This window comes from Mustela nivalis (genome assembly GCF_964662115.1).
Source record: "Mustela nivalis genome assembly, chromosome: 5".
NCBI classification, from domain to species: Eukaryota; Metazoa; Chordata; class Mammalia; order Carnivora; family Mustelidae; genus Mustela; species Mustela nivalis.
The window spans coordinates 87,282,082-87,352,768 of NC_139024.1; the positions used below are offsets into that span (position 1 = coordinate 87,282,082).

General features: G+C 52.2%; 2 long non-coding RNA genes across 2 annotated transcripts; one reads left to right on the forward strand and one right to left on the reverse strand.

Annotated features, from left to right (window-relative positions):
• Nucleotides 1-6,695: 6,695 nt before the first annotated feature.
• On the forward strand, nucleotides 6,696-8,392 carry LOC309864250. Its single transcript, XR_014311415.1, has 2 exons — nucleotides 6,696-6,961; nucleotides 7,850-8,392. It is a non-coding gene; the product is annotated as an uncharacterized lncRNA (long non-coding RNA).
• A 19,290-nt stretch (nucleotides 8,393-27,682) lies between these two features.
• On the reverse strand, nucleotides 27,683-30,657 carry LOC309864251. Its single transcript, XR_014311416.1, has 4 exons — nucleotides 30,554-30,657; nucleotides 30,171-30,263; nucleotides 29,390-29,484; nucleotides 27,683-28,508 (listed from the first exon to the last, which is right to left on the reverse strand). It is a non-coding gene; the product is annotated as an uncharacterized lncRNA (long non-coding RNA).
• Nucleotides 30,658-70,687: the final 40,030 nt, after the last annotated feature.

Below are 70,687 nucleotides of genomic sequence, written 5' to 3' on the forward strand. Positions count from 1 at the left end.
GGCTTGCCAGCACTATATGGGGCAGGTGACATGCCCATTTGAGAGAGAGGGTCAGTGCCAGGAGCTGTAGCTAAGGGCCCTGCCAGTCTGTGTTCCTGGAGAGGTCTCCATGGGCCAGGAAATGTCAGACAGGTTTGGAGAGATAAAGGGGAAGGTATTCAGGGAGTGGAGAACCTAGAGACAGGGATACAAAAGGTCTGTCTCATATGAGCAGGAGGTGGGACCCCAGGGGGAGGAGCTAAGGCTGGAGGGGTCCTAGGGAGCCAAAGACCTTGAAAAGAGATGGAGAAGTTTAAAGCGCGCAGCTACAGCCACTCCCTCTGGGCTGAGTCAGGGAAAGGGGGCAAAAAGATAAGCCAGGAAGACTGACAGGTGCCTGGACTGAGGCCACACCCATGCCCATAGCCCCTGCCAGTTGCCCCAGCCTGCCTGGGTCCCCAGGGTCAGACCATTACAGGGTGAGATTCATCATGGGCAGGTGTGCTCCAAGACGGTATATTATCCAGGATTATGAACTGTAACAGGATAATCTCTCTAATGTAATTCAAGCTCTCGACATGGCTTATGGCTCCTTAATGTACCTCAGACTGAAGAATTACAAGAACATTCTCCCCCAAGCTCCTCTTGTCCCCTCCCTCCCTCCTCTGTCAACCCCTAAATGATTTAGGCAATTGCCTGAAGCCAGATCTTGGCATTTAGTCATAATTCAGTGCAGTTCAGTAAACATGATGGGCAAGGAGCTCTCGCTGCCTGTCCTTTCTCCCACGAAAGTCTGTTTTTTCTCCTCTGTCCAAATCCAACCCCCCCCAATTCAGGGACAAGACTGGATACAGGACAATCCAGGAACCTCAGTTCCCTGGGATTCACCCCAAGATACCCTCCTGGGTACTCAGACTTACACTTCCAGGTTTGGGCTTGGGGACCCCAATTATCCAGGGTGCTGCTCCCCAGAACTTCACACCCTTCAGACTGAGAAGGCTCCAGAGCCACAGAATAAAGTCAGAGCCAGGTATTTTAGGGGAATGTTCTGGTCTTATGAATCAACGCTGTAAACTCATACCTCTCAAGGGACCATTGAGATCCCCTGCAAACCATCCCACAGAATAGTTTCCAAATTTTATTTTCTATGGTTTTGCCCCTCCGGGGAAAAACAAAAACAAAAACAAAAACATTCCTCAGAGCACTATGACCCCGACAGTTGGACATCCTCATTTAATCCAGCTCCTTTCACTAGGGTGAAAGGTGATCTTACAACACAGATGGGTCTTTCTGAATCACAGATTATGTTTCTTGAGCACCTACTATGTGCCAGGCATTTTCCTAAGTACTTTACATTCATTTAATGCTTCCGACAGTCTTTCAGTACATGCTATTAATCTTCATTTACTGGTAAGATAACTGTGGCTCAGAGAGGGAAAGTGGAGGCCACAGATCTGTTAACTTAGAAGCTGGAATGTGAACCAAGGCAGAGTGGCTCCAGAACCAATGTTTCCAACCACGGCCCCACACTGCACAGGGTCATATAAGTTCTTGAACCCTGAATCCAATGTGTTTTATCCATTGAGCGCTCTGCTGATGTAGCAATGGAACAGGGCAACAGAATCTTCTCTTGGCTCCAGGACAACATCAGTATATTTTCACAGTGGCCCTCCAGCCCCTTTTGCCTTCCAGTCCCTAGGGAGATCAGAAATTCAGGCTTTCCCTCCACCAACCAGTGGGAAGGCTCCTTCCAAGCCCCTCAGCCCAGTACAGGCAAGCAGCCCCCTTCCTCTGCTGCATTCTTAGTGCCCATCCCCCTCTTCACCCTCTACTTTAAACATAGAGCTAGAAGGCCCCTCCAGGCTGCCAGGATCCAAGGGAGGCAGGATAAATCTCCCCTAGGGAGCAGGGGACCACAGATTGGGAAGCTTTCCTCCTCAACTCAGCTCAATAAAAACAAGGCAATCTCGCAGGCAAATAATGGCACCTATTGGTGCTTTCTATATACTCCCCATTGTTCTTCCCTAATGTTCTTCTTGACCTTGTCAAACCACTTGGTCCTTCAGTGACTCATTGTTCTCAACTCCGGAGTGGGCTAATAATAGCAGCAGAGACTAAATTAGAAGATGCAAGTTAAAAGAAAAAACTTTGGATAAAGCATTCCATACTTACAACTGCAACACACACACACACACACACATGACCCTCTGGTTGACTTGGTCATTTAGCTGTGGATTCAGTTGTGTCCCCATGCTCATTCCTGTACCCATATTCCAGTAAAAAGAGAAAGATTCAGGTAATTTATCCATCTCTGATTTCTGGATCCGGAGTAGCTGAGCTCTGGGGTTGTACCTGCCACTCTGGCTGCAGAGTTTTGGCATTTAAGAATATCTGTCCTGGGGGAGACTGCTGCGTAGTCAGAGGGGCACCCTGCCAGATGAAGAGGGAGTTGGCAATCTGTACTGTTTGCTCACTGGGGTGTATAAATGCCTATGACACTTGGTGTCTTGAAATGAGCACCAGCAGAGGAGTTATGGTCCCCCGAGGTATAGTCCTACCTCTAAATTCTCTTTCCCTAAACCTCAGTTTTCTCATCTGTAAAATGGGATGTGGGAGGAGGTCTCAGGTCCCTTTCAGTCTAACCTTCTGTTTAGGGTTTCATTCCTAGGCAGAATTCTCTTGCTCCTTTCTCAGGTCTTCAGATTTTTTCTCTTCTCACCTCTTCCTGCTCCCTTTCTGTGGTGCACACCACCACACCTCTTCTAGTTCAGAGACCTGTTATTCCAGGAAGTGCCACGAGGGGGAGCCGACATTTGGCAGTCTGAGGTCAGAAGGGAAGCCAACTAGTGGGGAGGTAGCCAGCCAGTCCCAAGGGGGCCCCAGGACTAGGATTTAAATAGAAGGTTGAGGGGCCTAGAGATGGGGCTGTAAGCTACAAAGGCCATTCTCTAAGCTCATGAAGGACTGAGATCTTGCTTTATGGTATTTTTGTGTTCTCCGTCATACACTTTTAAGTGTCTATGGTAGAATTCTTTCATTTGACCATTGGTCTAGTCTGGGAATCTTGCAAGGCAGAAGGTATTATCTATTGTGTCTGCATTTGGGAGAACTGAAGCTCGGGGAGATTTCAGGCTTACCCAGGGTTGATGGTCCAAGACTCCTGACCACTGGCCCAGGTCTCACTATGCATGTCCCTGCCTCCTCTAGGGCCATGGTCCAGGCCAGGCACACATGGGATTTTCAGGGATGCTTCTTGAATGAATGGTAGGCCCTCTGAACTGGAGTGCAGCTTCCCCGGGGTAAGCCTTCACTGCCTTACATTGGTCAGCATTGACCCAGAGCCGACACTTTGGTTCTGCTATCTACCCTTTGCTCTGATCATCCCAAACCATAGTTTTCACTCCCTCCCATGTTACTTCCATGACTGGGAAGAGCTGGCCCTGCAGTCATGCCCTCACCAAGACCCCTGGCCTCCTTTCTTTGTCTTTCTAGCCTGGCTCAGGTATGCTCCTCTAGGAGGCCTTTTCATCCCTTCCTACTGTGGGAAGCGCTGGCATCGACAATCAATTATTATTTTAAAATGGTTAGATAGGAATCTGCGCTTCTCCATGGTGGGAACTGAGTCTTGTACAACTTGGACTCCCAGTGCCTATCAGAAACTGATGTCAGCCATTAAACCCTCTACAGCATTAGGACCCTTGTCCCCTCTACAGCTTCTACCCTGGGGACCCTTTAAGAAAAGGCATTTTAAGCATATGTGGTCTGAACAAATGAATAACTGATTAGCTTTCCCCTCCGCCCTCACTTCTCCTGATCTTTCCAGTATTGGGAAAGGTAATAGTTCCATATTTCTGGAGATCCTCAGACTACCTTCACTCCCTCTAAACCACCAGCTCTCCACACCTTGTGAGAATATTTTCTACAGCCAGCTTCCCCCAAGTGCGGCTTCTCAGCTGACAAAAGGCCTTCTAGTCAGAGATGGTCTTCGGGAGTGAGAGGAAGGAGCCAGCCCCTTCAGTGAGAGAGGGGGGTCCTCTTCCACCCCCTCCTATTGGCCAGCTTCCTGCAAGCAAGCCTAGTCTCTGGTCTCCCCTCCCTCAAAACCTGGCCTGTACTCCTGTCCCCACCCCACCAGTTGACAATGTAGAAGGCCTAGGACAGGACATTTAAGCAGGTAAGGTTTAGAAGGAACCATGGGACTCCCAAAGCACAGGGAGACTTTCACTGGATCCAACTCACCTGTGCAGGTAGACAAGTTGGACCGGGGGAGGAAAGGTGACTAGTTCATTCCATTTGTTCATTCATTGAGCAAATACTTACTGAGTGCCTGCTATGTGTGTAGTAGCCCTGTTCTAGGACCAAGACTGCTTTTAAAAGCCTCTGCCTTCATAGCATCTACAGTGTAGTGGGAGGAGCTAGGCAAATCAGCAGGTAAATATGTAGTTTGTTACATGGTGATAAATGCTACTGAGAAAAACACGGGAAGGGAGATGAGGAGTTTATGTGTATTGGAGGAGGGAGGGTCAGAGAAAACCTTAGCAAATGACAGGGGAAGCATTGTAGGAAAATCTAGCGAAAGATAGGTCCAGGTAGAGGAAAATGCAAGTGCAAAGGCCCTGGGACAGAAGTTCGGTGTCCTGCCTGTGGAACAGTGAGGAGGCCAGTGCCACTGGACTGGAGTGACAGAGGGATGGGAAGGAAGGGCAGAGAGGTGATCAGATTCTGGAGGGTCTTGTAAGGACCTTTTTCTCTGAGTGAGATGTGCAGCTGTTAGAAGATTTTGAACAGAAGAGGCACATGGTCTGACTTTGGCTTTAAAAAGATAACCCTGGCTGCTCTGTTGGGAAAAGACTGAGGGGGACAAAGGACACAGGAGGACAAGTTAGGAGGTGTTGCAAGATTCCAGGCAAGAGAAGATGGTGGCTTGGAACCGTGGGGGAAGTGGGGGAAGTGGTGAAGAGAAGCAGATTCTGGACAGATTTCGAAGGCAATGTAAACAAGATTTGCTAAGGCATCCAGATGAATGATGACAGAAAAAGAGAGGAGTTGAGAATAACTCCAAGATTTTCTTCTCCAGAAAACTGGAAAGATGAGGTTGTCCCTTTCTGAGATGGCAAAGACAGAAAGTAACAGGTCTGGCAGAAAAGATCCGAACTTCCCAGCTGGACAAATTGAATTTGAGACGCCTGCTGGACACGGTCAGGTGGAATTGGAAACAGGATTTACAGGTCCACAGGTCAAGAGAGAAATTACGGTAGAGCTAAAAGAACAAAAAATCCGAAATCTCTGGATTCCCAGCAGAGCCCTTTCCACAGTGTGGCGAGGACTCGCTGGCGGGCTGGAGGGGTTAAATACCTGCGCTCCAAACCGAGGGCGCACGGAGAGGAAATACGGTAACCCTGCGCGCACGCCCCCAGCCCCAGCTGCCCCCACGCGGGAGCTGGAGGAGGTGCGGGGACCCGGGCCGCGCCCGGACGGGGCTGGCTATCCCGGGAGCTTGGGTGAGGCCCGAGGGGGCCCAGGGCTCCGCAAGCACGCATCGGAGGCGGAGCAGGGGCTGCTCGGACTCGGGGGCGGATCTGCACTAGAGGTCTGGGTTTCTTCTCTCAGCAATGGTCTTGACTCGTTTCCTTGAGCCACCGTGAGATATTTATTTAACCTCGCAGTTCAGCCTCCCGGGGACCAGCAGGGAGGGATGGAGGCAGGGAGGGGAAGGCCGGTGGAGCTGGGGAGCGAGAGGGAAACATTTCCTTCCCTCTGCACAGGCCACGGCTGCCTCGCTTCCTCGTGGGGTCTCACCCCGGACTTCCAGACTTTCGAGGGTCAACCAGCCCCTTGGGTTCCCAGAGAATTCGGGAATCACGCTAGTCCACCTCGGTGGATTTAAGAGCTAGGAAAGCAGGGTGGGGTAACTTGTTCAAGGACCTACAGCGAGCCTAAGACAGTGCCAGGTCGCCTGTCTCTGGGGTCCCCCATCCCTTGTCCATAAAAGGAGCACCCGCGGTGCCAGGAGACTCGACAGACGTGGGTCCTGTGCGGAGCCCTAACGTTCGCCAACCTTGTGATTTGGGCCTGGACACCTCATTTCTCGGCACCTCTCTTTCTTGGTCTGTGAAAAGGGAGTCGTCGCTCTTACCCTGCCTTCCGTGTCTTGTTGAGGGACCAATTTTTTTTTTTTTTTTTTTTTTTTTTAAGTTATCAGCTGCCAATTGCCGAGCCGAGTCTGGCCCTCCCTGTCCTGGGCTCCTCGCACAGGTCTTACTGTCCCCCCAGTTTGTACACCCTGGCGTCCGCTTGGTTGGCAAGGATGAGAGCTAGAGGGAGGAGCGAAAGGAGGCCAGAACCCAGGTTCCAAGCCAGAAAGGAGCCCCCCACCTCCAAGCCACGGTCCCCGCCGCTGGCCCAGGGGTCAGTGCTGTGGGTACGGGGGGAGGGGAAGCTGGGGGCCTGGAGGAGCGGAAGTCCCCGAAAGGAGGCCCCATTTCCCCTCCCCCCGCGGCCGGCCCCGGGGCAGGTGAAGAGGGGACCGGGCTCCGCTCCAGGTGGCGGGGCAGCGACGGGGGTGGGGAAAGGCAACAATAGCACTTTTATTTGGGACTGTTTGGCTCTGAGCGGGTGGGCGGAGGAGGAGGCGGCCGACGGGGCTGCGGGGGAGGGGATGGTCAGCGGCATCTGGCTACACACCTGCTCCTGCTTAACCCTGTGCGTGCTGGGGCTGGGCGCGCGGTGGGGGAGGGCTGCCCGACTACGCGGAACCAGCCCCAGGCCGCGGAGTGCGCGCAGGCCAAGACAGTCAGCCTCCGGGGTCTCTGGCCAGGCCTGACGATCTCCGGGTGCGCGGGAATGGGGATCCCCGGCGAGACCGTGGGGATGTCCCGTACCCTTCGCTGTGCCCCTCGACCCGCACTGGCCTCTCCCGCACAGCCCATGGATCCGGAGTCTGCCTCCCGCGCGCCCGCGTGGCTCCGGCGGGAGAGGGAAGGTGAGGGGTGGCTCCAGGGCCTCGGCGCGGATTCCCCGCCGCCCTCGGGCCATTCCGGGAAGCCGGCCTTCCGGAGGCGGCGCGGCGGCCACGGCCATGCCAAGGGCGCGGGGCGCGAGCCAGGCCCAGCGGGCGGCCGCCGGGCGGGGAAACTAGCGCTGGGCGCGCCCTCTCGCGCTAAACGCTTCCAGGCGCGGCGCTGCAGGTGAGCCGGGACGCTCGGCTCAGCACAACCCCGCTCCCGGCCTCGCCGACGCTCCCTGCCGGCCGGGCGCCGGGGCGGTCGAGCCCCGCGCTGCACCTGCCCGCACCGGGACCCCTGCCCGCCCGCGGTGCCACCTCCTCCCACCCCGGCGCTGGCGAGTTTGCCCGCTGCACAATCGGAGCTTGTTTGTGGGCGGAGGAGCCGCGCCGGGTGCGGCGGCCCCGCGCCAGCCCACTGATCCCATAAAATATTATTTGTGTTTAAAAATTCCAGTAATTGGCTATGCAGCCGCTTTTTCCGAGCCCCTTGCCAAGCGCAGTAAAATCTCAGTCCGGCTGGGGTTATTTTCATCATGCAAATTCCCATTTCTGTAAACAGGGTTAAAGCCCCTGGAAGAGGCCGGGCTGGAACCGGAGAAGAAAAGCCGAAGGATGTGCTCTCTGAGACTGGGAGGTGGTCAAACTGGGTCTCCATTCCTGTGATGACCTGGGCAATTGGGGAGAGTTATTCAGATAATCCATCCCCACCCCACCGCCCCAATCGCTTTGCCTCGAAGACGAGTGCCTGGGATGTACTGGATAAAAATCCCTGGTTTCCTTAACTTTCCCTACCCTTTTCTCATCTGAATAACTTACATCATCAAATCATAGAGGCATAATACTCTCTCTCTCTCTCAACCACAGGAGCAAACTGAGGCTCAGAGGGAAGGGACTTGCCCAGGTTCACACAGCAAGTTTGTGCTAGAGCCTGGGCTGGCACATACCTTTCCCGCCTGCCTATCAAAAACCCCTGGAGGGCTTGGAAGAGGAGGCAGCTGGTGCTGGCGCCCAGGCTAGCCAGCACAGAGAGCCCCAGGGCCTGGCTCTGGGACGCTGCTGACTGTGGGCACGATCACTGGGGGAAGACTCCCTCCCTTTCCAAACATACACACTTCCTGTCCCTCAGGAGCTGGGAGCCGCCTGGAAAGGAGGAGGAAGAGGAGGAGGAGGAGGAAGGAGTCCTTGCCAAGGCCTTGGAAACCCTGAGTAATGGACAGGGGAGCCTCTGCCCTGCTCCACCCAGTCATGGCTGCCGTCTGCGCAGGGAGCAGGAACCACACACGTGGGAGGAACGGATTTCTTAAACAGATGCTGAAAGAGAGCCCAGATTTTGAAGTTGGCAGGAGAATCGGGGCTCCGAAAAGAGTAAATAATAGTGTATTATTTGTAATATAATATTGTCTTATATGTAATGTATTATTGCTGTGTTGAATTGAGCACGTAGTATGTGCCAGGCCCTCCTTCAGTTTGCCTCTTTTAACCCCTACCACAAGCCCAGCAGGCAGGTATTCATATTCTAACCACGTTCTTGTAGCTTTGTAAGTGATCAAGAAAGTATATTTGCAAATAAAAATAGTTCCAGAGCTAGACAGTTTCTGTGGGTCACCAGAGCCCAAGATATTGTACCCACTTTCCAGGTGAAGGTACTGAGGTTCCAGGAGCTTAAGTCCCTTGCCCAAGGTTGTCAGTAAAGAAAGCCCTTGCTGGGGCTTTTCTGTGAATGGAAGACATCTGGGTTTCCTTCTTTCCTTCAAGTTTTCATGCCAGCCCAGCCTCCTCCTGCCTTCCACCATCGCCCCTTCAAGTTTTTGTGCACATTATCTCCTCAGCCTCGATGTCCCTCCTCCCTTCTATTCTCAGTCTTCCCCATCACCTCCTTTTCTTTGAACCTGAGGCCCCTCTGCCCCAGAGGCTGAGGTGTGTCTGGGAGATAAACTCGATGTGCCTTGCCCTAAGACCACTGACCCAGGCAGGTGAAAGGAAAGCAGGTTCTAGAGCTCTTTGCATAACAACAAAACTTCTCCCAAGAAAAGTGGTTATGGGCTTAGTAGGGCTCCCTCCGTGCTCATCCAAACACATACACACACACCCTCACCCCAAAAACAAGAGTCCCAGTTGTGGTTGAAAAGAAGGAAGACATTTCTTGTGGGTCGGGGTTATCTTACTCTCAGCTGAGCCAAGGGGGAAGAGGGCTTCTTGGGGTGGGGAGGGCTGCACTGTGGTGGCAATGTCAATGATCAGTGGGGGTGGTCCCTGTTGACAAAGGAAAGAGAAAATGGAAAACAGTGTCTGGTGTGTTCAGAGGGCACCCATATCGGAAGACTCTAGCTTGGCAAGGCATATGAAAAAGCCAGTTCCTACAGTCCCAGGGGGTCCCTAGAGGTCTCACCTCCCCCTTGGAGCTCATCCCAGTCCTCCCTATTTCCTGCCTCCAGGCTGGCTTCCTGCTCAAATGAGGCCTTGAGTGTGTTGTGCTCAGGTGAAGGCCCCTCCCACCTTAGATTTGGGGCCCCAAGGGTACATGAAGGATGCTTCTTCCTAACCCCAGGACCTAAAGCCCTTCTTCCCAGAACCCATCACAAGCATTAAAAAGTGGGGCTCCCGCCTCAGGGGAAGAAAGAGCTGCCCAAATGAGCTAAGGGCTCCATCTGTAAAGCCATTCGTGACATAGGATGTGGGGGAGATTGGGGTGCAGTGGATGTCCAAGGAGCCTCCTCAAGCCAGACCTGGTGAAGCCACACTGGCTTCTTAGGGTTTCCAACCCTAAAGTAATGGTGTCACCTGGGACTGAGAGGCATGGCTGGCACCTTTGGGGTCATTTGTTTTGGGACCTTGAAGGGCTCACACAGGATACCTGTTCCCTCACAGTCCCCTCTCTTCTCCACCCACCCACCCCCACTGAGGGGGGGTGACGATGGAGTGGGGTGGGTGCTGTGACTCGTCCTCCATTTGGCAAGTGAATCTGGAGATCTTTCTCAGGGACAGGCAAGCTCAAAGGTGACTGCAAGTCCTAATCTGTGAGGGAATGCCAGTTAGGACTCAGGGACCTAAGTGAGGAAGGCTTCAAGGTGAGGGTAGCCAAGCCTTTGAGCTGGCTTTCAGTAGAACTTTTATCAAGCAGGGTCGAGTCTCACAAAGTATTCTGGGTGATGGGAACAGCATTCAGACAACCTGGAATAGACAAGCCTAAAGCAGGAACCTGGGATGAGGGGGTTAGCTGGCAGATATGAGGGGAGATGGAATGGGACTCCTTTTATTTCATTTATTTATTTGACACACAGAGAGGGAGTGGGCACACAAATAGGCAGAGTGGCAGGCAGAGGGAGGGAGAAGGAGGCTCCCCCACTGAGCAGATAGCCTGCCATGGGGCTCAATCCCAGGACCCCAGGACCATGACCTGAGCTGAAAGCAGAGGCTTAACCCACTGAGTCACCCAGGCGCCCCATCCCTGGAATGGAATTGTAATGCTTCCTTTCACTCTGTGACCTTTTCTTAATCCCAAGGGTGACTCCCTCCTCTCTCACCTTTTCTTTTTTTTTTTTTTTTAACTCCATCTCCAAACCATGTCTGAGACCCCACCAGCAGAGGACCCTGGTGGCAAAGAGAAAGAGGGGGAAATGGGGTATGTGTGGTGAGACATCATACTTGCCTTTTGCCCATTTACTCTGCCTCTGTCTCTGACTCCTTTTCAGGGATCCTGGTTTCTTCTCTATCTGGTCTCTCTGCCTCTGTCCCTCTCAGCAGTCCATGGTCACTGCATCCTGGTGTATCCATCTCTGTCCCTGCTGCCTCTTTTTGTCCCCCTTCCCATCCTCATCTGACTCTGCTTCTCCTTTCATTCGGGAACAAGACCCCTCCTCCAAGGACCCAGGCAGCAGCTGGGATGGGGCTGATGTCTGAGGCAGGTCCTCCAGAGAGCCGGGCCCCACGGTGGGATAATGGGCACCTCTCTGGGTCCCTCTCTGGGCCCCGTTTCTGTGAATACCAGCTTGAGAAGAAAGGTGGGGCTCCATCCCTGACCCATCCCCACCTCCCTCTCTACCCCTCCAATCTTCCCCCCTCTCTAAGGAGAACCCACCTCTTTTGAGGAAGAGCCCCACATGGAGACTCAGTCAGCTTCCCATCTGATGACTCTCAAGATGTGGCTACAGTTTCCTCCCAAGTCCAGACCCCAACCCTCCCCTGAGGGATCTCACCCTTCCTGGGCCCTGTGACAGCTGGCCCGGTACCCATTTGGTCTCTGATTTCTATGCAATGCCCTGCCAAGAAACTCATCTCTCAGCAAGTACCTTCTGCCACTGAGTCCTCCTTCTTGGGTGCAGGGGACAACTTCTTACCTTGTCCCCATTTCAAAATAAATATTTTTGCCAGAGGAGTCAGAGTCTGCCTCTTTTCTCTGTCCCAAAAGAGAGAGGGAAAGGCACAACTCTGAGTGCTTTCAGATGCATTATTTTATTCCATCACAGTGATCCCCAAAAGTTGGAAATATGTCCAGTTTTGTAGATGAGGAGACTGAGGCTCAGGGAGATGGCTCGTTCACAAGGCAGCAGAGGTAAGATTGGGTCATGGGTCTGAGCCTGAAGCCCATGTCTCTTTCTCATAGCCTCACGGTGATTTCCTGGAGACAGATCAATGACAGTACCATGGACCATGGATGGGAGAGAGGGACCTGGAAATACCTTGAACCCTAGCCTTTGAGGCTCACTTTAATCTGCCAGGTTTTCTTGGAAGACTTGGGGCCAGCTGCCCGTATGTCCTCACGCTGAAACCTCATTCCCCACCATGTTGCTCAGGCCAAGACAAGCAAACTAGCCCCTGAATTCTCCTGCCCAAGACACAGATGACCCAATTAGGTCTCTTCTCCTTTAGCAATATCAGGACTTCTTTTAAAGCCCAGTTCAGGGGCACCAGGGTGGTACAGTTGGTTAAGTGTCTGACTCTGGGTTTCGGCTCAGGTCATGATCTCAGGATCAGGACTTCAGGGTCTTGAGATCAAGCCCTGCGTCAGGCTCTGAGCTCAGTGAGGAATCTGCTAAAGTTTCTCTCCTTCTCCCGCCCCCGCTCCCAAGCTTGTGCGCACATGCACTCTCTCTCTTTCTCTCCCAAATAAAGAAATAAATCTTCAAAAAACAAAGCCCAGTTCATAACCAATTGCAATACGTGGACCTAGTAGGAATCCTGATTCAAAGAAGCTGAAAGGAAGATCTATCTGACACAAGTGTAACTTGGAACACTAGATATTTGTTGATATTAGAGACTTTCTTTTTTAATAATATAATTTTTAGAACAGTTGTAGATTCACAGCATTACAACATTTAGATTACAGCAAAACTGAGAAAAGAGTAGAGCTGCCACATCTAGTTTGTCCTATTGTAAACATCTTACATTGAGAGGGTGCATTTGTTACAATTCATAAACTGATTCTGATACATTGTTATTAACTATGGGCCATAGTTTATTCCAATTTCCTTAGTTTTTACTTAATATCCTTTTTCCAGGTGGGGATCCCATCCCCAATACCACTTTGCATTGAGTCGTCATACATCCCTAGGCTCCTCCTGGTGTGACAGTTTCTTAGACTTCCCATGTGTTCCATGACCTTGACAGTTTCCAGAAGTACTGGTCAGGGGTTTTGTATCCAGAATGGCTGTTCTTCTTCTCTTCGATCTGCCGATGGATTTGCAGGTGTTTGCAATCTTTAGATAAGCTATCTAGCTGATCTCCTGCTAGCTGAAGTAGTCTCAGCCTGCTACTTCTCCACCATCTTGACTCCTCCTCCTGGTCAGGGGTTTTGTAAAATGTCCTTCTATTGGCATTTGATGTTTTCCTCACTAAAACACTGATGCATGGGTTTTGGAGAAGAAAATCACGTGGGTAAAATGTCACTTTTGTCACACTGTAGAAAGGATGTATACTGTCACCTTGCTAGTGTGCTTATGACTGTTGGCATTGACCTAGATCACTGCACTGACGTGCTGTTTGTCAAGCTTCCCACCGTAAAGTTACTCTCCCTCCCCCTTCCATAGGTGCTCTTTGGAAGGAAGGCAGTGTGGACAGCCCACAGTTGAGGGGTGGGCCCTGTATCCTACCCCTCCCTTGAGGGTGGAATAGCTATAAATTATTTGGAATTCCACATGGGAGATTTCTCCCTTTTCCCTTATTTATTTATTCAGTTATTTATATCAGCATGGACTTGGAGATATTTATTTTATACTTTGGGTTATCCAATACCACTAGGTTTTGTTGCTTAAATTGTTCCAACCTTGGCCATTTCAGTCACCCTCTGGGTCTTTCTGTCACCTCTCCATCAATGTGGGATTTTTGCTTTTGGTTTTGTTGTGTTTCACTTAAGCACATCCACGCTTTCTGGCTCTATCACGCTCTTCGAGTTCAGCTTGTGAATGTCTTGCCCCCGCCCTTGAGTCCACCATTTCTCTAGGGAGCTCTGGTTGCTTTCACTGAAGAGTAATCTGGGGGCTAGGTGTACTTGTTGATACCAAGGTCAAAGTCTTAATTTTACCGTGTTACATGATAATGGTATTGAGGTTATTTTTTAGAAAGCCCCCTTTTAAGATACTATATATATATATATATATAGTATATATATATAGCCAGAAATATATATATATTTCTGGCTGAAATATATGTGCAATTGGCTTCAGAATAATGTGGGGGAGAAATGGGACAAGATTGGCCATGAATGGCTCACTGTCGAGGCTGGGCGATGGGATCCATGGGGGCTCTTTCTACTGTTCTGTCTACTTTAGTATATGTTGACATGTCTGGAGTAAAATTTCAAAATAATAAAACAAAACTCAGTCCCAGGCTGCTCTTCTAGAAGCCGTTCTCAATTACGTTCACATGGCCTGGTGGCAACCCCTTGCTCCTACTGGGCAGGAGTGGGATGGGGTGCTCCTTGGAGTGAGGCATCTCCGCCACATTTCCCACCCCGGGGGTGTTCAGCACTGGGTGGGAGAAGCTGCTCCGGCCAGCTGTGCCAAAGTGGTACCTGCTGCGTGGCTGGCATGGGTGTTCTCAGAGACAGTTCCAAGTTACTCTTCATACAGCCCCAGGAAGTGGGCATTATCCATATCCTGAGTTTACAGATGAGGAAACAGACATTAAGGGAGTCATAGGACATCCCCCAACCATGTATTTTCTAACAGACAGACCTGGCCCTTTCTGAACCCTCCACAGGGAGAGGAGAGATGTGTGCTGAGTTTTCCACTGGCCCTTCTGCGTCCACCCTCCAAATCCTCATGCCTCCCTCTGCTCCTAGAATCTGACCCTCTGGACACCATTCCTCAGCTCTCCGTCCCCTGACTGCCCTTTGGGTTTGGCCAAGGGAAGCACCAGCAGAAGGTAGAGGATAGAAGAGAGACGTGGAGTGTTTGTTCCCCCCAGCGATCTCGCTGCTGTGCAGGCTTGGCAGTGGCTGTGTTCCCCCACTGAAGGCTTGTCCTGGGGGACAGCCCCTCCCACAGCATCGGCACTCACTGACTTAAGGAGCTACCCTTCCCCTTCCCTTACATGCCCCTCTGGCTAACAGCTTCCCAAGGGGCATTTGGCATTTTCACCTGTTGTTGGTTCCCTGCATTAAATGTTCCTCAGCCCCTCAGAGTGTGGCTGCTGTTTACCCGCATCCACGGAAGAAGGCCCCACTCTCAGTTGCTGGTGGCAGAAGCCCTAACTAGATGTCCCTGCCTCTACGTGGAGGGGACACACGAAGGGTCCAGAACCAAGGGCTGGAGGCAGGAGGAGTTTTCCTTTGAGGCTGAGATGTTTTAATTTAATAACGTCCTGGGAATTGTATTCTCCTTTCTCTGCACTGTCCCCAGTGTCCCTCCCGCCCCTCTTGGTTTTCTTCTCCTTTCTTCCTCTCTCCACCCCATTTCCAGTGTCTGTCTGCATGAGACTCTGTCTCATCCTTTGCTGACTTTCCCTCTCAGTGTGGCTTGGTGTCTTTCTATACTTCCCTGCCTCCGTCTAGTCTCACCTGTCTGTCTGTCCCTCCCTCCACACCTGGCTCTTGTTTCTGTGTGCTCCATCTCTATTAACCCCTGTGTTTACCTTTAAAATTCTCTGTTTCTGGCTTTCTGCCCTTTTTTGGTTGTCTGTTTCTGCCTGTCTGGCTGTCCCTCTCTTGTCTCCAGGCATTTCTTTGTGTCCCAAGCAGAAGGTGCTGTATCTGGCAGGGTCCCAACAGGAAAGCAGATTCACCTCCAGTTGATTCAAATGAAAAGGTGTGAAGAAAGGAATCTTTCCAGAGTTAAGAGGAGGAAGTGGGAGTGTTAAGGCACCAGAGACCAGCAACATGGGATGTCATTACCACCCAAGGTCTGAGGGGTCAAGTGTGCAAAAGTGCTGCGTGAATCCTGCCAAGACGAGAACCTGGGGGAAGCGGCTGCCCTGCAGGAGCTGTAGACTTAGGGAGATGGAGCCACACAAGAAGTGTGAGACTTCCACCCCCAATTCCCTGCTATCTGGGCCCCCACTGTCTGGACCCAGTAGGAAGCCAGAGGGCTCAGACTCTCCTCCCTGGCACAGAGCAGAGCAGAGAAGGCTAGAGAGAAGACAGGCTGGGTGCCAGGGACAGATAGGATAACCAGCATACTGGGTGCCCTCCTCAGAGTCGCAGCTGAGCAAACCCTTTGGTCGTTAACCTCCAGGGCAGCCTCCTAAGCCCTCCAAGGAACCAGTGTCTGAGGACTGAAGTCCTCAAGTTCTCAACCTCGCTCTTTACTCTCAAGGCCATACATTTCTCAAAGCTCAAGTGAGAGGATGCTATAATCATCTGTCCTCTTACTCCCAGGCAATTCCTTGCTTTGCTAGTGTATCAGTTAGAATTAGGTTTTTGCAAATGTCAGAAAATCCAAAATAACTGTTGCTTGGAACATATGGTAGTTTATTTCTCCCACACATACAGAAATCCCATATATAGGAAGTTCAGAGTCAGGTGGGTAGGTTCACAAAGTCATTGAAGATCTAGGCTCCTGCTATTTTATTGCTCTATCTTCTTCAGTACATTTCTTCTACCATATGACCCAAAAGGGCTGCTCAAGCTCCAGCGATCCCACCTTCATCCCAGTGAGCAGCAAAAAGGAAACTCAAAGAAGGATTCTTTTTTTATTTGAGAAGACTTTCTGGGAGCCCCACACACTTTCATGGACATATTTTGGACCAGAACCCTGTGTCATAGCCATGCCAAGATGCAGAAGTGGCTGGGAAATATAATCCTTATTCTGAGGGGGAGCATAAGGAACAAAAGAATTGATGATTCCCTTACTAAGGAAGAGGGGGAGAATGGATACTAGCAGTTTCCACCACAACTGGAATGGCTGGTGCTGCAGGATTTGGAGACATGGAGAAAGAAGAGGGAGAAGGTGCATGGAGCAAAGGATGAGGGAAAGGAAGACCCACAACCTCTCACCCCGTCCTTCTGTCCCTCAGGGACCTCCCAAACAGCTGCAGCTGGAGAGAGCTTTCCTTCCCTTGTCTCACCTGCAGCCACCGTTCCCAGTTCTCACTGACACACTGGGCCAAAATCACCCCAAATGGCCAAGATGGGCAGCCACTTTTCTGTCCTTCTTCCTTCACTTCTCTGTGCATGTGACATGACAGAGGCGCCCTCATGATGGGGAACTGCTCGTCTCCTGGATTTCCCAGCGCCCCACCTCGCCCTTGCTACTCACAACCTGGGTCCCCATTGATGGCTGTTTTGTTGTCAGCCTCTTTTTAATCCTCCCCGGTGAACTCCCTCCATGCCCAGGCTGGCTGCCCTCTGTGGACACCTTTTTCCCTGTGGTCTCATCCAAGACCACGGCTTTAGAGACTCTTTTGCTTAAGACACTAAAATGGGGTCTCCAGCCCTAACTTTTCCCTCCTGACTCACGTCAACAACCATTCACCTCCCATCCTTTCTCCTCACTTCCACAGTTACCACCCCAGGTCAGTCTCCTCTCCAGCCTCACCCCTGTTCAGCCCCCATCAGGCCCTGCTCCCTGCTCACCCCTTCCTTTCAGAGCAGCAGGGGACACTCTGGGAATGCTAATCACGTGGGGTCACTCTTGTCTTCCCAATGACCCCCAAACTCACTTATAAAATAAGATCAACTCTCCATGGCCAACAACAACCCCCCTAGTCATACTGGGGCCTCTCCCCTTCTCCCGCTGCATCTCTATCCCTCACCCCTTTCGTCACTATTCTTTCCTTTTCTTTTCTTTTTTCTTTTTCAGTTCTGCAAACAAGCTAAGATCTTTCCCACCCTATTACCTCTATACCCTCCTCCTCTTCTGCCTACTCTCCCCTTTCTTGCCCTTCTTATCGTACAAGTTCCATGCCCATGCCACGCTATTGGGCAATCACCCCTTAGGCCCCTTGTTAATTTCCTTGCAAGTCTTTTGCAATTGCTCTGTGTGTTCACTGTCACTTCCCTACAGTGCAAACACCTAGCACCACGAGGGCAGGAAATACGCCCGTCATCTCGTCGCCATGAGCCCCACAGAGGCTGTGGCACATGCAAGATGTTCCAAAATTCTGCATTACATCCCTAAATGAGTCCCTCTCTATCCTTCATCGTGCCTAACCCAAGGCCAAGGCGACTCCTGGCACTCTGCTAAGATGCTGTTGATCATTTAGTTACCATCCTCACCCAGCCCCAAATATGCCCAGAATTTTCCAAGGCCCTGCAGGGGTCTTTGAGCTTGCTCTAGGCTGGCTCCCGTGGAGCCGATTCTGCCTTCCCCATCCCTTCTGCTATCCCCAGGGACACCCTCCCCCACCCCACCCCCAGGCACCCAGTCACCAACAAGCCTGGAATAAAGCATCACCTGCAGAGCCCCTACTGCATGCCAGCCACAGCGACCTCACACCTAACTCCAGAGGATAGATGAGAAAAAGACTGGATTCTTTTCCAAATGATGGGCCCAAAAGATGAAATAATCTGCCCAAGACCATATGGGTAAAGAGTCAGGTTGGGTTCAAATCCGGGGCAGTCTGACCTCACCTGCATCAGGTTGGCACATGCGGTGTTGAGAAGGTGTTAAGCGTCCCCCCACCATAACATGTTCACCTCACTCTGACCTTCTATCTTGCCCTTCAGCGCTGGGGTCCCTGGGGTAAGGAGGCAGAACCCCAAAAGTTAGAAACTGTGGGAGGGGAAGGCCAAAGGGATGCAGGAGAGTCGGGGGTTTGGTCTTGGGTAAGGATAGAGCTCTGGCTTCAGGGGCGTGGGGGAAAGGAAGCAGCAGTAAGGGAAATGATGAACAGACAGGCTGATAGGGAGGTTGGAGCACCTCAAATTCTGAATGCCTCTGTCTTCTTGCCTTGTCTATCACACAGCTCCGCTCCCGAGGTCTGTCATTTCCCTTGGGCCGGGGAGGGAGGTGACCATTATCCATTCCTTGCCCACCAGCCTGCAGTTCCCCCCACAGCCCACCTGCTAGGGAAAGGGTCCCCTGGAGCTGAAACATGCGAGCTGCAGAGAGAACAGGGGAGCAGGTCGAACAGAGGTGATTCTGTTCATCGTTGGAAGAGAAGGTGGGGAGAGAGGGCCCTGCAGCCAGGACCCAGGGAAACAGGAAGGAGCAGCAATGTTAGGGTGAGAACATGGGGTGGGCGAGCCATGGCTCCTCTGCCTGACAGATGAGGCAGGCTCTGGTCCATGAGTGCAGGGCCCAAGAAGGACAACTGTCAGGAGAAGTGCCCCCCACCCCAGTTTGGCCCAGCCTGGGAAAGGAAGTAGGGAGGGGTCCAGCACCAGGAGACCCTTTGTACTTTAGCAATAGAAAAAGTCCCACTATAATCCACAGCCTCCAGCTCCTAGGCCTGTCAGGAACTGGCCCCCCTCCTTGGGCCTCAGGCCTGGAGGGTAGGGGCGGTGGGAGGTGGGGTGCTCTCCAGGCCCCCTCCAGGCACAGCTGAGGGGGGGCCACAGACTCTTCTTCCAACTTCAGACCCTGGTCCCAGCCCGCCTGAGATAGGACTGCCCAGAACTGATGGGACACAGAGGTCAGGCTGCTCCCTGGCCCCCCTAAATGTTCTGCTGCAGGACGCCTCCCCTGCCCTGCCTGGGTGGGGGGCGGTCTATCACCCCACCCCCAAAGTGGCTCTGTGGTCCCCTCCCTGTCTTTCAGACACCCTCCTCCCATATGCATGAAGGGAAAGGTCATGGACACCAGACTCAGAAAACCTCAGTTCGAATCCTGACCTTGCTTCTCAGTAGCTTTGTGGTCTTGGGCAATCCTCTTAGCCACTCAGAGCCTCGGTTTCCCTGTCTCTAAAAATCACAGACAGAAGAGCTAGATTCCCCCTCATGATGTGTTAGCGAACATGAAGTGACAGGATGTCAGGATATGGGTGAAGTCAAAAAGCGCCTCACTTTCTCTACAGGGCCCTTTTCCAGGGCGGGGAAGCCCTAGCGAGCTTCCCGAAGGAGGTGGCTGCGAAGGGCGCAGGTGCCAGTAGGGGTCGCTGTGAACGAGCAGGCCCATCAGGACCTGTCTGGGGCTGGGGGGAGCGGGGGCGGCCCGGCTGGAGCACAGTGTGGTGTCTACGAGCCAACACCCACCCTATCTCTGGTCGCTCTCGGCCCAGGTCGAGATTTGGGGAGCACCTCCCTGATCTCTCCACCCCGAAGCCCCCCCACCCCCCGCCGCGTGACCTACCCCAGGGCCGGCTCGTCTCCCCTTGGGGGGCCAGGGCCAAGAATGGACGCGTCAACTGGGGCAAATTAACACGTAGGAAAACACCCCAGCACCTGGAGAAACAGGAGCAGAGGCCGGGGGAGGGCGGCCAGAGCCTTGGAAGTCAGAACCCGAGCGGAGCGATAATTCACCCGAGTGTCCGCGGCCTCCCGCCCGCTCCCCACCCCCGCCGCTCAGCCTCCGGTTTCAAAGGCCCACAAACAGCACACTGTGCTGGTCCCGGCTCCCTCGCTAAATCTTCCTGTCTTCAACTTCTTGTAACTTGAGCCGGCAGCGCTGACCCTCCCTCGGAGGCCTGAGGGGTACTGGAGAAGGGGGGAAAGGCAGAGGCGAGGAAGGGGCCTGGAGGAGAGACCGGAGGGAGGGGCGGGAGGGGCAGGGGGGACGGGGAGGGGAGGAGGATTCTGACCGGTCCCACTGGGGCCTCAGCCCTCACCCATTCCTTCTTCCACCGGGCAGCCTCTGGGCCCCATCTTTCTTCCATTTGGGGGCAGCAGAGCCGAGGGTGGGGGTCGTCCCCCGTGGGGCTGATGTCGATGTCGCTGTAGAGAAAGCTTTGCTTCCACATGCCCTGCAGCTTTGGAGTGTGTTTGTGATTCTAGAAGCTTCTGAGCGGGAGCCCCCTGTGAGTATATGTGTGAGTGGGAATGGGAGAGGCTGTTGTAAGCTCACCACCCAGCATGTGGAAAAGTCATTTTCTGGCTTGGTTTGGGGCAGACAGTGATGGGGAGCCAGGCATGCCTCCCCCCTCCTTCTCTCAACTCTAGGGGACTGTGCAGTCATAGGGGACGACCCTCCCACAGCCGCTCCTGACCTGAGACAGTGCTCAGACCCTCCACAGCCCTTCTGACAACTCAGGATGCAGGGAGGGTGGTCTTGAGGAAGCAACCCAGAGCCGGGACCCTCTTCCCCCTTCCAGGTTTCAGGCAGTGTGGCCCCTGGTGGGATTTTTGGTGGGAGGTCCTCCTTCAAGGCCTGAGGAGTTGAGGGATCTCAAAGCACATGGGAACTAGAGGCTTCCAGAAGGCAGAGGACATTTAGTTAAGGGCTGGATGGGGGAAGGGGTCAAGATCTGAATGGTGGGGGCGGGGTGAGAGCAGAGGTGAAGGGAGGGATGAGGGCTGCTTTTGAATGGGGGTGGGCAAGAGAGTAAGAGTGAGGTCTGAGGGGAAAGAGATTTAAGATGTTACAGGTGGGGTTAGTGTAGTGGCAGGCCTCAATCAAGGGGTGCGCAGAGAGCTGGTGTTAGGATTCGATGTAGGGAACCTCGCTGGGACGAGGCATGGCGATAAGTACCGAGTTGTTTCTTGCCGTCATCAATCAACAAATATCAACTGAACCCCTCCCATATGCTGGGCTCTGTTCTACTTGCTGGAAATACATAGCAGTGAGCAAAACACAAAACTCTGACCCCTCCAAGGCAAACTGCCAGTGGTGGAGGCAGCTAATAAAACACAAAACCCGATAAATTGTGTTTTAGATGGTGGTAAACACTGGAGGCAAAGCTGGCAAGGGGGTAGAAGGTGATGGGGTATGTACTGCAATTTTGAATACGGCCTCACTGAGAAGGTGACATCTGTGTCTGAACCTCAAGGAGGTAGGGAAGGTAGCCAAGCAGGTGTCTTGGTGAAGAGCATTGTAAGTAGAAGGAACAGCAAAAGCACAATGGCGATGTCTGCCGTCGAAGTACACGCGCGCGTGTTCAGCATGGCTGGAGGGGAGGGGGCCAGCGTGGTGGCAGGCCGAGGTGAGGGCTGGGATCAGAGGAGGGATGTGCATCAGCTCCGTCTTCTCCCTCGGAGTAATGGGGAAACCAAACCTACAGAGGCAGAGGCCAGCACGAAGGATCGCGATTGAACGAAGAGGAGACCGCACTGGGGGCAAATGAAACAGGGGCCAGGGACCCTCAGCTCAGGCTGGGGCATCGAGCTTTGGGGCCTCCCCTGAGCTTAGCCTGTGTCCTCCCTCTCCAAAAGCATGAAGCACTACCTCACTAGGCACTTGTCTTCGAGAACTTTGTCATCCACCCCCCATTTGTTTGCTAATAAAAAGATGGGGGGAGTGCTGTCTGCCTTCTCGGGATCGCTGGTGTTCTCCTTCCCCTCTCTCTCCTGCCTGCTTCCTCTCCCTCTCCCTTTCTCTCCCCGAGAGCTGATGCAGTTAATTGGAGCGTCTTGAAAGTGCACATTAACACACACAGAGCCAAGGAGACGTTTTGGCAGCGAAATATCATTATCACTTCTTGAGCTCCAGCCAAAATCCCCTCGCGGTCAAAACACAATTCTTTAAACTAAACAATTAAGGATTTGTGCAAGTGTGGCTGCCATGAGTTATCAGGCTGGGAGCGGCTGGCCCTGCCAGTGTCAGCAGAAGTTAGCAACCTGCTCCAGGCTCCCAGCCAGGTGATGGGCCTGGGGACTCCCAGGAGGGAGGGTGCACAGCAGGCCCCCAGCAGAAGCCGGGGAATGGCCTGCCCTGTCCCCACAGCCAGCCAGCCACAGGTTGGAGAACCCCAAGGAAAACATGGCACCCAAGCCCACCCCCATCCCTCACCCATTATAGTTGCTCTGGATGGAACCAGAAGCCAGAGAATTCTGAAATGCCTGATCCTCAGGGCTCTTGATTCCCAGCTGCCACCAGGCCATCTTCAGAAGCCCCATGCCCTGGCATGAAAATCAAGGGGCTCCAGGGCACCCTATGTTGCCGGGGCTCTGAGGCTATTTTACTTTGGGACTTGGCTATGCTCCTCTGATTCCTGGTACACTGTGCCCTGTGCTCCATCCCAGGGCCCTTGCCTCTCTGCCTGGAGCCTGAGCTCAGCACCCACCCCCACTTCTGGCTCAACACCCCAAGACCCCCACACGCAGGGTCATGTGCACCGCATGGCAGAGTCTGAAGCAGAGAGGTGCTGGGGCTGCTGTCCCACTTGCGCCATTTCCACTGTGCACGGACCTCAAGTGAGGACCCCGCGTGTGGTCATGGGTCCACATCTCGACTGTGAGTCTCACTGATGTGTTGCAGATCAACCCCAGTGATCTCAGGTGAGTCCCCGCCTCTTTCTGGGCCTCTATCCCCATGTCTGCACCATACGATCTGGGCCTGATAGTGAAGATGCCTTCAGTTCACAAATGTGGGAGTCAAAATGACGATAGGCACCATCACCAGGTCCGTGGATGTGTTCAGGCAGCAGACTCAGAAATTCTGTCTCCAAAAAGTTCCTCGCCATGCATCTCAGCAAACTGAGCCAGACCCTTGCCATGCCCTGGGCAAGGGGAGCTGGGGAGACCAGGGTAATTCCCTTTGTGGAATGTCTCACTCTAGACTGTCAACAAAACCAGAGTCTAGTGAACCAAAGGCTGGAGCCAGACAGCCTGGGTTCAATCACAGCTCCCCCACTCATTAGCTATATGACTTATCGCCAGATGCTTAGCCCCTCTGTGCCTCAGCTTGCCCATCTGTAAAATGGAGCTATCAATAGCACCCTCCTCTTAGGGCTGATATGAGGATGAAATGAGTTCAAATATGGAAACCAGAGCAGTGCCTGCTTTATAGAATGCCCTCAATGAATAGTAGCTACTGTTATTTCCATTTCTGTGGCTCTTCTAGTAAGAAACTACAGCGGCTTGTTTCTAAAGATGGCAGCTTAATTAACCGTGCTTCCCTGCATTCATGCTCTTGTGCAGACCTCTCTCACATTAAATCTTGGGAAGTCTAGGATAACCAATAGAAGGTGGCAGAAGTGACACTGCGTGAACCCCAGGGCTAGCCAGGAAAAGTTTTTCTGCCTGGATGTCTGACAGGTTCACTGTCAGGCACCATGAAAGAAATCCAACTACCCTTATTCCACCATGTTGGAAGGAAGCCCAAGCGAGCCACCCAGAATGGCCTCAAGGAGGGGGAAAAGAGATGTTTGACCAAGCACCCAGCTAGTCAGGTGAGTGCAGAAGACAGCCTGGACATCCCCCCGGAACCAGCCCTCCCGTGACCCCAGTCCCACCTGCCACCTCATCACACCTCAAGAGAGACCCCCAAGGAAGAACCACCCTGCTGATCCCGATCAGCCCACAGAACCAGGACAACTAAAAATAAATTTTCATTTGAAGCAACTGAGCTCTGGGGTGGTTTGTTCCACAGTAATGGACCTTAGAGTCAGGGCGAGCCAGAGTTGGAAGGAAGCTTGGCGAGTTTAATCTGAATCAAAGCCCAATCAGATCATGATGTCCCCTGCCTTCCCTTAACCCCCCAGTGGCTTCCCTTCATATTTTGAATAAAATCCAAAGTCCCTTCTAAGGCCAGTCAGACCTCACATGCTCCATGCCCCACTCTCCTTCTGACCTCGACTCCTATCACTCCGTTCTGCCCCTCCTGTTCTCCTCAGCTGTCTCCCAGCACTCTGGTCTCCTCATCTGTCCTCAAATTTTCCAAAGAGTCTCCTGCCTCAGGACCTTTGCTAGTGCCCTTCCCTCTGCTGGGTGTGCTTTTCCTTCTTTGTTTCCCAGTGCTCCCCCACACTTTATTTAGGTCCCTAATCAAATGTCACCCCTGGGGGGGGGTGACTTTCTTGAAATAGTGCCCCACCGGGTCCTTCTAATCCCTCTTGCTCGCTCCTTCTCTGCTTTATGTCTCCTCATATATACCCATATATACCTCATATATATTCCTCACACCACCTGGTGATATATTATGCATTTACTCACATATTCATTTCTTTTGTCTGTCTCCCTCCCATGAGAATGTAAGCTCCAGGAGGGCAGGCATTTTGTTTTCTTGGTTGGCCACTAAGCTCCAGAGCCTGGAACACTACCTGACACCTAGCTGGAAGGTAAATAAAATGTTTCCATCACAGGGAACCGAGGCCTGGAGATGGGACAAGCACTTGTCCAAGGTCACATGGCTACTTAGCCGGACTCCGTCCCAAGGCTCTGTCTCCCCGGCTGTCCCCACACACCCCTGTGCACCCCAAAAGGCTGCTCCTCTCTGTCACTCAGGCAGGCCAATAGCCCTCAGCTCTTCCAGTTATTTCTGTCAAATGCTATTTACAATAAACTTTGTTTGAACTTTTGTCTAAGTGATAATAATAATAACATGATAATTATATGGAGTATAACGTACAGCCAGCTGTATTTAATTAAAGCTGTAATTTCACTAAGGGTTTCTGGAAACTGTAAACTGCATGAGTTGTACCCCCCCACACCCCTTGTTGGGGATTGCATCTGCAGGGAACAGGGTGACTGAAGCAGAGGCCCCAGGAGCCAGAGGCTGCCCACGGTGTCCAGCTTCTGGAGCCTGGGGGCTCTCATCTTGGAACCATGCAGAGGGTGCGTCTGCGGTGGCCTCGGGCCAAAGACTGAGTCTGGAACCTCTCAGAACACGTGCACTGATTTCTCCTGACCTTTGCTGGCTCACAGGAGAGTAGTTTTCTTTTAAGACATCTGGAATAAAGGACTCAGGAGCCCAAAAGATACCAGCTAGGAGCAAGGAAGATGGCTCCAAAGACCAGAGGCCCAGGCCATGGGACAAAGGGAAGGCATGGGTGTCAGGTGAGGGAGAGGAAGGCTGGCCCGGATTCCATCAGCAAAGTTCTTCATGGTGGTACCACAAGCCTGGCACTGCACCAGACACCAGGGTTAGCGAGACAAGGGTTTTGCTCGGCAGAGAGTCTGGTTGAGCAAGGAGGCAGCCTTATCTACCAACCACAGTGGGAGTCTCCCCCAACCCCCAGAGAGAATTGTGTCATCCAAAGCCTTAAGAGTCCTGCCTGTGGGGTGAAAGTATGCAGGCTTCAGTCCTGACTCTCCCGTCTCAGCTGGGTTTTCCATGCTAACCTCCCTGTGCCTCGATTTTCCCTTCTGGGAAATGGGGATAATAGGATCTACTTCAGTGGGTTACTACGTGCATGAAATGAATGAATCTGTGTCAGATTCTTAGGAGAATAGTAGAGAAGTCAATAAATGTTAGCTGTTATGATCGGATATATATAAAACAGGGAGAATCATTTCGATCCGGAAATAGGGTGACCAGCCCTGCTAACTTGGATGCAGAACATTCAGGACTAAGACCAAGACAGCCACAGGAAGACCAGATTGTTGGCCAACATAGCTGCAAGGCCAGAGTGGAGTCTCAGGGCAACGGAGAGGTTAGAGCCCGGCACACAGTAAGGGTGATAAGGACTTAGTTCACAGAAGGCAGAAAATACCTGGAAAAGTAAGGAACCAGGGATTCAGGCCCAGATGACTTGTGCACTCCATGTGTGACCCTGGACTGGTCACACCGTTTGGCTTCTCACAGACTCAGTTTGCCTGGGGCCCCTGGCCTGTCTGAGATCAGAAGATGCTGGAACTGAAGGAAGGGCCTGGTGCGGTGGGGGGGGCGTGGGTCACCCCACCTGCCCCCAGCATATGGACTTGCGCATCTACACACACACACACACACACACACACACACACGCACACATGCACGCATCCACACATGCACACATGCACACACACCAGTAGGACACAGCATGTGGACTCGCGCATGCGTATACCCATACACACACACACACACACACACACCAGTAGGGCAAGGAGTAGGGGTCAGCTGCACAGGATAAAGGGGACCCTTGCCCACATATGAAATCCTCTCTTTGGAGCCCATAGCTGGGCTGGAACAGTAGGGTTAAAGGCAGAGTAGGTTTTAATTGTCTAAAGAGGCTGGCTGCTGGGGGTGCAGGCTGAGCGAGAAGATCTCTGAAGAGATGCAGAAATATTCCTGGGTAATAAAATATCCCCTTTTCAGTGTCAAAGTTAATGTACCAGGCCTCAGGTAAAACGGCTTCTTATCAGTCAGCGTGCTCCCTGGAGAAGGCTGGAAGGCAGGCAGGGAAGGAGGGAGCAGCCTGGGCTCCCCCTCACCCTCAGAGCAGAGCTGGGGGGCTCTGTGGTCAGAGGAGGCTGAACCCCCTTTGGGACAACCCCTTGGTCCGCTGGACTAGGAGACCAACCCAAGGAGAGATCCTACCACCCATCCCTCCCTCCTCTGTCCTTATTCATTCTGCTGCTGTCCCTGTCCCCCAGTCGCTCCCTCTTCCCTCTCCATGTTCTTTCCACCTGTCTGCCCCTGTCCCTTCTGCACGTGCCTGCACACGGGACTGTGTTTGAACCCCTGCTGGGATTCTGTCCCGTGACGCCGGGACAAGGGGTGGCCTCACATGCTGCACACATGTGTGCAACTCTGCACACACCGGTGTGGGTGGCCGGTGGCCTCACCCCGTGGCCTGGTCACCTTGCCTACACCCAGGGCTGCTGCCTGCCCCCCTGTGTCGGCACTGGGCCCCAAACCCGGCTGCACAGCGGGGACTCTGACAGGCCATGGGTTTAAATATAGAGTTGCGTATGCAAGACGGGGCTAATTTTAGCAGGAATGCGCTGGAAAGTTTCTGAGGGCTCTGTTCTCTAGCTGTCTCCCCTGTGCTCATCGCTTGCTGGGGGCTGGAAGTAAACCTGCTTGTCTCCGTGCCTTACCTCTCATTTCTCTTTTCCCATCCCCCTCTCCCCAGTCTTGGGTCCCCAAACCCTGGCCCTGTTCCTTGTCTTCACAGTGCCCTGTCCCTGGGCCCAAGCCCACCCAGGTGCCTGAGGTTCTGACTCCCTTGACTCTCCTCTCTTGTCGCAGGATCTTCCTTTACTGGTCCACCCCCATGATGTATCCTGTTAGGGAAATGCCCCCAATTCACACACGGACACCATCTGCACCAGGTCAGATGCACACCATCTGCACACACGGTCACCAGGTGCCAGGGACCTTGTTAAGTGCTTTAGAAAGGGTCACTCACTTAATCCTCACAACAAACTCAAGGCAGGCATGTGTCATAGCCCCATTTTACAGACCAGAGCACAGAGACCCAGAAACGTGTGAGGACTTGCCCAAGGTCATTCAACAGCAAACCACGGGTCAGCACATTCAATCTCTTCCACAGGGAGAACAATGTGCTTTTGTTGTTGTTGTTGTTGTTGTTAAGATTTTATTTATTTGTTTGACACAGAGAGAAAGAGAGAGACAGGAAGAGAGCAACTACAAGTAGGGAGAGTGGGAGAGGGAGAAGCAGGCCTCCCAATGAGCAGGGAGCCCGATGCGGGGCTCGATCCCAGGACCCTGGGATCATGACCTGAGCGAAAGTCAGACACCTAACAACTGAGCCACCCAGTTGCCCCAGAACAAGTGCCTTTTTAAATAAGAACTGTGGGCAAAGGATGAGGTCCTGTTTGGCACAAGGGAATTACTCCTCAATGGTGGAACTTCAAGGACTAGGATTCCAGAAGAGCACAGATCCTTGCAGTGGGGATGGGGAAGCTGCCTATCTCAGCCTCCCCATGTCCTCCCTCACCCACCAAGGGGCCTAGGGAAAGAAGCCATGCTCTATCTCCATCAAACTCCGCATTCTTTCCTGTTCCTCCCCTGCCCTGCTTGCCCTTACCCTGCAGCACTGATGGAGTACTATGTGCCCAGCACTGTGGCAGGTGCCTTGCTACCGAGACAAATGAACCAAAGGGCAGGGCTGGGCTCCGAGTCCTCCTGGTTCAGCCAGCGGCAGGCGCAAGCCTGGAGTAAACACTCAGCTGCCTTCTCATTGGAAAGGACGACAATAGAGGACAGAAAAGAGAAGAAGTTGACATCCGAGGAGGGCTGCACCCCCAGCAAGAAGCTCCAGAAGGCATCAACTCTTCCTCCCATGCTGCTCTGACTGTTCTTGCCGGCAGCTCCAGAAAAATGCCCTGTCTCCCCACGGGGCTGTGTAACAGCACTGCGTGGTTGTTGTGTTTGAGTGCGAGGACATTTCCCTGTAATGAGGATTAGAATAGTAATGAGGAGGATGACACGCTGTAGTTAGAGAGCAACAGATCTCGGGGGAGCGCTGGCCCACCCCAACGCGGACGCCAGCTGCTGGCATGTGACACAGGCTCTGCCCCATTAGCCAGGCCTGGAGCCACGAGGCAAATGTCCGCCTCTAGCCACCGTCCCTGGCCCACACCACGGTGCAGGGAGGGTGGCAGGACTGGGGCTGTGGGGCTCTGGCTCAGGCCCCAGCCCTAGGGGAGAGAGGGGACCCCAAGAAGGAGGAAAGGGCCCGGTTCAGACTTCAGGCTCCTCACACTCCTTTCTCTTTTCCATCCTTCGTTTTTCTCCAAAGTACTAAAGTTCTTCTCATGTACGATATGATTTCCCCATTTGTTCTTCTTACTGTCTCTCTAGCTAAAAGATAATCTCCATGATTTATCCCTTGCTGTCTCTCTGGGGACTAGAAGAGTTCATAGAGCATAGTAGGTGTTCAAGAAAGATTTGCACAAGAGCTAATCAATTCGGGTTTCCGTGTGCTGTGAGGACTTAGCACTGCTGGGACTGAAGATGCATTTCCATGTGGTTCAAGTCTTTGTAGTTGTCTGTAGGAGGAAGTCTATGCAGTGTGTGTGTGTGTCTACACCAGCTCCCCTCACACCCTCCAGCTACTGGAGGATTGCGTGGACTCGGGTGCTGGCTTAAACCTCCTCTGGTGAAATGGAGGGCAGCCAAGGGGTGCCTCTGCCTGCCGGAGGCGGGGAGCCCTGCCCTAGCAAGAAGACCCCTACCGAGGCCCTCTCCCACACCATGTCTCTGGGACAGACCCACCAGGGCTGTACCCACAGCCAGTTGTGCCCCCCAGGACCCGGGTTCCTGTGCTGACCTCAGGAACAGAGGCTGTGGTCTACAGGAGTGGCCATCACCCCAGGGTGACGTTGCCAAGCGGGTCTCATGTGCTTCTGATGGAAAAGCCAGGGCCTGTGAAAAATCATAAAAATGGCTCATGCTTAGAGCTGTGCCTGCTAGATGCCAGGGATCGTGCCAAGAGCCTTATGATTCTCACCACCCCCCCCATGGGGAGGATGCATATTATCGGGACAGGCGAGAAGATGGAAACGCTGAGGGTAGAAGGAACCTGCCAGGGTCACACAACTAAGGGTGTGAGACACGGACACAGGCACCATTCCCGACGCTTCAAGTCCTCTTCCTCTCTTTGAGGACTGCATCCAAACAACACAGTTGGGCTTCCTTCCTGACCCAGAACCACCACCTTGTTCTTGGACAGGAGGGGGACTGGTGAGTGCACGGAGGAGCTTTCTGCTTCCCAAGAGTCTTGTGTGTGGATTCATCACCCAAGCTTTACTGACAGCCGTACCTGCCCATGGTGGGCACTTGTGTTCCCCAAAAAGAGGGGTTTGAGTCCTCTCCCCTGGTACATGTGACTAGGATCTTATTTGGAATAGGGACTTTGCAGATGTACATCTGGTTAAGACGAGGTCCTGCTGGAGTAGGATAAGGGTTGGCCCTAAATCTGGTGACTGGCATCCTTTCAGGAGCGAAATGTACTCATAGGCGCAGAGACACACATGGGACAACGGCATGGGATGACGGGGGCAGAAAGAGGGCTGCGTCCCTCTGAGCCCTCCAGAAGGATTGAAGCTTACCTCAACCTTCATCTCAGACGTCCAGTCTCCAGAACTCTAGGAGAATAAATCCGTGTTGTTCTAAACCACCAGGTTTGTGATAATACGGCAGTGCTGGGAAATTAACACAGCCTCCTTACCCAGCGAGGAAGAACACGGTATGTGCACATACATGCACACACACACACACACAGCAACTGAATAAGCCAATTACTTGGACTCACACTTTCCTTAGGTCACACCAGCCCACGTTCTGTGGCTCCTGTGCAAGGTGCTCCTGCTCACAGCTGCCCCACACCCAGCAAGGCCACAGTTTCCTCTACACATCACCTGCCAGCCCGTCCCTCCTCCGGGCCCACCGGGAGCTCACAGGCGGAAGAAGGGTCCCTGAGGACAGAACCCACCAAACTCTGTCTGAGCCTTCCTTCCTGGTCTCCCCTTCTGTGCACTTGCCAGCCCTCAGGCTCCTGGTCTGACTTCCTTCCTCCCATCCTTCCTCTCGCGCTTCCTCCTCCCTCCTTTCCTCCCTCCCTCCCTTCCCTTCTTCCTCTGCCTCTACTTCTTCCCCTCCGAGTAAACACAGCCCCACTGCAGGCCCTGCCGTGTTCTCGGAGAGCTGCCCATTGCCACCTGTTGCTATGGAGAAGCCTCTTTATCACAAACACTGGGTAAACAGCTGCTGCTGGGAGCCCCTTTCTGCTGGCCAGGGGTTTATTTGGAGAAAGTCAATAAGGAAAAATAAACATTCCGGTCCTGTGTATATATAGCCTTGGGACTAGTGCTCCGCCGTGGCTGGGCCTGCCAGCTCCCCGGAGGGCCCAGCAGGCCGAGCCTCACCCCTGCCTCCGATCCCAGAATCCTCCATCCAGAGCCGGGCTGGGGGCCAGGGAGCCACCTCCCTCGGGATTCAGGTCTCTCCGCAGGCTGTACCCACCCTGCCTGAGGCGGGGCCTGAGCTGAGGCTCCAACCTCCTCTCCTCCTTTCTGGGGAAGGGTGTGACAAAAGGACCCCGCCTACCTTGCCTCTTCCAGGTAACTCGGTCCACCATTTTCCAGAGAAGTCCCTCTGTCTGAGTTCCCCCAGGACACCGGAATTTCTGGGAAGAACCATGGTCAGTTTGGCTTGATTAGGACTCTCTTCTTTGGCATCTGAGTTTTGGTTGAATTCAATGTATTAAGTGTTTAGTCATGCAGCATTCAGCCCATGTTTATTTAATAGCTGAGGTTATGTCAAGGGATTGCCTTGGGCTTGGCTCCTGCCTGCCCACAAAGTGCTTGTAGTCACAGAGGTTCAGCATCCTGACGGGATCAGCTAGATATTTACAGAGAAACAAGGCACTGTGGGAACAGAGGAAAGCCCCTTACATTTTGTTAATCCCTACTAGGAGCATTAACTCAGTTAATCCCTAGAACAATCCTTCAAGGTGATATTTTTATTCCCATTTTACAGATGGGGAAGTAACTTACCTAAAGTCAATTAGTGGGAGAGTCAGGATTTAAACCCAAGACATCTGGAGGCAAAAGTCCAGGGCTCTAGGGGTGCTCCGCTGGTCCAGTTGGTAGAGGATGAGGCTCTTGATCTCAGGGTGGTAAGTGCAAACCCCACATTGCCGTGTTGGACATAGAGCTTACTTTAAAAAAAGAAAAAAAAGGGGGGGGGCCAGGCCCTAAAGCATTGTGCAATTCTGTCAGACTTGCAATCGGCATGCCACAATCCCTACCCTCAAGTTCGTAAGAGGGGCACCTGGGTGGCTCAGTCGGTTAAGCGTCTGCCTTCAGCTCAGGTCATGATCTTGGGGTCCTGGGATGTCAAGCTCTTGTCAACCAGGAGCCCGTTTCTCCTCTCCCTCTGCCTCCCCTCCCCCTGCACCCGTGTCTGCCTCTCAAATAAATAAATAAAGTCTTTAGGAAAAAATAAAAGAAGCTCACAGGAAAAGCCCTGATGAAACAGGACAGGCAGTGACGACAATGGCCAATGAGGGACACCAGTCATTCAAAGGACATCAGTGTGATATGGAGGAACTGGAGCCATGACTGAGAGGGAAAGAGTTGGGGACAGCCTGGCTGGGGTTGGAGAACAGAAAGACCTGTTCGGTGAAGAGGGAGGAGGCCTGCTCCCCACCCTTGCTTACCACTCCAGAACCCCATGCCTCGCTTCAAAACTCACCCGCAGGCTCGCCATCCCCGCTTTGGTCCAGGATCTCAAGCTCTCCCTCCTGCAGCCTCCTTCCTGGTCCTCCTGTCTCCAGTCCTGTTTAGATCTAATCCACTCCCCAGGCCCCAGGATCTTCCAGAAACACAAATATAATCATGGCAACTCTCCTATTCGCCCTCTCCATAGAAAGATGCTATGCCGTCCTTGCTCTTCCCCTTTTCTTTTTTCTTTTTTAAGCTTTTACTTATTTATTTGGGGCGGGGGTGGTTTGAGGGAGAGAGAGAAGCAGACTCCCCAGTGAGCAGAGAGCCTGCCACGGGGCTTGATCCCAGCAACCTGAGATCATGACCTGAGCTGAAGGCAGCCGCTTAACTGACTGAGTCACCCAGGCACCCCTTCTGTTCCTCTTGTCCATGAGCAGCACCTTGAGCACCAAGTATATAGAACCACCGATGTTTCCCAAATGTGTGGGGCCCTCCTGAACCTCTGCTTGGCACTTGCTCTTCCTTCTGCTCAGGAATCCTTCCTGAAAAGGCACTTTCAGGCAGGAACTTTAAGTGAGCTCCTACTATGCCTGGCACTGTTCTGAGCCCTGGGAACAAAACAGACGGAAGATCCTTGTTCTCGTGGAGTTTTTGTCTTAGTGAGGGATATACACTAAAACAAAACAGAGAAGTAAAACACACACAGTGGTAGGTGAGGCTGAGGGCTGAGGAGAGAAATACAGCAGGGAGGGGGGACAGGTAGAGCCTTAAGGACTCTGTGTTGATGCAAGTGAGATAAGGAACTCTACATCAGGTTTTCTGAGGATTCCTCTGACTATTGTGTTGAGAACAGACTGAAAGGGGACAGGGTGGGAGCAGGGAGACAGGCAGGCCAGAGGAACTCAGGGTTCTCACTTCTCCACAAGGCTGTCAGGACTTCGGTCCTCTGTGTCTACCTCGCCAGCCCCAGGTCCCCAAGGAGTCCCTGAGAGTCACCAGGTATGAGAGGGCACCCTTCCCAAAACACACACACTGTTCCAGCCAGCATGCTCTGATTTGACACTGAGTTCCTGCAGGTCCCCAGGCCAGGCATTGCTAGCCTCCCACCCCCTGACTTCCTCCCGGCTGCCTGCCCATCTCCCCTCCCAAGGCTCTGAGGAGGACAGGAGCCCCGCAGAGCAGTGATCCGCATATCAGGAGCAAGGGAATTAACATTCCCAGGCTGTAATTATACCTTCTACCGGTGACACCTAAGGAAGCATCTTTTTATAAAAGCAGGTAAATTGAAGGCTTATAGGATTGTGGGGAATGGGTGTATTTTTAGCACATTCCCCTCACTTCCCCCAGATTGCCAGAACCCTGGTAATTGCCTTGGTGCCAGTGGCCTGAACTGAGGCTGGGGGAGCTCCAAGTGGGATTGAGGGGTCATTGTTAAGGGGATCTGGGAGGTACTGAGAACTGAAGTAAGCCAGGTGAGAATCTAGGAAAGAAGCCTGGAGAAACTCCTTCTGATGGGGGGAATTACAGGGAGGAATCATTCATGGGCCGGTGGAGTGCACGTTTTTAAATTATATAGAATATCTATAACAATAATAGCAATGATAGCTAACCCTTACATGGTACAAGTGCCAGACAGTGTTCTAAGTGCTTTTTATATATTAATTTATTAATCTTCACAACAATCATATGAAGTAGGTACTGCTATTATTCCCGTTTTACAGATGAAAAATCAAGGCATAGAATGTTCAAGTGTTATTTTGACTTAGACATTGGAAATATACATACACATCTACATACACACCTAAAGGTGTCTGGCTTTGACCAGTAAACGAATGAGTTCCTCCTTCTGTGTCCCCCAGGTGTTTACAAAGAGGTCTAAAGCTCAATCAATCAGGAAGCTCTGAAGTTAGGAAGTCCCTTCCCTGTGGGGCGGGGTCTTTGATCACACTTCCTGTCCTCTTAGAGCCGGACATTCCCACTAGGTGCAAAGTCAGCCATCTTGGTTGATGGGCATTCCCACCGTGTTCTTCACAGAACACTGGAGCAGGAGGCTAGGGTAAGATGTTTGAGAGGCTGAGAGCAGGGTCCTTGACACTTGCAGGATCTTCTGCCCATGTAGGGAACTGGTTGGAATAGTGGTTGTGCTGATTTTGGAGAAATGAGGAGAGAAAGGAGGAGAAGGAGAGAATAGGGTCTTTCTGGATGTTGTCCGGTGGTTGCTGCCGTCTAGGGACACCCCTTCTCCAGCAAGGACATCAGCATAGAGAAAGCACAAGAGAGAGAGGCAGGGGGAAAAATGTGATTTTTAATGCAAGCCTCGGTAATCAGCTATTTGTGATGGAATTTTATCTGTCCTGGTCTCTGAGGGACGAGAAGCGGGAGTGAGGGAAGAGGGGTCAGAAATTAGTATGCAGAAATATCTGATCAGCCAAAGTAATTTTCTTTAATAATCGTATTCATACTGCCTGCTCTCTGCTCACTAGAAGAATTAAGTATTTAATAGTAATATATTTCATCTGGCAGTGGTTCCGTTTCGTTAGGAATCGTGATGCCTTGTTGGGGTATGTGGGTGGGGTGGAGGTCCAGTGTGGGGACAGGTAGGAGGTGTCCAAGCAAAAAGAGATAGATAAGCAAGGAGAGATGTGGGCATGGTGGGCAGGAGAAGTAGAGGGAAGCTATGTGGTAGCATGAGATCCACGGCCCTCCGAGATGCCACTCACTGCCTTTGCTGCCTGAACTGGGCTGTCCAGCTCTGTCCACTGGACAGTCGATAGGTCCCAGAGGCCCCCACTTCTGACCCAATGCCTCAGGCTTCATCTCTACCCACCAAAGAAAATACGTCCTCCTTTTCAGACCTCTGTCCTGTCCCTCCCCCAGCCCTGACACCTGAGGGAGGAGCTGTGCATTAAGTGCTACTGGGGGTAGCATTACACAGTGAACTCTGGACCCTGCAGTGACCCACTCCCCCCAACCCCACCCCACCCCCGCCCCATGTCCAGGGCTCCGGAGCTCTCTGGGCAAATGCCTGGGGAGGCTGCCATGTGTTTTCCAGGCCAGAGATGAGCGTAGAGTTTCTGGCTCGGGCATGAGCCAGGCTGGTACAGAGGAGAGAAGCAGCTGATGTAGCGTGGGGAAGCTGACAGCTGCTTCTCTGCCCCGAGGCTGCAGGAACAGTGTGCTTTAGCTATTACATGATTTTAATAGTTAAAAAGCAGGCCCAGCACGTGCCAGGGACATAATTGATGACACCTAGCACTTGGGAACCCGCTCTCCATCGGAGGCACTCGGAGAAGCTCTTTCCATCCTCTGCCAGGCTCCCTGAGCTCAGCTGCCCTGGTGGAAAACATCAGGAAGAAGGGTGCAGGCACATCTGCCTGACGAGAGGGAGACAAAGAGAGAGAGGGTCGAGCGGCAGATAGCAGAGTTCAGCTTCTCGCTGTTCTTTTAAGAGCAAACTCGGCAAACTGATGTGCAGTGATGCTGGCATTTCCAGGCGCCTGACAGGCTGGAATTAAACACCTGTCCATTAAACTGACAGCCCCAGGAAGGAACGAGAGGGGGAGGAAAGGGGGAAGTGTGTGGGGGAAGGATCTGGGAACCCAACTGCGGACTGGCTCCTTCCCTGCAGGAGGCAACGGGGCCGCTGAAGAGGTCAGGATGGGAGCACACAGCATCATCCTCAGCATCTGAGACCCTGCTCTCTAGTTTCTGAGACAGAGCTTGGGCAGGCCAACAACAAACCAAAATTCAGACTTGGACATCGGGGATGGAGAAAGAACATGTGATGCCCCCAGGGGGCTGGGCTAAGGTGAAGCTGGGAGATTTATCATTCATTCAAAGCCTTGTTGTGCATCCCCCCCCCCCCCCGCAGCCTCCCCGGCCTCCCCCACCATGTGATCTCTGTCTGCTGTGGACCCTTAAGGCACGTAGCACTCCCTAGGCAACCCATCCTGCACAGCCCTGAGATACCTCTTGGGCTGTTGAACATTCCAGTGGGTCCATCCTGGTTCCCTAACTCAAGCGTAAGCTCCTAGAGAGAAGGAAGCTTGTCTTTCACATCACAGATGCTGCCCTACGGTGCACAGAGTGTACCAGTAGGGGGGCTGGGGTAGAATGGGTTTAGGGATGGATGGGGTTCATGGATGAATGGATGGACAGACGGACCAACGGACAGACGAATGGACGTCATCCTGATAATTAGGTGCTATGAATATCAGTGCGCCTGTGCTGGTTGTTCAAGTCTCTATACTGGTTAGTTAATAGTCATTGTCTCTGGTCCATACAATGCTCCCCTCCCCACCATCCTAGACACTGTCCTGGGATTTGCCAGACCACCCCAAGATTCAGCAACTAAACATTGGCACCCAGCCCAGCAGGGGGCCTCAGGACCCTGCTCCATGGCTCTGACCAGCGTGTCCATTCTTGTTAATTAGTGTACGGGCTCACTATGTTAAGCAACACCCTTGGGTGGGTAGAAGAATAGAGGCCAAGATCGAATATTGAGATTAGATGATTTTAGGGAAGGAAGGACTAAAAGGAAACAGGGAGGGATAGAAATGCCAGGTGGCCTGGCCAGTGGCAGGGGTTTGGTTCTGGGGCCATTCAGTTGGGCTCTCTGAGCCTCTGTTCACTTCCCTCTCGAGCGAGAACAGTATCTGCCCTGCCTGCCTTAGAGGGTGGTTATGCCCAACTGGAGTCCATCCCTTGGCCCTCGGGTCACGATCCTTTGCTGTGTGCATGCACGTTTCTCCAAGAGAAGGGAGCTCCTTGACCGCGAGGATGCTGTGGGCAATACCTTTACATCCCCAGCATGAGCTTAGTAGGTGTCTGTTGAACAAAGGTAAGGCAGGGTGTCGGAAGAGTAAGTGACAGAAGAAGCAGACTCTGGAGAGTCCAGTGGGAGGGGCTGCCGATGGGGGAAGCTACTTCAAGATGGGCAGGAAGGAGGAGAAGGAGGCTCTGGAATGATGCTGCTGGGTACCAGAAGGGATCATCTCCCCTCCTCGGCCATCCCCTCGCATGCCACCCGCCCCGCCCTGGTGAGGATCCAACTTCAGGTGCCCCAAGATGGCCCAGGCAGATCCAAGCATTAGTAACGTCCCTTGAATCAGCTCCCCAGGGTGCCAGACGGCGGGCTCTAGAAATCCCAGGTATGAAGTCCTAGGGCTGTCCCAGAGGGGAGAAAGGGCAGCGTCAGAGGAGTGAGACCAAAAGCCAAAGGCTGGAGAAGCTCCAACCTGACCCCCCAGCCCAGTCATGCCGCTCAGCCTGTTCGTCCTCAGAACCCCAGCCCCTGAGGGCCATCCCCTCTCAGGGGTCTCCCTCCAGTCCAGGGCCCATTCGGGAGGCCAGCACTCTTCCTCCAGATCCTCAGTCTCAAGGCCCGCTTCGGCCTCCTCCCAGCTCAGGACCACACAATTTAGCACTGAACTGCCGCCCACCCTGTATGATTCTCTCCCGGCTGCTGTGAGCCTGTGTCGTGCGTGAGGGTGATCCCACACGGCATCTGTCACCCTCCCACCACCAGGGCGGGTGCAGCTGATCTGTCTGGCTAGGCCGCTGTTCTTTTCCTCAGGGCTTCCAGCAAGAAGGCAGCTGCCCCAAGTGGGGAGCTGGGAGTAGTTTGCTGGGCCAGAGCGCGTGCAGCGGCACCCTGCCCCCGCCCCCGCCGGACGTCACACGTGTGTGAACATGAACATTAGAGCCTTGGGTGCCAGTCCCAGCTCTGTTATTGGTTACCTGTGTGGCTTCGGACAAGCTGTTTAACCTTTCCGGGTTTCCCCCATCAGCCCTGCTCACCTTTAAAGGGTCATTTCAAGGATCTGACAAGAACAGGGGTGTGAAAGCCCTTTGCAGCTAAAGCGCTCCCCACATGCCCGGGAGTGGTGTGGTTATCACCAGCATCGTTCTGGTGATCGTTATTGGTTTAGGTGCCACTGAGAAAGCAGGAAGGAGTAACGGCCGGATCTTATTAAGGCTCTGCAGCGGGGCAGGGTGATAATGTGCAGACTTCTGGGGTAGAAAAATCCTTTGCCATCTGTTTGTGTTATAGCAGAGACTTCTGCAGCTACCATAGCCCACAGCGGTCCCTCTGAACCCGTCCTGAACCCCTTCGGGACTGGGCATGGGCGCCTCTCTCCTTGACATTGGGCCATGCTGCTCTCGGCCTCCTCTGTCTGGGCTCATCTCCACACCCAGCCCGGATGGTTTCTCCTGTTTCTAGCGTATCTTTATCAGACTGAACTTGGGGGGTGGGGGGCAATGCATGTGGGGTGGGGGGGGGGGGAGAAAGGGAAGAGGGCAGGCGGGAGGGAGGGAGGCAAGGAGCAGAGGGAGGTGAGCGCCGGCTGGAGATCCAATCCTGGATCCACCACTCTCAATCTCATTTGAGTGACCTTCGCTAAGATGCTCAACCTCTTAGTGCCTCAGTCTCCCCATCTGCTAAAGATCCTTCTGGTACTTTCTGCAGAGAGTCAGAGAACCAGAGACTCTCAGATCTCATTTCTAGCTAGCCACCTCCTCCACCAGAACCTCTCTACCTGGAGCCAGCCCCTTAATGTTGGATTTCTGGACCCCTGGGTCTTCTACAACCTCCCCCCACCACTTCCCCCACCCATATCCTCACAGGGGCACCCCGGCTCCAAGCCTGTGTTTGTGAGCTCACCAGGAACCGCGGGACACGGGCCTTTCTCTCTGCCGTAATGAAACCCTTTAATCATATTCAAATAGGTTACTGTTCAGGGGGAAAATAGAAATATGGATTTGATAGCAATAAATTTCCCTGGCTGGCTAAGCCCAGTTCTTAATTGTCCTGTCCCAGGGCTCGCACATTTCATTGTTCGTTAGGTGCTTAAGTCCCCACTCTCATTTTGTGGCGGTGACATTACCGTTGATGGCTCTAATACTCTCATAATTTGAAAGGGGATTTGCATGATAGAACGCAGAGTATTAAAAGAAAAAGAAAAAAGGGAGAGAGAGAAATGGGGGGGCAAGATGGGAGGAGGAGCTCTGAAGGGAAGGGGGATGGCAAGGGGGAGGGGGCAGATGAGGAACTCAATCCAGCTTTCACTTTAAAAAAGTCACTTTCTTCAAAGTCAAATCATTGTTTTCATTAAAGTAAAAAAAAAAAAAAAAAAAAGGAAGAAAGGAAAAAGCCGAGGCTGCACGTTGGGCTGACTGGGCACTGGTATTCTCCTTATTGTTCCTAATGGTTATTAATTATTATTATCCGGCTGTGCAGAGCTCTGTGGACGTGATGTCCCCAATGTCCTTGAGGTAGAGTTGGGGGTGGGGGGGTGTCAGGGCAAGGGCTGACTCTGGATGGGGAGGACCCCCCCACCCCCTGGCCACAGGAAGGGACAGCCACCTACCTTGTGGCAGATGCCCATAGAAGTCAGGTTTGGGTGGGTGGAGGGGAGAGGGGACACTTTCCTAGAAAGAAGGCCTGTGTCAGAGGACTCCAAGCCTCCTGGGCCCTGGCCAACTCATTCTTGATTTTCCTAGAAGTTTCTTCTCTGCAAAAGCCAGTGATTCGGGCATACCCAGCCTGGTTGGACACAGAACAGTTCTGATCATCGGTAGAGTCTTCCAGGTCCCTTTTGCAAACTGCCCCATCTTCCCCCTGCCCCAGTACAGAACCGGGAGGTGTTGCAGAGGTTCAGCTGGATTCCCAAAAGGGCCTCTCCTAAGTCCATCACTGGGCATTTAGGGCCAGTGAACGCTGTGGCCATGCTGTCCTTTGCTCCTGTGAGATTCCCATGACCCGCCCCCCCACCACAACTTAGCATCTCTCTACCTGGGGCTAGAAGTTCTAGATGTCCCTGCAGCCCTGGGATTCCAGGGTTTAAAGGATTGTTAATCCAGCTGTCTTTGAGGTGCCGGGTCTATGTTCTAGGCAAGGCCATCCAGAGGGATTCTCAAATATCCTAGGACATAGAGAGGTGTATGGCTCTGTCTCCTCGGATAGACCATATGACCCCACCACCAGGGAGCACTTCAGGGGCATGACACTGACTCCTGGGGGGGGGGGGGTAAGGAGTGTTGCCCAGCAGAGCTGATGAGGTCAAGTGCTTGGATTCTCACCCTCCTGCAAACCCCACCTCCTCCAGTCTTGTCATTTAATCCTGCTCACCCCACTGACCAGTCCCTAGGACATCCCAATCACACCCCACTGCCCTCCCCCCTACCCTGCACCCCCCCTTCCCCCGCAGAGAGCAACGACAGAGCCAAGTGGTATTGGCTGTCTCATACCTGCACCCTTCTTCAGTTCTCAGCACCTCCTGGCCAAGCCTCACCACTCAGCTTCCCAGGGACCCTCTTCTAGATTAGAGTTTTAAATCAAAGAAATTCTGGGATTGGTATAAAAGCTGTCTGCAAAGAGCCTATTTGCACTCCTCCTCTCCCCCTTTTGGTCCTGCTGTGGGAATTCAGGGTGCTGGGAAAGCACATTCTCAGGATCCCCTCTGTCCCCTCACCAACAGGGCCCCCTCTACCTTGCAGTTGGCCCTCCCCACTGAGCCTGGGGACATCATTACCCCGGGGGGAGGGGGGGCGGGCATCCAGTTCCTAAGGAATGGGTCTGGAATCAGCTTCCCCAGAGGGAGTAGCTAGCCATTCCTCAGCCCTCTGTACTGCAGAAATCTAGATTATCCCCCAGCAAATGGGGCTCAAGTGGCAGGGAGAGGGAGGTCTGAGTAAAGGAACAGTTGGCATCCAGATCACTGGAGAAAAAATTGTCGCTTCTAGACCATAGGACCCTGGATGTCAACACATTCTTTATTGTTTTTTTATTATGACGATCCAAGTGCAAGAATGGCCAAGTGACGGTCCTGTCCTCCTCTCTGTACCTCCACACAAATGCAACAGCCACCAACTGCCCCCCCCCCCGCGCCCCCAGGAAGGATGGAATGCCACAGACCCAGCTCTCAGCTTCCCAGCCTGACTCCTGGATTCATAACATTTTAGACGTGAACGGTCTTCAGAGGTGTGTTCCAAAGCTGCTGGGAAATGAACTTGGTACCCCCCCTTATCCCACCCCTAAGACCCCCAAGGAGAAGCTGTCTCCAGGAAAGGGGGGGAGCCAGAGAGACAAAGTGGTTCTTAAATATTTTCCTTCTCTGCAGTCACTCAGGGAGGAGGGGGTGAGGGGCGATGGAGGCTGGAAGGGGGGACAAGGGGGTTTAATAGGCTCCGGTGACAGCACAGTGTCCACATTGGGAAAAGATTAATGACGAAAATTAATCGCCTGACCTTTCTTTCCAGGAGCTGGAGGTGAGGCGGGCCATTAAAGCCTCTTATGTTGTAATTAACGTTGGAGGGGAGAAGAGAGCTGCCTTCAGAATGGATGTGATCATTTAATTAGGCTTAGGCGAAGGTGCCACAACAGGTCCGGAGAAGTCATAATTTAACTATAGCTTTAAATTACACAGGCAGAGTGGGGATGGCAGAGTTTGACGGCAAGGAGAGCCCGCCACAGAGCTCAGGAAAACAATTAAATAAACACCCCGAGTGAGGGAGAGAGACGGTGACATTGGGACAGATAGACAGACAAAGAAAGCAGGTAGGCGCTGACAGCAAGAGAGGAGTGGAAGCAGGAGGAGGCGGAGGAAAAGAAGGACTCCAGCGACAGGGGGAGAAAAGTGAAAGCACCCCGAGTTAATGGCCTCGGGGAAGGAAGGGTGCTCTCCCGTGCTCTGGCGGGAGTGTCTCTGAGCACCCTCATCTCCAACGCAAGGGGCAGACTGCATTCCCCAAGCACAACCCAACCTTCCCGGATTTGCAAACCCAGCTTAGAAGGCACAGAGGCCAAGCATTTCACTGCGTGCTCGCTGTGCGAGGCGCCTCTGGCCCCACAATCCTCCCCCCACCCCCAGTTCAGGCAAGAGGTAGCGTCCTCCCTTCCTAACCTGGAAAGTCCGGGGGTCCCCCTAGCGCCACGCAGCAAGCAAGGGGGGGCAAGCAAGGCCGGGTCAGTGTGGCAGGCAGGGCACGGGGACGCACTGCAATGTCCGGCAGGGGGGGCGGCGCTAGGCCAAGTAGTTCAAGGCCGGGGCGCAGTGCTGCGCGGAGGAGCAAGACCTGCAGTGTCCCGAGCTCCAGAGCCCGCCAATTCCTCAACCCGCAGCAGGAGTCTCTCCGCTGGAGGATCGGGACTGTGATGTATGCTTCCGCGCAGAGGAGAGGGCAGAAGAGGGCAGAAGAGGGCAGAAGAGCTTGGGGCGGTGGGGAGGGGAGGTTGGCGACGAGGCCCCAGCCCAGGGGAAAGGACAGCTGCGTGGACCCAAGCGGGAGGGTTGGGACGGAAACCACGCCAGGCTTTTGCAGAGGGCTTCTTAGAGGCCTGGCTGCCAGCTTTGTTCAGGACAGTGGGGGTGGTGGCGCTGGAGTAGGTCCAGAAAGGCTCAGGGGTGGAGCCCTGGGACACCTGGCTCCTGCTCCGCCTTCAGATCCTGGTCACTTGTTGGGGCTTCCTGGAACCCCAGTGGCTTATGACTTCCCTGTCCCCTCCTGTTCTAATCCTTTGGGGACTGGAGAAGGCTCTTGAGAAAATGGAGAAATGGAGTCAGGAGAGACAGACAGACGAAGGGATAGAGTCACAGAAGTGAGGCAGGCTGGGACTTCTCTTATCCTCCAAGGGCTCCGGGTCCTCCAGGCACTGGGCTGAACCCAAGACACTAACCCTCAGGGCCTAGCGAGGGGACTTGCCCCTCTCCCTGCCCCCACCGTTTGAACTGGAAGAAGAGAGTTAAGGATGAGGAAGAAGACAGGGACTCCCCCAACTTCCCACTCATTCACTAGCCCCCACCCCAGATGATCAAGCTACAATACCCTGCTTCCTGCCCTTCTGCATAGGAAAACACAAAAACCCCCAAATAAATTCCTGAAGAACACTTCCCCCCACTCCACCCCCTGAAGATCAAGGATGTTTTGATTAAACATCCACAATTTCTCCAAATTAGTGAGCTTCTCCATTGGAGCTTTGTCCCAGCCCCTCTGGCGAACTGATTGTTGGATAGATTGATAGACTGTCTAATGGGTCTCTTTGGTCTTTCTTACAGCTCAGAGCTCTGGCCTGAGAATGTCTGGCCTGCATAGGGGTAAAGGAGGAGGGGGTGGCCTAAAGCAACTGGAGAGCAGTGGGGGTGGGAGGAGGCTGAGGTGCAGGGCTGCCAGATGGGGGGGGGATAGGTCTCCTGTCCTCAGACCAGGGCTCGGCAGGCTCATGAATCTTGGGGTCATGTCTCCATTGTGCCCTGGGCTGCCTCTGCTGGATGGGTGTCCACAGGGCCTAAAAGCCCTGATCCAGAACTCCTAAGGCCCTGACCTGAGTCAGATGGGGAGGCAGAGGCTGCCTGGCACCTGGAAGGCCAGATGGGGAGTGTGGAAAGATGGAGGGAAGTGAGGAATCAGAGAATAGAAAAGAGAAGGGGAGGAGAGGGGAAGTCTGACCAGGCCTATAGGCTGCATTTGAGCCCCTTGACAGAGACTAACAGAGAGAGTCCCTGTTCCCCCACCCCCTAAGTTAGACACTGCACCCCTCACAGGAACCCCAGCTCATAAGAGACCTCCTGTGGCCTCCACATTTCAGATGTTCCTTTCCACCCTCTACAAGACTAGGGCCTCCAGGGACCCTCTGATCCCCCATTCCCATTTTGTTTAAAGTAAAATCTGAACTGGTAAGAGCCTACAAACCCCACTATGCATTGAACCCCACCTCTCCATCTCTGTCTAGGGTCCCTCTTCCCTCCCCCACCCTGCTCCAGCCACACCTACCCCCTCCTTTCTCTTTCCCAACTAGAGTTGAAGCTCCCAGAGGGCCAGACCAGGGGGTCAGGTCACCCTGTTACTGTGTGGTGCATAGGACAGTGCCTGTCCCCAGGGTAAACACACGGCAGCATCTGGTGACTAATCAGTCTTGCATTTCTGTTTCTGCAGCTCCCCACCCCCGGTGGGGCCTGGCACACACAAAAGGCCACTCCCATTATGGACCTCTTATATCCTGCTTTAGCCTTCCTGACTCTTTGTAATGTTCCCTTCTCTGCAAAAACCAGAATTGAGTGTTTCTGGGTGTTTCTCATACAGAGGACACAAATCAGTCTACCGCCAAAAAAAAAAAAAAAAAAAAAGTTCCACTTGGGATCTCTGACCCAAATGGCCAGGATGTAGGGCCTGGCTGGGACACACTGGGGCTCACCTGGCCAGCCAGTGCCCCATCCCATCCTCGCCAAGGCCCTGCCAATGCCTTCCTGAAAAATGGGGCAGGAGAAAGTAACTGGGGAAAGCAATTTAGATGAGGTTAACAGAAGCATGGGGCCCTCCCTGGAAGAATTAAGGTTAGGAAGAGTCCAGAGATGGGGGAAGGGAGGAGAGGGTCTGCCTCTCCATGAGAACAGTTGGGGCCTCTGGTCTGTTTGTTTTTCTGTCTGACTGTTTGTTGGATGGGGGCGGGGAGATAAGGATATGGAAACAACCTTAAAATAACCTCCACAATTCCCCTAGGCTCTCCAGGGTCTGGGCACTTGGGTCTAGCTTGGGACTTGCTGGCTTGTGTTGTGGTGAAGGGGGTGGGATTATGGGCCATTTTGGTCTGTGTCTGTCTGTGTGTCTGTCCGTACCCATGCACAGCGCTCTTGCCCTGTCCCCAGGCCCCCGCTCGCTCCCTTGTGTGCTCTGGGCTAGCTGGAGTTGAGTTCAGCTCTGTCAGTGGATGCTAGCAGGAATAAATAACCCCATGACTTGAGTTAGGAGGCAGGGCCCCAAGGACGCATGGCAACTGCATAAATCCTGAAGATGTGGGGCTCAGGTGGGCCCCACAGAGCAGCCGGGTCACTCCCCGGGAGTTATGACTCCTTAATTCAACACTTGCCTCCTCCTCCTCCTTTACCCTGGCCCAGTCGCATCCCACACAGAAGGCTTACCCCTGGACCCCTGCCACCAAGCCCTGGGGGGACCTGGGCTTCCCTGCAGAGCGGGCTGGAAGCACGTCTATGCTGAGACTCTCTCAGGGCCCATCTCCCCACACTCCTTTCCTGGCTTCTCTTCCCGGCCTTCCTCTGTCCCCAGCCCCACCCTACAGGGCAATCACAGCCTGGCTCTGGAGCAGATTCTCCCACCTCCTCCTTCCTGCCTCTATGAGGCCTAGGAATCTATAGGGGGGCTCAAGGTACTGCTTAACCTCTCTATGCCCCAGGGTCTCAGCTGAAAGTACAGAATGAGGAACATTTGTCTTGAAACCTACCCCTGTTCTGTTGCCCTTCTCTGGCCCATCTCTGGACCTAGACTGGAGCTCCCACTCAGCCACCAGCCCAGCTCTGGGAACTTGACCTTGAGCAAATGTTCTTCTCCTCTGCCTGTTGCCTGGAATATCACCCAGCCAAGTTCTTGGGAACTCAGGTGGGTGTTTGCATCTCTTCAAACAACTGCTTGAGCTTTGAAAGAAGGGCCTTTTAGCCCAAAGTTTTTGTCATTCGGTGGTTATGTGAGTATGGCGAACTTTCTGAAGAGGGACTTTCTTTTTTTTTTTTTTTTTTTGTTTTAAGATTTTATTTATTTGACAGAGAGAGAGACAGAGAGAGAGGGAACACAAGCAGGAGGAATGGGAGAGGAAGAATCAGGCTCCCCACTGAGCAGGGAGCCTGATGCGGGGGCTCGATCCCAGAACCCCAGGATCATGACCTGAGCCAAAGGCAGACACTCGACGACTAAATCACCCAGGTGCCCCTGAAGAGGGGCTTTCTAACACATGCCCCAAGTCCACTCAGAAGACCCCTTCAAACAGCTGAGTTCTGCCATTTGACCCCTTAACTCTCCAAAGGTGCTGCTATTTGCCATCATCACCCCAAACCCAAAATAACTGGTGTTGGAGTGTTTTTAATTTTTCTAAACTCAGGAAGACAGGACCCCCAACTGCCAAGTATAAAATCATTTTCCAATCACACTTGAACAGAGCCTGGTTTATTTATTGAGCAACAATGCAATGCACCGGACACCCACACGAAGATGAAAACCGAGATTAGTAAGACGGTCTAGATTGCAACTGCACTGTTGCTCCCTCGCAGTCTGGGAGGTCATCACAGCCAGCGAGTAAGATAGAGCCACAGATAGGAATGAGATAGGAACAGGGAAAGAGAAGAGCCTTCTCTTCCACTTGACCCCATGGGGCAGATGCGCCCTCTCCCGTCATGCCGGGTGGGTGGTACTCACCGCCTTTTCTCCACCCCGGCTAGAAGGGCCCTGGAGCTAGACTTGTAAATCAGAACTTCAGGGAAGTTGGGTGTTCAGAGGCAAGTTACACTCGTTGGTTCATTTCTTTTTTTTTTTTTTTTTAAGATTTTATTTATTTATTTGACAGGCAGAGAGAGAGGTGGAAGCAGGCTCCCTGCTGAGCAGAGAGCCTGATGCAGGGTTCCATCCCAGGACCCTGGGATCATGACCTGAGCCGAAGACAAAGGCTTTAACCCACTGAGCCACCCAGGCACCCCTCTTTGGTTCATTTCTTCCTTCACCAGCAGGTATCGCCCAAAGAGCAATTCCATGGGGAACAGAAACTCCTAAGCTACAGGCAGATGACGGACACTGCTTTCATTTGGAAAGATGAAGCCGATGTTTCGTGGGATGCTCAGCATGCCATGAAAGACATAGACTGGAAGGGCTGCATGGGCTCAACAGAGGGAGGGTTCCCTGGGCCAGGTGGGTTGGGCAGTGAAGGAAAGCATCCAAAGGGAGGTGGGACTCCCATTGCTTTTGAAGGATAGGCATGGCTGGTAAAGACTCATAGAGACTGGAACAGTGGAGGGAGGAAACCTTCGGCATTCGGGAGAGAGGAAAGACAGGGAAGGAAAACAGCACATTAAGTGAGGCGAGTGGGAGTGACAGGGAATGCTAAGTTTCATGGGATGCTGAACGGATTGGTTTGGCTGGAACTGAGTTGTTGGAAGTGGGGCTGGAGAGGTAAGCGAATGGAGACTTCGTAGGGATGACCTTGAGGTTACATTAGTCAGCCATTACCGCAGAAATGCTGCCTAGCCCATCACATGAGCACTCCATGGTTTACAACAGGCTTTGTTTTTCTTCTGTGCAGACTGTGGGTTGGGCTCAAGACCACTCCACGCTCTCCTTGGGCCAGCACAGCAAGCACAGAGGTTCAAGAGACCAAGCCAAACAGCACAAACATTTTTAATCCTATGCTCTGCTCACATCCACTGATATGCCATTACCAGTCAGGCGACCAAGCCCACCATCAGCCCGGTGGGAAAGTGGTCACGTGACACAGAGTATGGGTGCAGAATCCTATTACCAGGAGGAAAGAATTGGACCAATGATCCAGTCTGCCCCAGTGCTGCCCAAGAGCCATGAAAAGTTCTTAAATACAGTTGACCCCTGAACAACACAGGTTTGAACTACATGGGTCCACTTAAATACAGATTTTCTTCAACATGGTACAGTTCTGTGTTTTCTTCCTTCCTTATGATTTTCTTAAGATTTTCTTTCCTCTAGATTACTTCATTGTAAGAATACATGTGTGATACATGTAAAGATAGTGTATGAAACGACCGTGTTACTGGTAAGGCTTCTGGTTAATAGCAGGCTATCAGTAATTAAGTTTGGGGGGTCATACCCAGATTTTCAACTGTGTGGGGGTCGGGCCCTTGCTGTGAACCATGCTGTGTGAACCATGTGAACCATGGTTGAGTGGTACAAGCAATACATATGGTTGCCGAATTCCCGTTTCCAGAAGCTCTTTCCTTGATTCTGCCTCATTTGCATTTCCCAAACAATCCTCTGAAGGTCTTGTTAGCCCATTTTTCAGATGATAGGAGAAGTGACATGGCTCAACTCAATGACACAGCTGGGACAAGGTAGGGCTGAGATTTAAACTGGGCAGGTAATTGCTGAGGTAATTGTTGTCCCCAACAGCTGCTTCGGCAAGATGGATCTGCCCCTGTTGCCACGGGACCGGGGGTTGAGAAGGAGGGAGAGCTGCAGGGGTCATGGATGGGGACAGCTGAGGGATGAGACGGCCACAGCCCTGCAAGGAGCACCTGAGCTGGGCTGGTGGAAGAGGAAGGGAGACAAAGGTCTAAGTCTTTTATTTGTGTTACATTTTCTCCCTTTATTAAGGTGTCATTTTCATAGAATAGGAAATACGCAGATCCTAGGAGTACAATTGATGAGTTTTGTCAAATATATCTGTGTTATCAACACCCAGATCAAGGTCAAGAGCCTTTCCACAATCCCAGAAAGTCTCCCTGGTGTCCTTGCCAGGCACTCCTCCCTGATGACCACAGATGAGTGTTGCCTGTCTTTGTACTTGACATGGAGTCACGCAGTTTCTCCTCAGTTATGCTGGCCCATTTCCCTCAGCATGATGTCTTGGAGATTCATCCATGTCCTTGCATCTAGCCGTAGTTTGTTTCTATTTTAATGCATATTCCATTGTATGAATTAACTACAGTTTAATCCATTTTCCTGTTGGTGGACTCTTTGGGTTGTTTCCACTGTTGTGACAATTACTCACAGTGCTGCTGTTCCCATTCTAGGACAAGCCTTTCTTGTGGACATAGCTTCTCATTTCTCTTTGGGCATATATATCCTTGGGAGTAGAATGGCTGGGTCATAGGTAGGTGTCTATCCAACTCGATCAGAGACTGCCAAGCAGTTTTCCAAAAGTGCCAAGCACTTTTACTCTCATACACACCATTAGTTATGGAAAAGCGTTCCTTGCCAACATTTGGCTTGATTGATCTTTTTCATTATAGCTCTTCAGTAGGTGTGAAGAGGTATTTTGCTGCTGGAGAGTCCACTTTCAAGGCTGGTTCTCAACTTCCTTGCACTGCTCTGTATCTTGGGGGGCTGCTCCCCAGGCTGCTTCAACCAGTAATTCTATCAGCTGGCTGCTGGCCAGGTTCTGCCAAGCGGAGGCAATGATGGGAGACTGGAGGGTGGGAGGAAGAGGAAAATCAGAATATTTATATCCCCTGTATTGTCTCCAGCCACATCTCCTCCAGCTGCTGGCCTACAGACCACCGCCCCCCCCCCCAGTTGTAGCTTCTGTTGGGTGATCAGTCCCCTCCCTGGGTTCCAGAACACTGCTTCCTCCTTCTGTCTCTCTAGGGTTGATAGGGACTTCTGCTAAAATGCTTCAAAATACCTTTTGGCTTCTCAGCTCTTCCATCACTTATGCAACCATTTCCTGCCTCTGGGACTTTATAGCTACTGTCCCTTCTACTGAGAATTCTCCCCCTACCCCATGTTTGCATGCCTCTCTGGGTCTTTGCTTAAACGTCACTTTCTCAATAATAATGCCTTCCTTCCTTGACCATCCAACTTAAAATTAACCACCCAGCACTTGCAGTCCCTCTCTCCTGTTTTATTTGTCTCCATAGTAATTATCTTCCTTCATACATTTCCTTATGTATTTTGCTTATTTATGTTTTCATTGCCTTTCTCCCTCCACCAGAATGTAAGGTCCATGAGAGTGGGATTGGCGGTCCATTTTGTCCACTCTTGTGTCTCCAGTGATCACTGGCCAGTACAGAGTAGGCAACCAGACATCTGTTGAGTAAATAAATGTGGGCAGAAAAAGCAGAAAGTTCCAGACTTCTGATTTGGAACACTGGAGTTAGGGCTCCACTAGGCATCTCTAAATCTCCCAATTCAATGGGTAATGGAATCCCCGCTGAAAGGGGTGGAAATGCTTCATCTCTCTGTCCCCGTGTCCGCTATTCCTCACAGTCCGGCCACTTCCCTTGGAAGAGGTGGACCAAGCACATTTCAGGAACTCCCACATTGAGAGTTCTGCCTCAGCCCCTTCACAGAGGCCCAGAGAACTGCTTCTGAATTTGGTTGTGAAAGGACACATTTGGATACAAAAGCTCCTCTTGATTAAAGTAGGTCTTTCACTGGGAGTGGATGGGGTCAGAGGTCAAGATGGCATTAGCCAATATTTTTAAGATGAATCTTGACCCCTACCTCACAGCATACACAAAAATGAACTCCAGATGGATTGTAGAAACAAATGTGAGAGATAAGACTGTAAAGTCAGAAAAAAGCAGAATATCTCCATAACTTTGGGATAGGCAAAGATTTCTTTAAAAGGGATTCCAAAAACACTTCATTTTGAAAGATAAAAATTGATAAATGGTCCGACATTAAAATTAAAAACTTCTGTTCATCAAAAGACACTTTGAAGAAAATTAAGAGAAGCCACAGGGTAGGAAAAGATATTTGTAGACTATACACCCCTCCAAAGACTCATATCTATGAGATTATATTTACTACAAATCAATAAGAAAAAGGAAACTAGTAGAAGAAATGGGCAAAAGATGTGAATTAGCATTTCACAAAAAGAGGACATCTAGGGGTGCCTGGTTGGCTCAGTCAGTAGAGCATGCAATCCTTGATCTTAGGGTTTTCAGTTCAAGCCTCACATTGGGCACAGAGCTTACTTAAAAATGATAAAAATAAAATATATATATTTTAGATTTTATTTATTTGACAGAGAGAGAGATCACAAGTAGGCAGAAAGGTAGGAGAGAGAGAGGAGGAGCAGGCTCCCCATTGAGCAGAGACCCCAGTGTGGGGCTCGATCCCGGGACCCTGAGTTCATGACCTGAGTGAAAGCAGAGGCTTAACCCACTGAGCCACCCAGATGTCCCAAATAAAATAACTTTTTAAGAGGATATCCAAATACCTAATAAACATAAGAAAAGGGCTCAATTTCATTAGTCATCCAGGAAATACAAAAATTAAAAACCAAGGGCGCCTGGATGGCTCAGTCAGTTGGGTGCCCAACTCTTGATTTCTGCCCAGGTCATGATGTCAGGCTCCATGCTCAGTTAAAAGTCTGCTTGAGATTCCTTTTCCCTTTCCCTCCTCGCCAGCCCCCACACCCATGGGCTTTCTCTCTCTTTCTCAAAAATAAACAAACAAACAAACAAATAAAAACTTTAAAAAAATAGGGTGCCTGGGTGGCTCAGTGAGTTAAGCCGCTGCCTTCGGCTCAGGTCATGATCTCAGGGTCCTGGGATCGAGTCCCACATCGGGCTCTCTGCTCAGCAGGGAGCCTGCTTCCTCCTCTCTCTCTGCCTGCCTCTCTGCCTACTTGTGATCTCTCTCTGTCAAATAAATAAATAAAATCTTAAAAAAAAAAAAACTTTAAAAAACTAAACACCAGGAGGGCCTGGGTAGCTCAGTCATTGAGCATCTGCCTTTGACTAAAGTCATAATCCTGGAGTCCTAGGATTGACTCCTGCATCAGGCTCCCTGCTTAGCGGAAGTCTGCTTCTCCCTCTGTCCCTCACCCCACTTGTGTGCTCTCTCTCTATCTCTCTCTCTAATAAATAAATAAAATCTTTGAAAATTTAGATTAAGGGGCACCTGGGTGGCTTAGTGGGTTAAAGCCTCTGCCTTCAGCTCAGGTCATGATCTCAGGGTCCTGGGATCGAGCCCCGCATTGGGCTCTCTGCTCAGTGGGGAGCCTGCTTCCTCCAATCTCTCTCTCTGCCTGCCTCTCTGCCTACTTGTGATCTCTGTCAAATAAATAAATAAATAAATCTTTTTTAAAAAAATAAAATAAAAATTTAGATTTAAAAAAAAGGAAAAACCGCAATCCAATACCACTATCCATCCAGCAAAGTGGTTAAAATGAAAAGACAGAGCATACCAAGTGTCAATGAGGAGCAACTAGAAGTCTGGTACATTGCTGGTGGGAGCATAAGCTGATTCAATCATCACTGAGAACTTTTGGCATTATCTAATAAAACGGAACATACACAAATTCTATGACCTAGACATTCTGTTCATCAGCAAATAATCATAGCAACTTCTGTAGTAGCACATATCTGGAAAACTCAACAGTAGAATGCCTCAATAAACTGAGGTATATTCACACAATGACTGCTACAGAGTCACGAGAGAGAATGTGCTATGGCTACCCACGACACTGTAAATGAATCTCACAAATGTAATGTTGAGTGAAAGAAGCCTGACAAAAAAGAAGTTTCCATTATGAGTGGTTTCATATACACGAAGTTCAAAAACAGGCAAAGCAAATCTGTGGTATTAGAACAAGTGCGGGGCACCTGGGTGCCTCAGACGATTAAGTGCCTGCCTTCAACTCTGGTCACAGTCCCAGGGTCCTGGGATCAGCCCTGCAGCAGGCTCCCTGCTCAGCCAGGAGTCTGCTTCTCCCTCTCCCTCTGCCCCTCCCACCACCTTCCCCCCGTTCATGCGTGCTCTCTCTCTCTCTCTCTCAAATAAATAAAAATCTGTAAAGAAACTAGTGTGCTGGTTTCTCTTGGTGGCACAGGTGGGCCGTAACTGACCAGAGCACAATGTAACAGTCCAAAGTGCTAGCGGATTTTCTGATTCTTCACTTGAGTGTTGATTAAGTGGCTGTGTTCAATTTCCAAAAGTTCATCAAGCAGGAAGCTTGGAAATTTTTTAAAATTTTATTTATTTATTTCACAGAGAGCATGAGCTGGAGGGAGAGGCAGGGGGAGAGGGAGAAGCAGATTCCCATCTGAGCAGGTATCCCAGAACCCTGAGATCTGAGCCAAAGGCAAATGCTTTTTTTTTTTTTTTAAGATTGTATTTATTCATTTAAGACAGAGAAATACAGAAAGAGAGAGAGAGAGAGCGCGCATGTGCAGGGGGAGAGGCTTCCCCCTGAGCCAGGAGCCCAATGCAGGACTCGATCCCAGGACCCTGGGATCATGACCTGAGCCAAAGGCAGATGCTTAACCAACTGAGCCACCTGGGCACCCCAGGAAGCTTAGAATTCATGCACATGTTGGGGCACCTGGGTGGCTCAGAGGGTTAAGCGTCTGCCTTTGACTCAGGTCATGATCTCAGGGTCCTGGGATCAAGCCCCGCATTAGGCTCTCTGCTCAGCAGGGAGCCTGCTTCCCTCTCTCTCTCTGCCTGCCTCTCTGCCTACTTGTGATCTCTGTCAAATGAATAAAGTCTTTTTTTAAAAAAGAATTCATGCATGTCTATGAATATTATACATCAATAAGAATATTATTATTTTTTAAAATATATATATATATATTTATTTGACAGAGAGAGGGATCAAAATTAGGCAGAGAGGCAGGCAGAGAGAGGGGGAAAGCAGGTTCCCCGCTGGGCAGGGAGCCCGATGTGGGGCTCAATCCCAGGACCCTGAGATCATGACCTGAGCTGAAGGCAGAGGCTCAACCCACTGAGCCATCCAGGTGCCCCAACAAGAACATTATTTTTAATAGGCACATTAGAATTTGGGGGAGAACTAGAGCAATAGAGGTAATGATCCCGAGCGGGAGGATGGCCAGGGTAGGGACTGGGGAGTGGACTTCTGGACTTGCCTGTCCTTATAAAACCCAGTCCTTCCTCCTCTGGCACTGGGCCCGGGGGCTGAGATACCAGTGTCACTACTGGAAACACAGGAGGGCAGGCAAGGGACATGGATAGGGAGACAGAAGCCTTGGAACACAGCCCACCTCAGTGCTGAGGCTCCGGGAAATGAAGGGGAAGCTACCCCCACTGGCTGCAAAGAGCACGAGGCCAGCACAGGTGAATGAGCCAGGCCAACCGGTGATGGCCGCCCCAGGGGAGCCGGCAGCTGTCCCATCACAGGAGTACCTGGTCAAAGGTATTGAACCACAGGGAAAGCGAGAGACACCAGCGGAAGCTGGAGCCAAGAGTGTGCCCCAAGGGCATCGTCGGACATCCATCGGCCCTTCCCCAGCATACCTCTCATGGCCTGAACCACTCACCATGTCCATGGGAATTCTCTTGACTAAGAGAGACACATTTTTCAACGAGCAAGCCCCTAAACAGAAGCCAGCTGCTCCGTCTGGTCTTAGCAGCAGACACAGGATCTATTCCAGGACGAAGTGTAGGCACCATACGTGCAGGGCAACAGAGGGGCCTCTGGAGAGGATCGGAGAAGGGGCAGTCTGTCCCCACTGTGGTCGGGCACTGGGCACCTTGACCTCTTTGTGCTCCACCCCCACCCCACACTGCCAACATTGCACAGTCTGCAAAACCCAGGTGTCCCTCTGCCCTTCAGCGAGGAATGTCCTCTGTCACCTCCCTCCTGTGAGACTGAGCCCTCATTTCCTGACTCCTTGCCCTCCTTCTTCTGGAAGCCCCGCCCCACGCCTGTGCTCCCCCACGCAGGGCCCCCCGCCCCCCACCCTTGCCAGGGAGCTTCTTGAGGGCAGGCTGTGCGCCTGGTTCACCCTTGAGTCTTTGGCACCCGGCACATAGGAAGTGAACAATAAATGATCTCTGAAGGAAGGCAAGGAGGAAGTTTCCTGTAACTCGAGTCAGACTGTACGGGATCCGCTAGGCTTGTTCACATGAAGACAGTAAGCTACTGAATTCCAGGAATAGTTAATAGAGTAAAATTTACCGGGCGCCTAGGGGCTCCATTCTACACACCCATCACCTCATCACTGTCAAAGCCAGACGTGTAGCAGACAGTGTGCCATTTGTGTTGCCCTGTTAAGCCTCCCTACACCCCCAGCAGGTGGCTACCCTCACCGTTCCCATTTTACAGATAAGGAATCTTAGGCACAAAAACAGCCAGCAGTGTGTCCGGGGCACAGAACAGGCCACGGGGATGTGAACAGGGGACAGCTGAGTCCCCAGCCCCGGTTCTAACATCCCAGCTCCATGCCTTTCAGTGTCACAGACCCATCCAGCCATCCCCACAGATAGGCCTCGGCTGGGTAACTTAGGCTCTCAGGGACCCAGGTTCATTTAAGGTGAAAGCATTCAGCTAAGGGGAAAGTGTCCACAAAGGCCAAGGGAGGTGGGCAAGGGTGGTAGCCCTGTGGATATGTGCCCGTGTGTGAGCACGTATGCAAGCGCGTGGGTGGGTGTGCGTGTGCATATGCGTATGCGTGGGTTTGTGTGTGGATGCCTGTGTGTGCCGGGGCAAAGGGAGGGGTTTGCCAATTAGGAGAAGGTAATCAATGTGAAGCTTCCTCACATGGTCGGCACACAGTAAATATTTGCAGAATTGAACTGAAATGCTAAAGAGAGTACTCTACCCATGTGACATGTTATTATTATTGTGATCTCCAAGTTGCAGGCCTAGGGAAGAGAGGGGCAGGTAGAGGGTTGGTGACAGGGTTAGTTAGCCTCATGTCACCTCCAGACCCCGTGGCCCCACCTCCCCTACCTGGACTCACTCTGAGAGAGAGTCCTCCCGAGCTGGCTGAAGCAGGGATCTTGTCAACTGTGAGGCTGGCAGCAACAATGACAGCGGTCACTTACACACAAGCAGCCCTCTCAGTGGGCTGGCCCCCGTGCTCAGTGCTTGGTCTGCCCGCTCTCTGTCACTCCTCCCAGACCAGCCACTATAGTCCCACTGCACGGAGGACAAAAACGAGGCTCAGAGGGGTGGGCCGAAAAACGTATACATGGCTACTCCTCCACCATCAATATCCCCAGTCCTGCCGGACCGCATGGGCGCAGAACCCGCATGCAACAGACCAAGGAATGCAGAGAGCCAGGCCCGAGAGCTGGTCAGCCCTGAGCTAGCCCCTTCCTCTCCCACTAGCTCGATTTCCTCAGAGAGCATCTCTGGCAACAGCATTCAGTCTAACATCCGGTACCGAGCACTCAAACGTGGAGGCTCGTCCTGTAAATGCACTCGTTCTCCCTCGAATCTGATTCTCACTTCTTCTCCCACCAGCTAATGAAATCAGACTCAGAGAATTGGTGCCCATTTCGGAATTATCTAGTCCAACCCCCTCTGGGAACAGGTAAGAAAAATGAGACCTAAAGAACAGCACCAAGGTCACGTGGCTGGTCAGTGGCAGGGCCTGGACTGAAACAGATTGTCGGCTGCCAGGCAGGACCTCCCTGCTGGCCCAGAGCGTCTCTGATGGGGACTCATGGAGCTGTCCTGAGGGTGCAGGAGGGCCAGGTGCGGCAGGGAGGGGTTCAAAGGCCCAGCCGCCAGAGGAGGGGCGGCAGCAAAGTGCCCATAGAGTTCAGCTGCCATAGTCTTCCATAGTAGATGCCGGGTGAGGTGGCCAGAGAGCCGGGCGACCCTGAGTGGTCCCAGCTGGCCCAGCAGCTCATGGGAGACAGCGTGTCACTCATTACAGCCCAGAGCCTCTCAGCCTCTCAGCCTCTCCTGGGGAGAGGCCCCTCTCTTCTCCCTACTCACCAGCCCCACGAGTCTCACGTCTTCCCCAATCTGAGCCACTGACCAGGACACGGCTTGGGGGTGGAGGGGTAGATCTTGAACACCATGCCATCCCCCAGTGCTCTTCCCTGCCCCGACCATCCCTTTCTAAGGCCCCTGCCCGCCTCCTCAGTTCCAGTTGGTCCCTCCCGACTACCACGGAAACCAAGAGCCCACAAAACACCCGTGTCAACGTGCCTCCTCCCTGGAGGTCCAAAGCCTTAAAACTTAATAGTCTCTCAAATGCCGTAACGCTAGAGGGGGCTTTTATGGACTCAACAGGGATAACATTATGAAGGGCGTTAGCAGCCTACAGTGGGCAGCTTGCGGTGGGCCACCTGCCTCCACCTCCCTCACACATACTTCAGGGATCTCTGAGAGGCCCCTCCACCGTGAGGCCACGAGCCCCCCACTCCTAGTCTCCAGCAAGCCAGCTCCCCTGCCTTCTGAGGACATTATTAGGAATATTAGGTACAGTTCGCCACAAACAGGGGCCTAGTGGGAGGTTGGGACCCCGCTGGCCCCGGCTCGATTGAAGCTAGACGAGTGGGGGTGGTTGGTCCAGGGGAAATATCTTGGTGACTAATGAGCGGGCAATTGAAAGCCCCTTGTGTCAATGGGGAGCAGATGGGGAAGGAGGGGAATTCCTGAGGCCTGGCCTCAGAGGTGTGGGTGGCTGGGAGGGAGGGGGAGATGGGGGAGGCATGTGGGGTCAGCAGGTGAGGGCTGGGGGAGGGAAGGGAGGCCCAGCCTGCTGTCACCCATGGAGCAACACAACTTCTGGCGGCCCAGATCCAGGGACCCTGGCACACCAAGAGCAGGGACCCGGCAGGGGGCTGGGGTGAAGTCACCAGCTTTTTATCTTCCCTTCTCAGAACCGTATTTTTCTACTACTTCCTCTGTCATTCCTTTTCTTGTCCACTCAGGATCTCCTTGTCTGGCCTTGCCCTGCCCTCTCCCGCCCCCCCCCCCGCCTTCTTCCTCCCTGTTCCCCCTTCTCAGGTCTCTCAGGCCTGGGAGACCACAAACAGGGATTCTGCCCTGTCTTCAGGATGAGTGGACAGCCCCCATCCCCCCCGCCCCCGCTGTCCAGTAAATAAAATACTAAACAATGCTAAACAAGATACCCCAGCTGACTTACCGACGGACACACACACACTCACACTCACACTCATCCTGGGCGCACACACACGCACACACACGGGCACACTCACACATATTTTCTTCATTACCTCCTCTAATACTGTCTTTCTTCCATCTTGAGTTCAATGTTGTTTTTTGTGTCTTTTTGACCCTCCCCCTCCACTTCCCCTCAATTTATTCCAGCTGTGAAAACCTTTTTCCCATCTCCTCTGTCACCCCGGCAGATAGGTGAGTGGCAGGCAGAGGAGTCCACTCCGCAGCCACCGTGGGTAATGGATGCCAGATGTGGCGCTGGTCCCCAGCCCACCCCCAGGCGGGGCTCCTGCGCCCGGCCCCTGCGTCTGGGTGTGAAAGGCAAGCTGCAGCCCAGACCTAGGAACATGGGGGGCTGCAGGGGAAGGTGCTGGGCCCAGGGCTGCAGGGGCAGAGAGGCGGGGTGCAGAAGATAAGGTGCAAGAACCCCTTGAAGAAGGTGGCCGCCCAGCAGGTTGCCTGGGATATGAGACTGGATGAGGGAAGCTGGGGCAGCCCTTGGCCCCTTGTCAGCCATTTGACTTCACGGGGGTAAAGAGTTTGCTGCTGCAGTTGTTTATAAATGTATGTAAAATGCATGTAAAATACAAAAAGCCAATTAGTCACACTAGAACTCTCTGCGAATATTCAACTATTAATGCTCCTGAAACCAGCTAACATTCATGGAGTATTTTAGGTTCTTTCTGAGTCATTGCACGTGAATTCACTCATTCTCTTGATTAACTTTCACCAACAATCCTCTGAGGTAGGGACCATAGCGGTCCCCATTTTACATATGTAACAAAAGAGGCCTAGAGCATCTAAATGGCTCATCTAGAAAGTGGTGGCAACAGAATTTGAACCCAGATGGCCTGACTCTGGAGACTACATTAGGCTCTCAGGGAAGGACTTTGAAATGTGAAAAGGTCAGAGCTAGAAGGAACTTGGCCCACACCCTTTTTAAAGAAGGAATGGAGGTCCAGAGAGAAGGGACTTGTTCAAGGACAAACAGTGAGTTGGACCCAAAGTGGGGCTGAATCCCAGAACTCCTGACCCCCGTTCAGACCCCTTCATACAGAACCATGGTTCTGACTCAGACTCAGGGCTGCATACCCTTGACTAAGAGCCAGGCTTCCTGGAGGAGGTGTCTTCTATAGGGTTTGGGACAAGATGAGGACCAGAAACTGGCAGAGAGGTAGGAGGAAAGAGTTTCAGTGGAAAGCATTCTGTTCAAGGCTAGTGTGTGCGTGGAGGCCAACACCAAGGTGGAGCTGGCAGATGGTATTAAGTATGTCTCTACTGGCGGTCACTGGGGTCACTAAAGAGACTCAGAGCCATATTCTGCTGGAAAAGAAAGAAAGGAAAGGAAGGAAGAAAGAGAGGAGAAGAGAAGGCAAGTGAGGGGCTACCATGAGGGGCAGCAGAATACTGTTTCAGATAAAGGGGCAAGGTGATGTTTGAAGCAACCTCTGAAGAGGCAAGGGAAAGAGCCATGTGAACATCTGGGTGAGAGTGTCCCAGGCAGAGAGAAAGGAAGTGCAAAGGCCCGGAGGCAGGAGTTTCCTTCACTAGCTATGTCCAGAGCACAGGATGCAAGGGAGAGAATAATGGGAAGCAAGTCAGAGGAGGAAAAGAGACACATAGATCACATAGGGATATTTTAGGGATCTGGCTTTTGTTTTTGTTTTTTTTTTTTAAGATTTTATTTATTGTATGGTGACTAACATAATTTAAAAATATATTTATTTATTTACTTGAGAGAGACAGAGTGAGCACAAGAGGGGAGAGGGTCACAGGGAGAAGCAGACACCCCACTGAGCAGAGAGCCTGACATGGTGCTCAATCCCAGGATTCCAGGATCATGACCTGAGCTGAAGGCAGACGCCCAACCCGCTGAGCCACCCAGGTGTCCCTAGCAGTCTGGCTTGTATTCCGCTGCAGGGGGACGCCACAGAGTGATTCTGAACAGAAGGGAGACATGGGATTAGAAGAGCAGCAGTGAAGGTGGGGAGGAGTGGTGGCTCCTGGATGTGTTTTGCAATTAGAGCCGACCTGATTTCCTAAAAGTTGGACATGGGTGTGAGAGAGAGCCATCAAGTCTGACTCTAGTTTTTTTGGCCAGAGCAACTGGGGCTGCCTTTGCTGAAGCGGGAAGACTACAGAAGGAGCAGGTTTGGGGCAGATCAGGAATTTGCTCTGGAGCCCACCGAATTCGGGGTGGCTGCTCTCAGCGCTAAGATGAGTCGCATTGGAGACTGAGGCAACACCACCATTTGGGAAAGATTCTGTCTTTATTTAAAATTGTGGTCTCTTGTGCATCGTGGAATTTTTTGGCCGTCATTTTGATTTTTTAAGATTTTTTTTTAAGATTCTATTTATTTATTTGAGAGCGAGAGAGAGCCAGAGCAAGCATGAGTTGGAGAGCTGCAGACGGAGAGGGAGAGGCAGACTCCCCACTGAGCAGGGAGCCCAACGTGGGGCTCTATCCTAGGACCCTAAGATCATGACCTGAGCCAAGGGCAGGCACTTAACCGACTGAGCCACCAGGCACTCCAAATTGTTTAAGGTATTACATCAAAATATTATTTATTTATCTTGATTCCTAAGGTTTGGGACCCCCACTGATATTTAGTATCCTTGTCTGGGCACTGCCTGCTTCAGAGATCCACATGGAATGCAGGACTTGGGCCAACCTCCCTCGATTCCCAGACACTCTGTATCCACAGTGAGCAAGAGGTCCCCTGAGTGTGATCTGTTGCAGGAATGTGACCTAAAGGGTAGCGCCTTATAGCCAAGAGGTGGTCCGGAATGGGGACCTTGGCCAGGGTGGGCCAGGAGATGCGTTTGTTCTGATGTGTGGCTCGCTGACCTACAGGCAGCCAGAAGGGTGTGAGTCCGTCAGCTCACCGCGCCCCACCCGGGGCCCCAGTGATGGATGGCATCTGTCTTCTGCTTTATTAAACTCACGCCGCTCCGTTCAGCCCTGGATTTGCAAACGGCTTAATAAGCATTTGGAAGGGATCGGGGGAGGGAGGCCGGGATTTCAGGGGGTTACCAAGACCCAGACAGGAAACGGCTTGCGCCCAGAGTGGGCCCCAGGAGGGAGTCAGTTGTCCCGGTGGGCGACTGGGGGGGAGTATTTGGTTTCACTTGGGAGCCCCAGAGGGAGACCATGGGCCTTTGGTGCCACCCCTCCCCCAGCACCGTTGTTACCGTGCACTAAGAGTTTATGGCACCTAGAGGGACTTTCTGGACACTCTGGCAAGGGGTTGCAGGGACTGACCAGGGATGGGGGAGGGGAAGGGGCAGTCCCCATCCTCTAGGAGTTCCCAGCAGCAGAGAACAGTGGGATGCAGAGAATTGACACCCCCCCTTCCCCCACACACACACACAGAGGCACTCCCTTCCCACTTCTGAACTTCTCCCTAGCAGTTTGGAACCCTGTATACAACCCCTGGAGTTGGGCTCTGCTGCCCCTTCTCTCCTGAATGAGGCTGAAACCCCCAGGGGAGAAGAGGGAGCTCTCTGCACACGCTGTTTGTGTCCCTGGCCTCAGTGTGGTGCGGGGTCCAGAGCAGACTGCGGGCAACAAGTCCCAGGCCCCTGGCCAGCGAAGGGTCCCAGGTAGCCTGGAACCATTGTGGTGCGAGTATGCACAGTGTGGAAACTAGTGAGCACTTTTTTTTGCCCTCCTCTTGGAAGGCCACTTACCTGTAAACCTCTGCCTCGCCCACTCTTCCCCAGCAAGAACTGCAAGCCCCTTTGGATATATAAAAATCGGCCCTTCTTCTCGGAAAGGTTGTGGGGTTTCTTCTGGACAGCACCGACTGTGACTGCGTCTTTTATTAATAAGGACAGGACCCAGGGGCGCCTGGGTGGCTCAGTTGGTTGGGTGACTGCCTTCGGCTCAGGTCATGATCCTGGAGTCCCGGGATTGAGTCCCATATCAGGCTCCGTGCTCAGCAGGGAGTCTGCTTCGCCCTCTGACCTCTCTCCTCTCATGCACTCTATCAAATAAATAAATAAAATCTTTAAAAAAAAAAAATAAGGACAGGACCCAGTGTAATTAATAAGTCTCGAATGCCTAGGCTCAAATCATGGCTTCACCACTGAATAGTTTGTGATTCACAATGGTCTTCAGTTAGAGCTTGGAGTTGTCCTGAGATTTAAATGAAATAATACTTGAAAGGGGCTTTAGAACAGAGTCTGTGAACAGTAAGGAGCCAACAGATGTTAGTCCTTACTGTGGGTCTGCGGAGACGTTAATTACCTTGTCCTAACTTGCGCCTTACAATCCTTGATGGAGATACCACTATTATCGCCATTCTATAGATGGGAAAAGTAAGGATTAGGACATCTGGTATTTGCGGTCCACCTCTCTTCCAACTCACTACTTTGGTCTCTGGGCAGGTTTCTGGCCTGTCTCTCCTTCTCCCTCTCTCTGCATCTCCTGCCCAAGCTCCGTTTCCCCCCCAGGTCCTCCCAAGCTGTGGAAACCTGCTCCAGCGCTGCCTGGCTCAGCAAGGGGCCAAGGCCAAGGTCCCCGGAGCCAGCCCCAGGGAGGTCAGGAGCTCAGCAGCTTCCCAGCAATGTCCCTTCGAAGTCTCCTTTTATTTATTTATTTTATTTATTTATTTGGTTCCATTTCTTGCCAATTTTACCATCTCTTCTTCCCTTTTCTCCCTCCATTTCCTTTCTTCTCCTCACCCTTGTTGATCTCTTTGGTGTCTCCATCTATATGTCTTCCGTCCTTCCATCTTTCCTCTGCTTTTGTCTCTCTCTGGGTGTGTGGGTATGTGTTTCTCTGTTTTTTTTTTTTTTTTTTTTGTGGAGGTCAGTGGGTTTGTCTCTCTTCCTCTGTCTCTCCCTTTCCCCAACATCTTAGAGTCTGGGGGTGGGGGGCTCCCCATGTCTCAGAGTCTAGCTTTAACTACCTCAGTGCCTTTCTTGCTCTGTGTGTGTGTGTGTGTGTGTCTGTCTGTCTGTCTGTCTGTCTGCCTTTGACTCTGTGTGTCTGTCTTCAGGGCTGTCTCTCCGGGTCTCTCTCCAGCAGCATTCTTTAGGGCTGCACTTTCCAGGCTCCCGGAGGAGACCCCCACTCACCCCTCCCAAAGTTCACTGCCTTGTCAAATGGAGCTAATCTCTTCTGGGAGGAAAAAGCCTCATTCAAACTGGGGGGTGAAGGGGGGGAGCAGAGGGGGAAGGGGAGGTCTCCTTGGCTGCAGCCTGAAAACACCCAGGCCCATAATACCCCTTTTGTTCTAGGCTAGTGGGAGGGGGTGGGCGGTGGAATGAAAGAGGGGGGATATTAAAGGAGCAGGTGAAAGACATGTGTCTTCAGCAGCCAGAGATAAGCGCTTACCCCCTTCTAATCTGACTGAGGCCTATTATCTTCCCGCCACAGTCATTACTATTAATATTAAACACCCCCAACCCAGCTAGAAAACAACCTGAAGGGGCTGACTTCCAGCCCCAGACAGTTCTGGGGGTGGGGGAGAGCTCCTGCCCTGACACCTCCTCCTACAGGACTTGACTGCTTCCTGGGTCTCCCCAGACCCCAAGCCCCCTTGAACTTCCCCAGGACTTCCAGTCCTTTCTTCTGCCCTTCCCCCAACTCTACCCAGTAGCCTCTCTGATTACCAATCCTTTCTCTCTCCAGCGGACCCTCCATTTCAGCTTCTTTTCTGGGGTGTCTCGGGGCCACAACCCTCTTCTCTGCACACCTCAGTATAACCTGAATAGTTAGAAGCCTGTAGAGGTTGATTCCCCTGACTCAGACATCTGACAGAATTGTATTTGCATTCCAATGTCAGCACTTGGCAGGCTGGGGTGACCTTGACCCTCTGAACCTCAGTTCCTCACCTCTAAAATGGGGGCAAGTTATAAGCCCTGTGACATGAAGCTGTTGTCAGGATTATACAAAAGGACAAATGGAAGGACTCTTCGTGTATATACTTAGTGCCTTTTAATGGCTCAATAAACATAGTAACTGTTGTTACTTGGAGGAAAAGCGACCCAGGGAAAAGCGACCCCGCTCATCCCTTCACCAAACCATCGAACAATCCCCGGGCCCCTCCGCCGCAGCAGCTTCCATGTGGAGCACCGCAAATACAGGGGTGAGAAAAAAAGATTCCTGCCTCCGAATTCACAAACTGGGGACAGCAAGAGACACATAAACAGGCAAACGCATCATTGCAGTGCTCAGTAATATGAACCACAAGAGAAGTTCGTACAAAGAGCTTTGGGATCAGGGGACAATGAATTCATCCTCCGTGGGTGGTGTTGTGTCTATACAACCAAAGGATTAATTGCCTATTCAGTGTCTACAAGGTGGTGAAGCCAGTTATCACTGTAGTCGTGTCTATGGTTATAGCTCTCAAGAGGAGAAAGTCATTTGGCTTCTGCCAGGAGTGGCAGAGGTTTAGCTGGGGGCCATCCGTGGGGGGACCCCTGCCCTGCTCCCAGGACCCTGGAGTGCTGAGGCTGGCCTCAGGAGCCTACAGACTCAGGAAGGAGGGAAATGAGAGCTGATGTTTGGTCAATGTCTTCCTCTGAGACAGCACCGGCTGGGTGTTTCAGTACCCTTACCGCCGCCACTCTCCCCAGCAGGCATTGTTGTACCCATTTTGGAGGGGAGCAGAGAGGGCATGACTTTCCTAAGAGCCCACTGCTGGAAAATGGAAGAACGCATCTTCATCTCTCTTCCTCCCAAACCCATGGTATTTCCATTCCCAATGCCTCTCAAAGTTCCAACCCCAACTCCACCCTTACCATCAGAGAAGCTTGAAAAAATATGCAGGGGGTAGGGAGGGGGGTTGGATGAGGAGAAGCGCCTGCTTGCAAACCCTGAACTCTTTTGACATCGTCTGTTTTATCTTAAAAGTCTATATGAATTTTGAATTTTACTCCATAATTTAGCTCTGTGTGCTATAAATAAAAATGTTTTAAAATGTCATTAAAAGCTTTCCCCCAGAAAATCTTGGACTAAAATTTGAGACTCCAAAAAGGTGTGCCAAACTTATTCTATTCTTTTTTTTTTTTTTTAAGTTTTATTTATTTAAGGAATCTCCGCACCCAACATGGGGCTCAGACTCATGGCCCTGAGATCCCGCGTTGCATGCTTCACGTCTGAGCCACCCAGGTGCCTCTATTCTACTTCTCTTTTCCCTATGGGATGTAGCCTTGCCCGCTTTTTGCTGTTGTTTTCCATTTCTGTGACTTATTTATTTTATAACTAGAAGTTTGTTCCTCTTAAGCCCCTTTATCTAGTTCACCCATCCCCCACCCCACCCCTCTGGTCACCACCAGTCTGTTCTCTGTCTGGGTCGGCTTGATTGTGTGTTCATTTAAACAAATGTAGCTGGGTCCACTTTTGGTGATTGTACCCCCTTCCTTCACAGAACAGCCGCTCCCCCATTCCCTGCAATCCTATGGGGCTGCCAATCACAATTCCCCACTCCACTTGCCTGGTGGGCCGGTGAGCCCAACTGAGCCAATCAGTGCACAGCATTTTCCTAGCCTCTTGATTTGTCTCAGGTGTAGGTGCATGACTCAAGCTAAGCCAATAGGAGCCTTCGCCAGGATTCTTTTAGACAGTGGGTGTTGGAACTAATGCGTGTTCTCTTTCCTCTCAGATGTGAGCATAAGATTGTCTGTTGCCAGTCTCTTCTACCCACCTCTCCCTGTCCTCCAGCAAATGAGAAACCCTGACCTTCCTGTCCTTCCTCACTCGCAGTAGAGGGGACAAAAGAGGTCATCATGCACCAAAAAACACAGCCAAGGTGTGAATGAGGTCAACAAAGAGTACCAGAGAGAAAGCAGATGGTATCTTTGAGGCATGGCAGTCTCTAAACTGTGCCCGCACCCGTATCCCGTGTGTGTGGAACAGACACACACTCCTTCCTGGTTGAGTCAATAAATCTCTTCCTTTTGCTTTAACTGTTTGGGGGTAGGTTTTCATCCCTTGTTTGCTAAGCAGCACCTCCCAGAACACTCAGTTCTACTTAGTTCCTCCCAGCTCTCCAACACCTGCAGGCGAGAGAAGGAGCAAGGGCCCAACTGGCTTTGGGATTAAGAAAGCTCCATTAAGCATCTGCCTTCAGCCCGGGTCATGATCCTAGGGTCCTGGGATGGAGCCCCAAGTCAGGCTCCCCACTGGGTGGGAAGCATGCTTCTCCCTTTCCCATTCCCTCTGCTTGTGTTCCCCCTCTCACTGTCTCTCTGTCAAATAAATAAAATCTTTAAAAAAAAAATAAAAACTCCATTTATATTCAACACAGGTGTCACAGTCTTCCACCAGGGACCTCCACGGGTTCTCTCTCAGCTCTGGGCTGGAAAGAACCAAGAGCAGAGGGATGACAGGGAATCTATTCTTTTTTTTTCTCTCTCTCTCTCTCTCTTTTTTTTCTTTTTCCTCTTTTTTTTTTTTTTTTAAGATTTTATTTATTCATTTGAGACAGAGAGAAAGAGAGGGTACATGAGCACAAGCTGGGGGAGGGACAGAGGGAGAGGGAGAAGCAGTCTCCAAGCAGGAAGCCCAACAGGGGGCTGGATCACAGGGCCTTGGGATCATGACCTGAGCCAAAGGCAGATGCTTAACCGCCTGAGCCACCCAGGCTCAGGGGATAGGGAATCTAATCAGAGCTCTCTGCTGTCTTCAAGGACAACTGACCATGACCTTAACTACGTAGGTTCATGCACTCTGTGTGGATTGTGTATTCGTTAGGAGCCCAGACTCTAATCAGACTGCCCAGAATCAAGTCCCAGCTGGATTACTAGCTATGTGACTTTGGGCAAGTTGCTTACCTCCTCTGGACTTCAATTTCCTCCTCTTCGAAATGGGAAGGATTCTATGAATTAACGCATGTCAAATGCTTAACCCATTCCTGGCACATAGTAAGCACTCAATAAATGTTAGCCATGATTATTATATATTAATGCTCTGTGTGTGTCACTTCCTCCATCTGACTGGGAGTTCCCTGAAGACCCAAGACTTGCCTTGCTCATCGTTGAAGGCTCAGGCTCATTGAAAGGATGCTTAAAAGATGTTAGCCGAGTGAACAGTAAAGTAATGAAGGTCAGCTGGCTGAACACTCTGAAAATTTCAATCTTGATTTTTGTCCTTAGCTATTCTCCGCGTGGCTAATCAGCAACTCTCCCTCCTCCTTGCCCCCGGAAGGGCACTTTGTCAGGCAGAAGAGATCTTGTCCCAGAGTAACAGTAAAAGCAAAAGCAGTCATTTCTGCCCTCTATCCAGGGCTCTGTTACAACACCACACAACACTTTGTGGGTCAGACAGGACAAAGGCCACTCCTAGCCCATTTTGCAGATGAGTAAACTGAGGCTTAGGGCAGTTATATGACTTTCCAAGGAAAAGTCCCAACTGAGGCCAGAGCCTTGTCACCAGACTTGGGTAGATCTCTGTCAACCTCCATCAACCACATCCCAGTGTTCAGATCTCTCTCCCTGTTCCCTCCTGATGCAAGGGGGAGGGGTGGGGGGAGGCAACAAGGCCTGGGCCACGCAGCGTTCGGCACATCATCTCGCTCCATGTGGTCCAGGCAGGAGTGGAGGAGTGAAAGCAGATGGCTATGAATTCATCTTCCACATATCTTGATATTTGTACAGCCCAGCGGGAGGGGGGTGGGGAGGGAGGGGAAGCCCAGAGCCTGGGCGTGACAGACAGTGACTCCAGAATACACAATGGCCCATTGTGACCCCCCATCTGTGGCCCCCCTCCTCCTTCACCACACCCAGCACACCGCGTCCTGTTTACCTGCCTCCAGGACCTGGCTCTGTCTCAGGTGCCACTCCAGCTGGGCCGACGCACAGGCATTGCCAAACCCTCTGCCCACGAGCCTCGGCCTGGCAGCAGTGCACCTTCCTGGGGGCTCCCCCCAGCCTTTGTCCTACCCCACCCCCAGCTACCCAATAGAGGCACCTCCTCTTGGCTCACAGCACAGTGCCTGGCACACAGTAGGCTCTCCAGAAATGGTTTCTGACTATTATGAGTGGTTCCCTCGTGACGCTAATGGCTTCTGGCCCATGGGCCTCTGTGAAGGAAGAGCTTCTCCCAGCCTCAGAGGTGGGAGAGGGTATTGTGAAGGAGGTGGGTTGGGGGCTGAATGTCAGCTAGACTTAGAAAAGGCTTGCTTTCCTGCCCCCTTTCCTGAGCCCTGGATTCTGAGGGGGAGGGAGTCGCATGGCAATAACGAGCCTGTCAGGCTCTGGAGACAGAAAACCCATATTAGGTGTTCTCTTGGTCCAACTAGGATGCCATTTTGCCCCTGTCTCAGAAGTCAGAGGTCAAGGGTCAGAGCACCACCAAGACCTTCAGGGACAGAATCCCAGCTAAGAGGACCATGGAGAGGCATGGTTCCGCAGGTCCAGGTTCTGTCTGGGGGCTTAAGAAGCCAGGTAAAGGTGAGAGGGGAAAGCCTGGAGAGGGAGCCGGTTCATCCACACATTCTCTAGGCCCTGGGTCTATAGCAGAGGAAGAAGAGGAGAAAGAAAAAGAAGAGGGTAGCCAAAGGGAGCAGGAAGGGAGGAAGAGGGGTGCACCACAGAGAAAAAAAAAAAAAGGCAGTCCAGAAATGGGAGAGCAGAAAACCATTTCCTCAGCTGACCAGCCTCCAGAAATGAAGTTGAGCCCCACCCCCACCCCCACCCCCCAGCACAAAGTAGAAGCAGACCTAAACCCCAAAGGCTGTAGGGGAACTTGGAAAGCATCCAATCCAACCCATTCGTTTTATTTATGAAAAATCCAAGGCCCAGAGAGGGCACATGTCTTGCCCAAGGATACACAGCCAGTCAGGATTCAACCCAACCAGAGCATAGTGACTCCGGGCCGGAAGACACTTCTTGACTTTCTGCCGAGCAGCAAATAGGGCCTTCAGATGGTCCTGCTCTGCTTGACTTCCAGAAGAACAGCCATCCCAGCTTACCCAGCCAGGTATCAGAAGGAAGAGACAGCCTATCCAGGCCCACGACCCGCAGACCCAGTATTGTCTACCTAGTGTTAATTGAGCCAAGATTTGACAGGCTTCCTATTTACTCATCCATTTATTTTACCATGTACTCAGTGTACCCAGCACAGTGCCTGGTCCTCAGGCTGAGGGGAGCAGACAAACCGAGAATGGCAGGGAAGCTCCAACCTGGTCTGTCCATATCCTCCAGAAGAAAGAGAGTTAAGGTGGACATTCACTCATAGCTTACCAAAGGCCAGCTGCTTGTCCTCTCTTATCCCATTGGATCCTCGCAAAGCGGTTACTATTGCGAGTCCCACTTTTTCGATCAAGAAACTGAGGCTCTAAGAGGCTAAGAAACCTGGGATCCCACAGCTGATCTGGCAGCTTCCTGGCAGAGGAGGAAGCTGAACCATACCGTCTAGCTTCAGAAACCTTGTTGTTTGGTTTTTTGTTTGTTTGTTTAAGATTTATTTATTTACTTGAGAAAGAGAGAGAGAGCACGGTGCCAGCAAGCCCAAGGAAGGGCAGAGGGAGAGAATCTGGAGCAGACTCCCCACTGAGCACCGACCGTCCCCCCTTCCTTGGTGGGACTGGATCTCACAGCGTCCCCCCACCCCCAGGATCATGACCTGAACCAAAACCAAGAGTCAGCCGCTCAACCGACTGAGCCCCCCAGACACCCCCAGAATCCTGTTCTTAACCACGAGGCTCTACTGCCCACAGGATGAGCTTCAAGAACCACCCAGGACCCATCCCTCCCCTCCTTCCATCCCAGCCAAGCTGAGTCCGTCCATTCTCTGGGCACACCCTGAAGCTATAATAAATACGTCACTTGGGCCCTTATTTTCTGCCTTGTCTTAGAATTGACTGTTGGCATGTCTGTCTCCCTGGCAAGTTTAAAGGGCAGAAATGGTCTTTGATCATCTCTGAACCCCTAGTGCTTAGCACAGTGCCTGGCACATGGCAGGTATTCAATGACCCATTTCAGAAGGAGTGTAGCTGGAAAATGTGACATCCCCATATGAACAAAAGATAAGTGTCAGGAAAGGCTTAGGCCCCGGGGGGACAAGGAGTCTGATCCATCTCCTTCTCCTGACTCCAGTACACTGCCTGGCATACAGTAGGTGTGCATAATTGTCTATTAGAATGAGTACAGTCAATATGGACTATGCTTCAGAGATGAGTCTTCTGTGGGTCTGGAGGGTCGGTCAGAAGAGCTGGGACAGCATCCGGAGAGGGGTCAGAACTGAGGGTCTCTCCCCAAGAAGTCAGAGGCCCAGCCAGGCCTCCCTGAGAGCCTATAGAGGGCCAGGGTTCAGGATGCCAGGGACAGTGATTCCTGGAGACTCTGCCAAGACTCAGAGCTAGGGGCCAGGGGTGGGCTGGATCCAAATGGAGAGGAGTAGGCAGACTGGAGTTGGGGTAACTTCTCCAGCCTCTTCTATTTGCAGGTGCCCAAGGACAGTACCCTAAGCTACAACTGCCACGGCTAACCTTGTACAACTATCACCAGGAACTGGGGAAGGGAGCTACCAATGGCTAGGTTTTGGGTTCCAAAGGCTAGAAGAGGAGCCATAGAAACTAAGAGATGGACAGAGAAAGGTGAGGAGTTGCAGGGAGGCCTCTGGGGAGGAGTGGGAAGGTTACTGAGGAAGGAAGTCTGTACTCCCAGCAAGTCATGCCTCTGGCAGCAACCCCACTGGGCTAGGGTCCCAGGGATTTATTGACTAATCCTCAAATGATACACTCTCCCTGATTTATTCTCTATCCCGCTAGCGCCCTCACAAGATCCCATTGTCTTCAGACATTGCTGGCCCAGGGCCCCCACCTCGGGGCCTCCTGCCTCCCATGCATTTCCGGGGGGGTGGGAGGGCTGGTGATGGAGGCTCCCAACCGCCAAGCACCGACCCTTCGCTTTGCTCTTCCCGCCAGAGGGTCAGGCTGCCAGGCCACCAGGCAGTGCCAGGCACAAGGCAGGCGGCACCTAGTCAACTCTAGGAGCTGCCGGTGAGCAGGGGCACTGCCTGGGGCTGCTGGCTTTCGCGCCCACTGATGCCTACGCTGGGCGAGTCTGAGGCGGGAGGCAAGGGCGG